This window comes from Phaenicophaeus curvirostris, chromosome Z, assembly GCF_032191515.1.
Source record: "Phaenicophaeus curvirostris isolate KB17595 chromosome Z, BPBGC_Pcur_1.0, whole genome shotgun sequence".
In the NCBI taxonomy this organism is placed as follows: Eukaryota; Metazoa; Chordata; class Aves; order Cuculiformes; family Cuculidae; genus Phaenicophaeus; species Phaenicophaeus curvirostris.
Window position 1 is genome coordinate 5899694 of NC_091431.1, and position 72089 is coordinate 5971782.

Sequence of the window (72089 nt, forward strand, 5' to 3'; positions counted from 1 at the left end):
AATAATGTGATTTAGATGACACAGTGACATTCATTGTCTGCAAAGGAGAACAAAACAAATACAGATGGCTGAGGAGATGTTTAATCCTGCTTGCCCTTCTGAATTTTCAATTCCTTCCATTTAGGCAGCTGCAAGGAAAAACTGCACAGGAAACTTCCTAGTGTCTCTTAATGAATTCAATTACTTTGAACATCACAACCATTTTCTTATCAGAAAGAAGAGAAATGGAAGCAAATACTGGTACAGATGTCTTCTGGGTAGTGACATTTAATGCTATTATGGACAAAGGAAACATTGTAATTACAGACTAGGTCGTTTAAGTTTGACAGTGAAAAGACTAAAGGCCTTATCCTATCCAGAACAGAAAACGTATGTGAATATTATCCTGTATTTTCAGTAGACATGTTTGTGGATTAAACAAGCTATACTTGCCTGCACTGAAGGATCAGCGTGTTGGGACACTGATCTGTCTAACCCTTCTGAGTCTGTAATTGTCTTCCTAAATAAATTAGGTCAGGACTTGGGCAGCTGACCTCAGTGCAGAAGTAATCTGTGACTCATTTTAGCGGCTGATTCAAACCTTGGTCTAGATCATGAAGGCCGTTGGGAGTCTGTTGTGAGCTGAACAAACAATTAACAGTTTAACTAAAAGTTAAGTTGAACCTTAAATTACTATTTTCAGATCACAAAGACAGTGAGGTATTGGAATACTGCTTGGGAATCCTGTGAATTCTACATCACTGTCACTAGGTTAGACAGGTATGTCAGAAATCATTTAGGTAGACTTAATGTTGTCATACAGTAGAAAAACAGAATAGATGACCTCTCAACATCCTTCTGATAATTATTTTGTATGATTATGCTATGAATTCACATATACACGCAACATGTGTGTAATTTGATGTAGTGTTTGTGTGTAATGCAATTATTCGGCACTGAATTATGTCTTTGACAGCAACTAATTGGCTGTTTGAGGCATTCTAGACTGGACTGAAACAAGGAGGTTTGTTCCAGTCTAGATCTTGAATTTTCTTCAACAGATACACCTCCTTGTTACTTTCTTTAAAGAATGTTTGTATTACTTTTTTTACCTTGTTCTCTTTATAAATATAATGTTATACTCGTATTTCTTCAAGCTTGCTGCCAGAAGTATTTTCCTGTTTGCTGTGTGAGGTGTTTATAGCTGCAAATAATTGCTCCCACTACTTTAAATGAAGGGAACAGTAAAAATCGTGATTAGTTGGCCTGCAACTCGGTGCTAAAAAAAAGTAATTTCCAAACAACTTTTAATATGTTGTGCAGAACAATTTCTCTCTGAAACATTTTCTTCATAGTGATAAACTACTTACCACCATGCAGAATCCAGGCCTCCAATTTCAGTAATTTAAAATGGAAATACGCTCTACTGACATCTGTAGGGTGCTATTTCAAAAGCAGGACTGCCTGTGATGTAACTGGCCACTGCTGGAGGACTGAGTCACTTTGCGTCCTGACAAAGCTAAATAAAGGTAACAGAAGCTGATTAAAAATGTATATGTGTTTAAGTAGGCAGAAGAGTAACTCAAAAACACTGTAACAGACCAACTTACATAAATAAAAGTATATCAATAAAGCTGAATGATATTTTTATGAAACTGGATTATGTTTTCATTGAAAACAGATGCAGATTGTTTGGTCTCTGTTATAACACAGCAAACAGCAATAAATTATCAGGTTATGTCACTTAAATGGAGGATTTGGCTGTGTTAGCATTTAAGGGCAATGATATAAAGCAAATATAGCACATGAGCAAAACTTCTTCAGGAAGATTATTAAAGCACATCAAAGGCACCTAAATCTACCTTTGTGTTAGGCTTCCCCCATTCTCCTTGGTACTCCTCCACTATAGTTCTGAAGACTGGGCAAATGCACTTGTGGAAAACTGTAAGCTTATGCAGCTTTCTAAAATTCAGGCTCACAGACCTAAAAGAAGACCATGAGCTTTAGTAGGGTTACCATTCTTCTACAGCAGAAAACCCTTCAGACGATGCTTCTGGTACTGATTAAAACTAAACTTTTGGGATTCACCTTTACTGTGGTGAAGGTCTACAAAGAGAAAATGTTGCTAGTGGTGCTGTACAGATACACAATATTCATACAGTTGTAGAACTGATGTGCCAACTTCAGGCAAGCTTGGAGACAGGTTTCTCTAGCAAGTACTGGAACATAGACCCCTTTTGGATGCCAGGCTGTGGCATCGCCCCAGTGTGCCTGAGGACCTGCCAGTGGCCACTTTTCCTCAACAACATCAACCAGGAGGTGCCACTTGGTCCCAACAACATCAGCCCAGAGGTGCTGCTCAAACCCGTCATCAACACAAATATGCTACCTGGTCCCAATAATTTCAACCCAGAGGTGCGGATCAGACCCAACACTGACCCAGAGGTGCTGTCTGCTCCCAACGACATCAACCAGGAGGTGCCACCTGTTCCCAGCATCAACCCAGAGATGCTTCTAAGACTCAACATCAACCTAGAGGTGCCACCTGGTCCAAATAACATCAGCTCAGAGGTGTGGGTCAGGCTCAACATCAAACCAGAGGTGCTGCTCAGACCAAACATCAACCCAGAGATGCCTCCTAGAACAAACACCAGCCCCTAGGTTCTGCTCAGTCTCAGCATCAGCCTGGGGGTGCATCTTGGCCCCTTTCGCCACTCGGGCAGGAGAATCCCGCTGTAGGCAGGCATGCAGCAGCACAGCTGCCCTGCTCTAACAGGTGTAACTCCCCCGTCCGCACTGTCCGTTTTCCCAGGGATCATAAATAACCCTTACCTCCGTTTTCCTCCCCCCCGGGCGCTACAGGGGCGCAGCGGCCCTTATCGGCTCTGCCACTCGCCCCGCCGGGCAGAGGCGGTGTCCCGGGGAAGGAAAGGGGCTGTGCCAGGGAACGGAGAGGGGTGGGGGAAGCAAGAAAAGAGAGGTTTTTGCGGGCAAGGGCTGCTCGTCCCCGGGAGGAAAGGGGCCTCGCTGCGGGGCCCCGGGGCGCGGCGGCGATAAGGGCTGCGCGGCGGGTCCCTCCCGGGGAGGATGCGGAGGCGGCGGCGGCGACATGAGCAGCCGGCGGGTCGGCCGGGGGCTGGGGACGCTGCTGCTGCTTCTGCCGCTGCTCCTGGGGCTGCCCCCGGGCGCGGGGCCGCGGGGTAAGTGCGGACCCTGCCCCACCGCGACCCCGCGGCCAGCGCCTCTGCGCGGCGGTGGGACTGAGCTTCGGGATGGTTATAGGGACCTGTGGGCACCTTGGGATGGTTATCGGGACCCGGGGGCACCTCTGTGCTGGTGGTGGAGCTGAGCAGCATCTTCGGGATGATTATTGGGACCTGGGGCCACCTTTGTGCTGGTGATGGGTCTGAGCAGCACATCTGAGTTGATGTTGGGAACAGATGGCACCTCTGTGTTGAAGTTATTGGGACTAGGTGGCACCTCATGCTTGGTGCTGGGTCTGAGCAGCACCCCTGCGTTGATGCTGGGAGCAGGTGGCACCTCTGTGTTGATGTTATTGGGACTAGGTGGCACCTCTGGGTTGGTGTTAGGTCTGAGCAGCACCCCTGTGTTGATGTTATTCGGACTAGGTGGCACCTTGTGTTTGGTGTTGGGTCTGAGCAGCACCTCTGGGTTGATGCCATTGGAAATAGATTGCACCTTTAGGATGATGTTGAGTCTGAGTACCGCCTATGTATTGATGCTGGGAGCTGCTGGCACCTCTGATTTGGTATTTTGTCTGAGTGGCACCTCTGGGTTGATGTCATTGGGAATAGATTGTACCTCCAGGATGATGCTGGGTCTAAGCAGCACCCCTGGGTTGATGTTGTTTGGGCAAGGTGGCACCTCTGTGCTGATATTGTTGAGACACAGGCTGTGAGAGAACTGGGTGCCAAGGGAAGAAACAGTGCATTACTGAGAAGTGAGTGCCAGAGTTCCATCTGTGGTGGTAAAGGAGGAAAGAAAACTGTTTTTTATCTCTCAGAGCAGCAATCAGAGGGGAACTCTGCCAAGTCTTATCAGAAGATCATGGCATCACGAGAACTTTCCTGCCTTGGCTGTTTTTAATTTCCAAATCTATGTTGGCCATCACAGCATGCTGGCAGGTTTTGCGACCTGTTGTCATTAGGAACACACGTGCCTGCACTGGTATATAACCAGCACTGAGAATTAGGGCTAGGAACCTGTAATGCTTCCCATGGTCTTAAGGCGCTTAGAATTGCACCATGAGTAAAACCAGAGTGCTGTGCACGTGGAAGGGCAGTTTTATCACACAGATGAATTTCGTGTGTAAAAACAGCTGGCTGAGTGTTCAGCTGCCTTCCCCTTCCAATTACAGTTGTGTATTTAGACACCGTGTAAAAGCAGGGAAAATTTTGTCAGAGCTGCTATGTACACAGAGAGACTGAGGTTCTGTAAGAAGCACGCCATCCCTCTCGATGTTAGTTGTCTTAGAAGAGTGAAAAATTCCGTACTATTTGTCCAGCATCATGAGACAATGCCAGCTTTTGCAGTATGAGTTATTTCTTTAAAAATATAAAAAGAGTGTAAGTGTGTTCATGCTTTGCCTACATTTGAGCCATCCATTCTGAGGTTTATCATTTGGAAAGCCAGTGCATGTGTGGAGATAACAAAAAGAGCTTACAAAAAGATGGAAAGGAATGCACATAATGCACTAAAAATATGAATACAGATAAGGGAATAGCGTGATGATGATGTGATTGAGAGCTGCCCTGCAGAGAAGGACTTGGGGGTGTAGTTGTTGAGAAGCTCGACGTGAGCCGGCAATGTGTGCTTACAGCCCAGAAGGCCAACTGTATCTCAGGCTGCATCAAAAGAAGCGTGGCCAGCGGGTTGAGGGAAGTGATTCTGCCCCTCTATTCCTTTCTTGTGAGACTTCATCTGTAGTACTATGTCCAGTCCTGGAATCCTCAAATTAAGAAGGATATGGAGCTGTTGGAACTGGTCCAGAAGAGGCTACAAGGATGATCCAAGGGCTGGAGCACCTTCCATATGAGGACAGGCTGAGAGAGTTGGGCTTGTTCAGCCTGGAGAAGAGAAAGGTTGGAGAAAATCTTATAGTGACCTTTCAATACCAGAAAGGAGCCTACAAGAAAGCTGGAGAGGGACTGCTCATAAAGTCTTGTGGTGATAGGACGAGGGGGACCAGGTATAAACTGGAGAGGGGCAGATTTAGACTAGATGTTAGGAAGTTTGTTAGGTTGTTAGGCAACCTGGAACAGGTTGCCAAGGAAGTTGTGGCTGCCCCATCTCTGGAGGTGTTCAAGGCCAGGTTGGGTGTGACCTTAGGTAACCTGATCTAGTGGGAGGTGTCCCTGCCTATGGCAGGGCAGTTGGAACTAGATGATCTTTAAGGTCCATTCCAACTCTAACTACTCTATGATTCCAATAAGTTCATATTTTACTCTAGTTTCATGTATATTTATAGCCCTATCAAATTATAGTAGATTAGATTGTGTGTCATGCACTGCTAAACTACTTTTAATATAAATTCATTTCTAAAATTACTTTACTGTAAGTTATTTTCCTGCTGGCAGCATTCTCAACATCATTTTTATGGATAATGTTTATACCATATGCGTGTTGATGGTAGAAAATACAAATAGATGCATAAATAGCCCAACTATCCATGCATAAATAATAGAAACAAAATAATAGAATAAATGATGAAACAGAAATCAAGACAAAAGGGAAAGAAAATTAATATAGAAAAAAGATAATATTAAGTAGAGCTGTTTATGACTTGCAAGCCTTGCAAACTGCTGAAAAGCTGTTTTGTTTGTTGCCAAAGAACAGATGGATGGAGAAAACTGTTCAGTGTAGTTATTTTGTTTAATCCTTTCTGTTGATTTTTTTTATCTTTGGTCTCTGAATATTATGAGTGTGATTTTCCTGCAAGTTTGTAAATGAGGTGGGAGGACATAGAGTTTTATTCAGTGTGTTTTAATCTGGATTTTATCTCCACTCCCAATTGTCTGCCAATTACCCATATCAGACCATCTTTATAGTCCTTTTTAACAAAAACAACAACAAAAAAAGTAATTGTACGTTTTTGTTCTTAAAGTGATTGTGGACAGATCAGTTCCAGATGTCTGTGCAACTTGCCACATTCATGCTACATGTCATCAAACTGAAGGAAAAAGTGTCTGCATCTGTAACTATGGGTTTGTAGGCAATGGAAGAACTCACTGCCAAGGTAGGCTGCCTGTCTGTAAGATGGCAAGTAATGGTGTACATTCCTACAATGTTCTTTCTCAAGTGATATTACCGAATTCTTCAAAACATGGTAAAACTTTGTCATTTCCTGGCAGAATTTCCAAAACCTAGAATATGTGTGAATATATTTTCCTTTTGTTTTGTTTTCTTTTTCTTTTGACAGCTAGTCATGAGCTGTACTTCATTTACATATGATTCAATTATTGTTATGAACTTAGTTGTTTAACCATTTCATTCACTTTCTGATATATAATGAAGGTTTTAAATGGATTTTGTCTTAGAAAATATAGGTATTTATAAAACAGTTTCTTCTAAAATAAAATGTATTTAACTGGTTTATTTAACATATTTAATATATTTAATATTTTATCTTAGCTTCAGAAAAAAAATTAAATATGGTGGGCTTTACTTCATTGTTCTTTTCAACCTGCACACCTTTGAACCGAAAACTATGCTGTAAAACTGAAAATTGAAATTAGCACTTTTTATACTGACTTTCCCATCTATCTCAGATTACTGGGGAACTAAAAATTAATGTCCTAAATTGAAGGTCTTTTCTTAAGAACAATGTGTGTATATGCACAGATTTCTTAAGCACAAATGTCTGTTAGATGAAAAGTGCTGATAGACATTGTTTTATGCCTATAGCTGATAGTGTCCTTTTAAAACTATCTCATACATGACAAATCAGTACGTAAATCAAAGGATGATGTCAAATGCTGCATCTGAGTGTATGTAAGAGCTTATCACTGCTTTAAAGGGAAGATCCTCCACCTCTGATTTCTTCTACTCCCATCTCTTACCCTTCTTTTACAAGCACTGGCATGTGCTGGGCTCTGCACAGTTATCTCATTTTTTTGTGGGAGAAGACGAGCTGCATGTTTTGCCAGGTAAATTCTCTGTCAGTTGAGTGAATTGGGCAAGATCAGCACAAGTTCCCATCAAGTGCCGCAGCCAGTGCATGCCATAAGGAAGAGCAGAAGCAGAGAGCAGGCCTCTCTCGTTTTGATGTTCTTAGAGTAGCGTAGGCTGTGTCATGAAGCTTTATTCACAGCTTCATCCAAGACAACAACCTCTCTTGGTCTAAATACTCCAATTTATTAGCAGTGTGTACATCCCAAATAACTTAGAAAGGAAAAGAGTAAGGGGCAGTCTGGTTATGCAAGAATGAGTGAGGAGGGAAGGTTAACTTATTTTCCTTAATGTCTCCCTGATGTGTGCTGACAGATAAAGATGAGTGCCAAATTGGAGCCAGCAAGATCTGTGGAAATCACACATTGTGTCATAATACACACGGGAGTTTTTACTGTGTTTGCCTTGATGGATTCCGAGCCTCCAACAACAACAAAACATTTATTCCCAATGATGGCACAAACTGTACAGGTAGATATCACAAAGAATATTGAGCACGAGGAATCCAGAACTTAATTTCCTCCTGCATACCTCTTTTTTTTTTTTTTTTCTCATCACTTTAGAACTTTCTAACTCTATCAGAGCACCTTCTGCTGTGGATGTAAATACTTATTGTGACATCTAGGTTTTAATACCCATGAATTAGTTCCATTTTCTATTCTTCGCTGTGTTAATTTCTTCTTAGTCACATTCAAGCAATAATTTTTCCCTGAAGAAGCTAGTTAAATAAAATAAGATCATACTTACTTTTGCCCCCAAGTATCATAGTTGTATTTAGTGTAGATTATTAGCCAGTTCTGCATTACAGTAATGAACTGTTGTAACTGGAGTGAAAGCTGCTTAGAAAAGGGTTTAGAGGGGAACCCATATGAAGAGAGGCTGTGGTTACTTGGTCTATTCAGCCTGCAGTGGGGGGCTGGAGGGGAGACCTCATCATGCTCTGCAGCTTCCTTGCAAGTGGGGGGCAGAGGAGTGGACCCTGACCTCTTCTTCCTGGTGGCCAGTGATGGGACTTGAGAGAATGGCAGGAAGATGTGCCAGGGGAGGATTAAGCTGGACATTAGAAAAGGTTCTTCCCCCAGAGGGTGGTGGAGCACTGGAACAGCTCCCCAAGGAAGCAGTCCCTGCAACAAGCCTGGCACTATTACAGAGGCGTTTGGCCAATGCCTTCAGACTCACTGTGTGAATGTTGGAGTTGTCCTGTGCAGGTACAGGAGTTGGACTCAATGATTCTTGTGGGTCCCTTCCAACTTAGGGCATTCTGTGATTCTGTGATTAAGATATTTGCAGATATGAGATTTTTCTTGGATTGTTGTAGCAGGAGATAACTTGGAAACTATTTGCCAGGTAAACCAGAAACAATTTAAAAGATAGATAGCTACAAAATTGAGTTTTCTCCTTCCTGCTTGAACATCAGGCAATGATGAGCTCATTTGTTTCCCTTAATGGAATGCTATATTTATTTTAAGCTTGGGTCCTACATGAATCAATTAAAATAACCACAACCTGTTACAAAGCACATATGTTTTTCTCTGAATATTTAGATATAGATGAATGCGAGCAGTCTGGGCTATGTGGTCGCAATGCAAGATGTGTAAATACAGAAGGAAGCTACAAGTGCTACTGCAATGATGGTTATAAATTAGAAACTGGAGAGCATTCTTTTAATCCAGGTGGGAACACAGTTTCATGCAAAGGTGAGAATCCTTCTTTGGATTTTTTTTTTGCTAGCAGATAAAATCAGATCTTACACGACATAGTAGTACCTGCTGTGGACCTGTGCTTTTAAGTGTGCAGGGCAGGCACCCTCTCTGTGGACTTTGCCTGCTGTATAATTTTTTTCTTCTTGGATTCAATTTGCTCCACTGATATCTGCATGGTAGGTGGTAGGTTTGACTCTGGGCCATGGTGATTTCTACAGGCTCTCAGTAATGATTCAGGTGTGCAGGGTCAGAGAAGCTTACTAATACCATGAAGGTGATGTAGTAAATTTCTGAATGGGAGGGAACTGTGGTAGAACCCATTTGCTTATATAATCACACTGCATGAAGGGGAAGGTAAGAGAAGATAAATAGCTGGTAAGAGAAGTCAGGTGAATGAAACAACCCTAGATGAGAGGAATAACAAAATAATAGTTTAGTTATTTATTACATAGTCTGCCACCTGCATAAATAAACTGTTCTGTTTATCTTGCCATGAAAAGAAAAGAAACTGTTCCTCCTTTCTGGTGTAGGTTTTGACAGATGCAAAGTGCTAGTGTTGTAAGCTGTAGCTATCAGAGTATGTGATGAATACAGACATCCCAAATGGAAGGAACTGCCTCAATTATATCCATTTCTCATTTCTGAATAACTGCAGGAACCATCAGTAAAGTTCATTGCCTGTAGTTCATCCAGTTTTTCCAACTACAGTGCTTAACTTCTTTTTCCCATGATAACCCTGCTTATCTCACCAACTTCCCCCTCCACATGCTGTGGTGAAGTGGTGTGGCTGTAATGACTATGTCACTTGTAGAGCTGGACAAGGGAGTCCAGTTAAACAGCTGTAGCGAAGGAATGTAGCTTTTCTATGCAGTCTGGTTCAGTGAGATAAAGGAATTTAGGGGCAAACAATTTCAGCCTGTCCGTAGTGCTTCACTTTTCCCATGCACAAGGAAATAAAGCTGTGCATTAAGGCCTGAAATTTTCCTGTGTTGTTGAAGGATAATTCAGCCTTTGCTATAATGAGACTGGCACACACAAAGGACCGTATCATTGCAGTGGCTCCTCATTCAGGCTGTGGCCAGAACTACTTTTCAACTCTTAATCTTCTACGCCTCTCAGGTTCACTAGATCGGATGCGTTTTGTGATGTGGCCGTCCAGTTCAGCTCATCTTAAAGTGGTCACGTCTGGTGATTTTTGTGCTGTGAGATCTTTTAACCTGGTCCCTTTGCAGAAATTGGATGTGGTTCACCTCCTGAAATGAAACATGGCTACATTGTGGGGAACTACAGCTTGCTACCAGGAAGTGCGGTTCATTATGAATGTGAAGAAGGTTTTTACAGTGACAAGGGAAAGTCCTCATATTGCACTGCGAATGAAACTTGGGAACCTGCCACTTTAAGCTGTAAAGGTGAAAAAAAGTCTTAAATTGTTCTTGAATCCTTCAGAGGGAGGGTGGTGGTTACGCACTGGGAAGTGTGTTTGTGCAAAAAAAGAAGTGTGTATTTGCAAAAAAGAATAAAATAAAGAAAAGGACATGTTATAAAATAATGACACCTCTTCTTGTTAGTATAATGACAAGGTGTCTTCCCTGTGAACAATGGCCTAGAATGCAACTAGATTTCTGTAGCATTTCATGGGAGAAGCCACTCAATTGGAAGGCATCAGTGACCTCTCTCATTAAAAGAAAAATTTTTCTAACACCTTATAAATTTTTTTCCTAAGATTGACTCTAAATCAAAAGGGAGACATTAAACCATTCTTGATTTCTGGATAGTCTTCACAATTTTAAGAGCATTTGTGCATGAGCAAACGCTTTTATATTTCTCAAGTGTAAATTCTCCTGTGAGCATCTTTATAACGTCCACTTGCGTTGGTGTTCTAATTGTCTGTTCTGTTGAAATATTGCTGCTTATGAATGTAGGGTTTTGTATTCCTGTGAGCAACTAGAAAGTCTGCATACTAGTTAAATGACACTTGAAGTGCCAGCTAACAGGAGCCAAGTAGCATGTAGCAAATCTACAGAGAATTGTCATCCTGAAAAATACCCCGCAGGAGAGATCCTTCTCTCATAATGCAAAAGCCCTGCTTGTTTCTAATCTTTTCTGTTTCCATTTTTTTCTGGAGGGCTGTGTGTGTGTTTGTATTTTGGTGGTTGTATGTGGTTATTTTTTAATTTGAGAGTGGATAGAATTGTAAAATTTATATGTGTATCTATGGGAAGTGAATAAGTTAGGATGAGGATCCTAAACCAATGTGGTTGGGAAAAGTTAAAAATTAAATATAACCACAAAAATTTGTAAGAAAGAAAAGATATATAATTCAATGCTAAATTATTGGCATTAAAAAAAAAACAAACCCAAACCCAGTTGAAATAACATTTCCCCCCCAAAATAAATAAAGGACAGTGGATTTGAAAATGAAAAGGAAGTATACAAAGTCTCAAGAGGTCTCTAAAAAAAGGCTGTGGAATGCAGTCCTTGTGAGAAGTTGGTTTGTTTTTTTTTCATTAATATTTTTCAGTGATTTATTTTTCATGTGAAATTTTTAAATTGCTGCTATCAAACAGTAGGTCAGGTTGGTGTTTCTCAGCACATCTCTTGTGGTTGATAGAAATAAAATACTTCAGACACCAAGAAACAGCCCATGAGTCTGAAATGACACACTTGCTTCCCTTTTGTATTGCAAGCTCTTTTCCTGGATTTCAGTTAGGACTTCTCTTTTTGTAAAACTAGCAAGTCTGATACTTTTTTTTGTTTTGTTTGATGTTAATAAATAAAATTTAAATAATTCTTTGAACTCTGAGAGTTTCCCTATTAAGCCTTTATTTCTCCGTTAAGAATTCCTCTTGGCTAGGTGACATGTCTTCTTTTTCAGGAAAGTCAGTAAGTTTGTCTTCTGTATTTCTTCCTGTGATAAATTAGGAGTTTATTTTATACAGTCATAATGAAGCTGGCCATTGAAGGTAGGTCAAACTTCGCAAGATATGTGACCTAACATTAGGGTACTGCATGTGGAGCAGACCCCGCCTTTTTTATTTAAATGTAAGTAAGAGGACGTAATGTGTCTTTGAAGATTGTAACTTCTCTTGAATATTAGTAAAATAATTTTCTTGAGATGAAAAGTCAGAAAGTTTAATAGGAAGATGTGAGATGTGATGTATGTGAAGAGATGTAGTTGACTGTTGAATGTGGGTGTTGTGTAATGCTGACATGAAAGCTTTTTTAGAGGGCAGCTTACCTTAGAAAATGGACATTGTTATCAAACAAATAACTTTTTTGTGCTACTAGACTGCTTTCTTTTACTCATTTCTAAGTCACCACTCAGTGCATTTGTGAATAGGACAACTATCACTATGCATTTTAACCACCACGTAGACTCTTGTATGTTGCAACCTTTTCAATATTTTTGCACTTCTCTGGTCCTTCTGTGCTTTCTAAAATTTCACTTCCTAAAGGCAGTTTCCATTATCTGCCTTGCTCTGGCTCTTGCTCACTGCAAATGGTATAGAACCTGCTTGCCGCACTTGTAAAAGCAGGAGAATCTTAAAGATTTTTTTTTAAAAAAACACACAAACCAGGGCATCCTCTGCATCCTGTCAGCTAGGCTGAGGAAGGAGTCACAGATTTCATTGTGCCACACTGAAACTAAGACAGGGAGAAGTAATTTTACTTGGAAGCAGCTCTAGAGTGGCTACAGCACTTTGAGTCATGGTTGGGGTGATGCAGAGGACACGCGGCAGGGTAATATTACCAGAGGAGAAGTGATCTGGTTGACGACGAACAAAATACTCAAGGGAATGCAGTGGTCATTACATCTGCTGCTTGACTAACAAGTTTGTCTTCCTCTTTCTTTATCTCCCTAGGTGTGGATTGTGGGGTTCCACCTTCTGTTTTAAATGCATATCCAGAATCTGTAACTGGCACCACATATGGAAGTGAAGTTACTTACAATTGTGTTCATGGTTATGTTATTGCAAGCGGCAATCAGACTGCAGTCTGCAGTGCTAAAGGACAGTGGGATGGTGCTGATTTGGTGTGCAAAGGTAAATCAAATATTCCTTAATATTTATTTAGCAGATACCTTTTCAGCCGTTGCAGCAGTCATCAGTTAGAGACATCCTCTTTGGGCTGGCGTGTGAAGTTCAGTCACAAAACAAAAGCTGTATCTTAAAAAGGGTTTGTTTCATCTGTGTTGCATATGAAGTGCAACAAATTGTTTGAAGTTAGCATTCTGAGGACAAAATCCTAATGCATGTCAAGCATTGGGGTTAGGTGGAAATTTAGCCTAAATTTTCTTTCTAAATTCAGACTAAGTTGCTGTCATTTTTCTGTCTACTTTGTGGTTGAAGCCACTGTTCAGAAATTGAACCAGTATTAGCAGTTAGCATCCCCTTAAAATTCCTTTATTTGGACAGTTTTCAGTTGCAAACTATGATTACTCAAGCATGCTATTGTTACTTGATACGAGCCATAAATCCCTTTTGTTACTATGATTGAGAATAATGTAGCCTGAAAAATTACTTGATAAGGAGAAACATAAAGGTACATTTCAAAAACCAAGCGTTTTGCCCAATAAAATCTCTGATGTATTGTTACTCTGAATTCATATTATCAATTAATGTGACCTCAGGATAATTGCATTCGTTAGTCGTATTTTAAACTGGCTGAACTTCACATTTCATTTCACTGGATTATTAATTTCTTTTTGGCTTGATCCGGCAGGGTTGAGCCTTCTGTTCATTGCAATCAAATATACAATTACACTGGACAGTACAACCACTCTCTACTTTTAGGTGCTTCTTTAATATTCTTATTCTGGGGCACCAGTCTAAATTGCAGGTTTACTGTGTTACACAGAAATGTACTTCTGCATTTCTGCTTTTCAATCTGATTACAAGATGGCTGTGACCAGATAGCTGGAGTAATTTTTATATCTCATCACATACTGCCCTTCTATAAATTAAGCACATTCTTTGCATGTGCATTTGTTATCCTACAGCTTTTTCTGATCATATATAGTAGATAGAGACATTCATACACATTACTTGTTGCAATACATTATATTTAACTTTTCCTTTAAAGGTTATACATATCATGATTCTATACATTTAGTGTTTTACTTCTTTTATTTTGTTTTGTGAGTAGAATTACAGAATTGCTTAAGATTATTTACTACACATGTTTAAAAGCACTTGTTTTCTGCATATAAGCTTTAGTGAAGGAAAGATTTTAATTCTTATGTTGGTTACTTGCAAATGAAGCATTGCAGAATCTTTTATTGGTGTACAATGTTCATTGTGGATATGAAAGGGAATTTCAACCCTAAATAACATTCTTCCATTTATTTGATCTTCATTCTTTAGTCTTTCCTGTTCCCTAATTTTATTATGAAGCCCCTAAAAAGAATTGAGCAAACAAATAAATTTATAAGTGCATTACACCATCTTTCTCACTGTCTTTAAGGTGACTGAAGAATGCATCAAATTTTCCCCCAAGAAGTGCTCTTTCTGCTTGTCTGTAGCAGCTTCTCTTTTCTTTTTTCCAAAACTTGAATTAAATCCACACAGCAAGGAACATAAGCTTCTTTGTGCTGTTCTTTCTTGTCTATCCTTGGACCACGTGTCATTTTTCAGATCTATTATTACTAATGATAGGTAAAATAAACAAATAAATAGCATGTTGGGGGGTGGAAGAGTGTTGTGGGAAGATAGATCCACTTCTAAAAATTTTCTTAGAGATCCTTTCTACGCAGTAGACTGTTTTGTTTTATTTTATGGTTCTTGAAGGAGAAGTGCCCCACCTGCTAGAAAGTCTCCAGTCACAAAACTCTAGGCTCTGAATGACTAACCAGACTTGTAGAAATCACTAGAAGTGTAAAAAAGTGAAGTGTTACTTTCTAGGACAGTTCATCTCTCTTCCTTATACATTTTGATATGCCTATTTTTATTTTCATGCTTTGTTCTCCCAATTTTTTTCTGTTTCAGAAATAGACTGTGGCAAACCTTTGCTTATTCCTCACGCAGAAATGATCTGGGACAACACGACCACCCTACAGAGCAGAGTGTATTACCAATGTAAAGGAGGGTATTATTTTAATGGAGAAAAGAATTTTTCAGAATGTACAATAAATCAGTCATGGGAGAACATTAAGTACACATGCAAAGGTAAATATTACTGTAGAAAGTTGCTGTGGGCTGTGCTGTTTAAATAATTTCTCATTATTGTTCAGAATGTAGTAACAAGAGGAAGGATAAAGGCAAGAAATCCCATTCTATTTTACCATATTGGGAACTTGGGGGTACTTTTGGACAAATAGGTTATAGAGGAGAGTGTTAATCATGGAACAACTTCTAGTGGATGTCACAGATCTTTCTGTAGCTGTTTCATTTTTTATTTTAAACAGAAAGGAACTAATGCAACTGGAGTTTCATTGCTGCCCCAAGAAATTTCAGCTTTAAAAGACAGTGGAACATCACCTGCTGAGCAGAAAGCATTTAATGACATTTTATTGTGGGATTAATACTGTAAAGTGCACTATGATGAAAGCAGGAGAAATGACATTCAAAACTCCTTTTTGTCTTTTTTTTTTTTATTTATTCCTCATAATGTCCAAAGTAAAATCTGTCCATGTTTGCCTTTTCCAGCCTAGATCTAGTTGTCTGAATTTCAGTCCAGAAGGATTTTCTTGTTAAAAAAATGAGTCCTGAGAAGGAAGATCTTTAAACGAAGTAGTGGTTGCACAGTGAGCTTGAACTGACGTTTTAATAATGGCCAAAAAAAAAAAAATAGCAGATGTTTTGGACTATGGCTTTTGTGCTCCTCAGTGTTCTTCAGTGTCCTTAGAAACAGGTGTCACAAGAGAGCTCTGTGACTGTCCATCTCTTACTCTTAAGTAGAGGTGCTGTCTTTTGCAAATGGTAATGGTCCTGTAGTTCCAAGAGGACTGGAAATGTGTCTTTGACTGCTACCACTTCACAGACCAAGACTTCACACAAAGAGTTGGCACTTGATCCCTCTCTTAGTGTCTTGAGCATTCACTGTGCATATAAATTATGTGGCATGAAATAAAATGAGCATGCAGGAAAGCATTCTCTCAGCTTTTATAGTGCCCTAGTGAAAACAGACCTGCTGCTAGAAATCACAGTTCCTCTTTCCTTGAGGCAATTTACATAGTTGTACTTTCTCAATTGCTTTTGAAGCAAGAATTGTGTAGAGTGGCTAAGTGAATCAGGTGCGTCAATCTTTGCAATGCTGAGAGTTTTGTTGAGTACTCTGAAGCTTTGAAGAGCCTCAGTCTGCAGGCTGCACTTACAGGGTTACCGTGGACTTCAGCAAGAGCTTTGCCACAGGCAAAAACATAGACTCCAGCTCTAGCTGTTGGATCAGAGGGCCCAAAAAGTTAGAGTTATGGTCAAGCAGAATGGAAAAAAAACATTTTAAAATTGCCTAACTAGTTCAGGTTACTTTGAGAAAAAAGCCGCTCATGATTAGGAAATTAGTACAAAGGTCTTCAGCTTCTTAACTTCTGTATTTTTCACACTTAATACAGTTAACAAATGACTTTGAAATAAAGTTAAATTTCTGTTTAAGTAATGTTGCCTTTCAGATGTACATGATCTTGAAGGTGTGTGTAATTAATCAACAATTCCCGTAAAAATGAGAGAAAATTATGTACCATGCCCAAATAACTTGTGATAAAAGTTGGAAAGCTGTTTGTCTTTTCCTACTGCCTGAAAAACCTCATTTGAAGTAAGGAAGTTAAGAATTTCCCCTGAACATGTTCTCTTTGGCAGATAATCACTGCTTCATTTCTTAGGCAGTGACTGCTGTGGGATGCCCTTTATTTGTGTTGTCTGTAGCATTGTCTTTTGGGATGTGTAGTAAAATTGTGTGTGTGTATGTGTATATATATATATTAGTACTTTTAATAGTAGCTGGTTTAGATATTAAAAAATTGTTTAACAGAATTATTTTTACTGAGAGATTTTGATTCTATTAAGCCATTAACAGTGGATCCTGGCAGTAGTCAGCTGGATTACAGTCTTTGTTTTCCAACCCTTGTTTTATATACATAAACCCAAGAGACTGAAGTTTGGAGAACATAAGAGAACTAAGCACGTGCTGTCCAGTATGCTCAATGTGTGAGTCTGGATGTCCAGTACAAGTTGTCCTGAATGAATATCATTTGCCCTGCAGAGCAGGAATGCATGGTTTAATTGATTTTCATTGCAGAAATGGTGGACTCTTTTGCCAGACATACAGTGTGCCGAGCTCTGGTGGGATTTCATGGTATATCTGGGAAGTTTTTTTCAGAGTGAAAACAAGATACCCTTGAAGGAACAATATTTTTGTTTATTTCAGGGAAGCTGTTTGTCTGTAAAGTACTGTAGCATGCACTGGTGGAATATTAAATAGTTTGCAACAAGATGCTTGGTTCTCCCGTTGTGAGTTTCAGAAGAGAGATTATCAGCCTGAGCTTTTTTGGTAGTAATAGTTATCTTGAGGTGCTAAGTTATCTATGAAGTGCTATGAGGTGCTAAGGGGAATGGTTTGAGGTGCTAAGGGGAATGGTTTAGTGTTTGATAGGAATGGTTGGACTCAATGATCCAATGGGTCTCTTCCAACCTGGTTATTCTATGATTCTGTGATCTTAAGACAGGTTGTTGTGGGGGGGGGCTCAAAATGGGATATTAGGTAACATAAGACTTACAGTTGAATTTTTTATTGGGGGGAAAAGTATAAAATGAAGCCTTCCCATGCATGTTTTTCTTTTTGAGTGAAGTCCACAGATGAGTTTTTATCATAGCTGTAAGAAGACCAGAAAAAAGGTGCTTAGTGCATTGACTCTCTAAGATGCTTGTTCCTAAATCTGCACAAAGTGCAATGTATATCAGCAGCTGTTTCCAAATCCATGAAGACTACCACACTGAGAAGGGCAGGGAGAGGAGGTCAAGGGGATCTGAAATGAAAACATGTAAATTAATCGGTTTTGTCTTTCATTATGCTTGGATGCAAATGTTTGATAAAAAAAGGTCCTGAAAGGCTAACATAGGTGTTGAAGTAAATTATTTTTGTTCTTTTTGCCTTGTAATATGTGTAGATTATGTATATGCATGCATGAAAACACCTACACACACACACATGCACAGAGCTTAACCTTTGAGAACTTCCTTCTTGAGTGCCTGGAGAAAGTTAAGGTTAACTATGATGAATAGGGTGCTTACAGGATTGCCTCGCTCTTAATAGCATGTTCAGCTCTAAAGCTTCTTTTGGCACTTTTTCCTGTCTTTGCAGGTATGAAGGGGTCAATTCATGTATAAAAAAGACAATGTCTGATGCAATTTTCTATGTTCATCAGACAATTGTTAGGGATATTTTGGAAGGCAGTATTCCCTTCTGCCTACTAGAGTGCTCTTCATCCTGTTTGCACAGTCTTCCCTTCTAGTATATCCATCAAGCTTTTTCCAGTTTCCCAGTCTCAATTCCTAGAGAGAGTACTTGTGACGTAGAGCTTTTTCACAGTATCTGATCTGTCCTTTCTGTAACAATTGGCTCTGGTTTTTAGTATTCAGTATGTTTAGCATTTATTGGTGTGGGTAGCAACAATATCTTGTCTTGAGAAAGACAATCAGTTTGTCCAATTCCCTTTTTTTATCACATGGAAAAAAACCCCATCTGCATTAAAGAATAATGTCTCAGTATATAAATACATGTCAGGTACCACTATTCACTGTATTATTGGGAATGCATTTATTAGAGTGTTGTTTGTCTCTTAGGTGAAATATTGTCCTTGCAAAAGAAGCAACTGCTGCACATGGGTGGGAAAAGTCCATGGGTATGTAAAAAAGCTGGAGGAGAGAGTGAATCTGACCTGCATGGGAAGATAATGCACATTATTGGTAAAACATTCAAAAATTCAGACAGTGGGGAATAGCTGTTGTTGTAAAAAAGGGAATACTGACTTCTGTGTCCCTTCAGTGCCGAGCCTGACAGCACAGTGATCTTACTTGTCAGTTGTGAGAGCCTTCCAAAGAAGTGTTAGAAGGTAAGGGCTGTCAGCAGATTGTAAGCTTTGTGTGCATGGTGTACAGTCCCAACGTGTTGTGAACCTCGAAGTCAAGTATGGAAAAAATCATTCTTCACAGAAGCTTGGAGCTTCTGTGACACAACCTTTTTTGTGCATGCTCTGTTTTACTTTAGCTCTTACTAAATGTAATGTGAACTGTTCCTCTTTCACCATAGGTTAATCTTCTGTTTCAGAATGCTTTATTTTTTTGTGTTGTGACTCCCCATCCACAAATAATATTTAGCTGCATGTCTTGACATCTGGAGATTTTTGTTGGAACTTTGGTATCACGGTAGTGAGGAGGTACCTTCAAAGCATCAAGGGAATAAGGTGTTACTTGGTTTTGAGCAATTTCCTAGAAAATGGATGTTGTACACCAGCACTGAAAATTCTAACAAGTGAAGAGAATGGAGGATTCTTGCTGAATACATGCTTCAGAGATTTGAAAGTTTAGAAGGAAGAATGGTTTGATGAATCAGTCCAGAGAAGGCACAGGAGATTGTCCACACTTTAAAACATTGTGGAGGAGGAAAAGAATACTTTCATAATGAAAAGAAAAAGAAAAAATTTAAAAGAGAAATCTGAATCTAGTCTGGAATAGACAGAGCAGGATCACCCTTCAGGTGTGATTTGACTGTAGACCTATAGCAAAGATATATTCCATACAGCCGAGAGGATCTTGTTACACTTTTTAATGCACAATTGTTTTCCTTTTGCTTTCTCTTTCCCTTCTTCTCCTATACTTTAAGGCTTTTCCCAAGTGACTTATTTCCACTCTCACTAGAGTCTTCTGGGTTGTCTGTATTTACATCCTCATTTGTGCAATGGGAGATGATACACAAAGACAGATGGCATGTTTCTGTTGTATCAGCATCACTAATTTCCACACAACAAAGAATGGGTTAACTATCATTCCTGATCTTTTTTCCCAGCCGTGCATATATAAGTCATGTCAACAGTTTCGAGTTTATAGAAAAGGTGTTACTTGCATCTGTGGGCATTCAAAACCCATGGTACTGTAGGAATAAGAACCCCATCAAACAGTTAGGATAATTATAGTCATCAATGTAAAGGATCTGATTTGCCTAAGTTGTTGTAAAGCCCTAACTTGATAAACACAGACATCTGGTGATCTGGTAATTCCTTTAATTGCTTGGAAAAACACAGGTAGAGCCTGTGTTGTGGGACGTGCTCCTTCTTAGATCTAAGTGATGCAACCTAGTGACAATTGAAACACACAGACAAAGAAGTGTGGCTTTTTTGCTGGGTTATTTAGGCTTTAGTTGGTTTGTTAGAAACTGAATTAACGATTACCCATTTTGTGATGGTAAATACGAGTCTTCAGTCTCTGGAACCTCTTTCAGTTGGGAAGTACATCATGTGCATTTTTGCTCCTGGCCCATCTAATCTGGCTAGTCTGACATCCTTGATTGATACATCTTTCCATTGTAGGTATGTTCACAATTGCCTTTCTTATGTTTTTGTCAGTCTGGTTCAATACATGAATTACTCTGCTCCTGATTGTCTCCTGGTAACATTTTTAGACCAAAGGAAGTAGTAAATCACTGGTTATCTGTCTGCTCCTTCCTGCTTGTCTGTCTCTGCCTACCAATTTGTTGTTTCTTTGTGGATTTCCTCTCTTTAAAGTTTGAGGCTGAAGGTGAAAGCCTGCTGAAATTTTGCAATCCTAGTTAAATTGGAAGCAAGTATGTGACTTAAAATGTGAAAACCACATAAAACCTCATCATGCTACCCTGAAACATGTAAAATATTGAAGATGTGTCTTTGTAAAATGAATTCCACATATGCTTCTGAAAAGTGCTATGCAAGAAGAATTTTCTTGTATGCTATGGAACAGGTGCCTTGAAACTTTCTGAGCCAGAATTCTCTTTGAAATGCTGTTTGCTCTCATTCAGTTTCTGTGTCTGAACATAGATGTGGTGCATGTTAGTAGCACATGGCATTTGCAGCATCATTCACACTTATCACAGGCTTGAACTGGCAAAATAAGTAAAAAAAGCTAATATCTGGATTTTTTTCGGAATGCTAAATTGCATGTATGTGTGTGAATTGGTGGAAAGAGTTCTGTCAGTAAATTTGGATGCGTGGATATTCTTTTAGCTTCTTGCAGAAAATGAAATGTGGATTGGAGCTGGTTCTTTCTGCTTTCTCGTAAATACTGTTTTTTCATGCAAGTTCAAGGATACTTCCTGATAAGATGACTCTTGAGTTAAGGTCAGTGTTAGTCAAATGCTATTTTAACTAAGCACTAGTGGATTGTGTACGTGGAAGAAGTCATGGTTTTACTGACTGTTTAGATTTAGAGTTATCTATGTCTTACATTATTTTCTGAATAAGCAAATAATAATACTGAGTACTGGGACCCAAACTTGCAGAGGCTGATAAGGGAAGGATTAGGGCTGGTCCTCATAGCACAAGGTTAAGGCAAAAAGAACATCACAGTACAGGTATTTAGGCACTGTGTGTAACAACTGTGGAGATTTTCCCACACATTCAAGCAAAGAGAGAGGCCCTCTTTCATAGCAGAGCTTTGAAAACTGGAGTAAAGATGACTGAGACCTTCACTGCTTGTTTTTGTCTTAGAATTTATTTCTTTGGCTTTCTTAACATGATTTCTTACCATCCAGTGCTCACTGGTGGTGTTGAATCACTTTGTTGCTTGCCTTTTGCATTCTCCTCCTTGTGTTATGTTAACCAGCACCTGTCTTTCCTGGCTGCTAACAGCCAGGTTCTAATTGCATCTTTCTACCCTCTCCCAGGTTTGTTTCAGTATTTGACTCCTCCAGGATCTTTTTTCACCCTTCTCCTCCAGTTTCCAGGCATTTGCATGTCATTTAGAGGGCTCTTTTCCTTTGGATGGGAAGGAGATTGTGAGGGTAACCTGGTGGGCAGTGGTGCAGCAGTGGCATCCACTGGCCTTCTCAGTTAAGCACAAATAGAAATTTCTAGTGCTGAAGTATGAGAAAATTGAGTCTTTACCACTCCTGTTTCATATCTGAGTCTGAGTGAAAGCTGTTGATCAAAATCATGTGTGTTGAAAATCTGGATGCCACTGCCTGCTATTGCCATGCTGAAACCAGGGTATATAGTCAATTTCACATTGAGACTTCCCAAGCTCTGAAAGTCATTAGTGCCACTACATTTTGTAGGAGATCTAATTTGTCAGGAAACCTGTTTCCATATAGGTGCAAGAATATTTTTTTTACAGATACGTTTGTTTTGTTCTTGGGTACTGTGTTCATGCTACTGGGAATAATGTTAAACGAAGCACTTGGTGTACATTTGGTTATCCAAACAAAGAATACGTAATCAGTAAGAATAAGGGAGGAAAAGCAGTCTTCTGAGAAAGCCCAGGACTGTGTGTGTTATTGCTTTTTGTCCTTAATCACTCCTACACATTTCATAGAATCATAGAATCACAGAATCATAGAATCACCAGGTTGGAAGAGACCCACCGGATCATAGAGTAGAAACTTTTGAGAAAAAGTCTGCCAGCAATTCTGTGGATGAATAGTAATTGCATGGTGGCCTTGTTCTTCTGAAAGTCCAGAAATCATGACAGAGAAGTTAATGTAGTTACATAAAAAACCGCTACTAGTTCTGCCTTCTTCCTTCAGGGAGGCCACTGTATAAGATTTCTTTCTATGCCTCAGTACTGGCATAATCACTTGGGTTTGTTTGCTGCTTAATATTTCTTTATTTTTTTACTGAGCATTTTATAAAGTCATGAATCAAGTGCCCAAGTTTCTTGCTGAGCAGTCTTGGAGGTTACTTTTTTTTTTGATTCTTCTTATACATTTTAATTCATATCTTGTGGATATATGAACATTTTCCCTTTGGCTGTGCTCTAGTGAGTTGGATTTCCATTCAATCTTTTAATAAAAATTTAGCTGATTTAAAGAATACAACAACTGAACATTCTCTTTTGCTCTACTTTGTTACAGAAGTCTTAATACTGTGGAGCTGCTAGACCTTACCGTGAAACAGATAACAATAGTAATAAGCAGCATTTAAATACAATTAATTGCACAGCCATTTGTAAGGAAATTTATTTTAAAGGACATGCAGATTAGTCCTTCTTCTTCCATTCTGTAGAACAAATAGCTTTCAAGAACATTTCCATATTTAACAACAGTTTGGAGTGGGGAAATTAATATTTGCTGAGGAATAAAATGGTCTAGGTAGTGAGGCACGTCTCTGTTGAACACAGGGAAAGGGAGCAATACATTCGCTGTAGTTGAAAGTGTGACCAGAAGGAACTTTTTTCTTACGTCCGGGAGAATACTTGATTATCCTGTGATATAAGGGTAACTGCTCTGTTTCTGCTAACAGCAGGAAAGGAAGAAAACTAACTAAAAAAAAGGTGGATGATTTGATCTTCCTGGCTGTGTATTTTCTCTGAGGCATAAGCCAACTCTTATAAGTGTGTAAATTAACACAGATATGTTAAGGGGTGTATCTCTGCTTGCTGCAACTGTACTCTGTACATGCTTAGTTCTGTGGGCTTCACTCTTTTAACCTAGTGCTTGTTCTGAAAAGTGTTTTACTGTGGCTGTGGTATTAAATTTATTTATTATGAATCAAAGAAAAATGTTGACATCTTTTAAAAAACGTAGACCACTGCACGTCACAAGATCTAGATGCTAGCACCCAAGTTCAAGGAGAACATAGAACAAATGGCAGAAATAGAGGAACTGGGGCAATTTTTATTGCTCTTCATTTTTGGTGGTGTAATACTGTCAAAAGCACACTTTAATGAAAGACTTTGGCCGTTGCAAGTTTAATGTGCTATGACTAGGAGGAACATCTGAAACAAAACAAATGTGTTCTGTCATTGGCTCTTTTGCCTGTATTGGTCACCCAGTATAAAAGATTCTTGTATTTAGTACAGTATATACTGAAGATCCTTGTGTAAGAAACAATGCAGTTGTGTAAGTATTTTTTTTTTTATTTAGGAACACATCAGTTGTCTGATGAAGTTAATAAGCTGATTCCTTTGCTGTGATGTAGTTTTAATGACCCTTTCTAAATCTGTAAAGTCATTAGAATTGTTTTACATTAAAATACAAGCCTAATAATTTTTTTTTCTTTTCGTTAGTCATGGTAGCCTATATAATGCTGGCTGTGTGCTCAAGGACTTCATAGTCATTAGGTCAAAATCTACTTCTTCTGTTAGCCTTGTGTTTTAATTTCAGAAGCCAACATAGTTAAGGGAAAACTTACTTACTTCTGCCTATCTTGTTTTATTTTTCCTGTTTGAAAACAAATAAACAAAAACAGACAAAAAGGAAGAAATAAACAGTTTATCTGAACATATTAAGATTTGCATGAGAAATAACAACTGTTTTCATTTTCTGTTCATGTTTTTCTTCACAGAGGAGGAATTACTCAGTAATGTGTCCATATTCAATGAAACATGTGTGAAGTGGCAAAGGAAAACTGGAAGACTTGGGGAGCAGGAAACATACACAGTAAGTGGGATAGTGTCAGGGACTGGGAATAGCTTTGTCCTGGTTAATTGTGGTGGTCAAGAGCGGAGATTTTTGTAGGTTTTGTTCGTATGGTAATTTGTTTTGGTTCTTCCCTGTCAACTGCCTAGAATCCTGAAGGTAGCTGAGTTAGGAAAGAAAAAAATTCTTATCCTAGAGTTAGGTGAATATGCAGATCTCATGCTGGTAAATCACCTAAACATCTGCTTGAAAGTATAACAAGCATTTCAGCGCAAAGTTTATGTTTTAGAGAAATTTCATGGTAGACCTCAAGGTCACATTGACATAGAAAAACTGTTTTTCATAGAAACTGAAAGCAACCTTTGTAACTACCTTCCCCCCCCAATTAATAAACGTAAGAATAAAATTTAAGATATAAAATCTCAGAAACAAATAGTTCTGCCAGTGCTATCAAAAACTAAAACAATATGATAAGAATTCTCATGTTTTGAGAATGACAACATCCCAAGAAATGTTGTTCTTTTTAGTGTATACAGATAGTAAGAAAAGAAGAGATTATTTAAGATCTTCAGGGTAGGTACGCTTATGCAGAAAATATATTTCAAGGTTGGGAGATAATTTTGGAAACTAACCTGTTATCCTCTCACCCAAACCATTACAAACAAATGTGCCTTTAGTTCGAATGCTTTTATTGATGGGAAAGCAAGTTTTCAATAGCACCAGCAGTTCAAACCCAGTGCTTTTCATGTACCCAGTGGTAACTGGCAAACGATCTCTTGTATCCTGTGCTCTTTGCATGCACTTTTGCCTGAATATAGCTATCTGCAAGATACTTCAAAACAGTCAGACCTGAGGATGATGTAGGTGTAGAGTGCATGCAGTAAAATGCAGAACAGCCTGGACTACTTTGAGCACAACTAAATAACTTTTTTCAGTCCTTTCATCTCATGAAAACAAAAGGTTTCTTTGTCATTAAACTTGTCTTTTGGTGCTCTTTGGCATTCAGTGTTACTACTGCCACTGCAGGATGAGAGATTAAACTAGAAAAAAAAGAGAAGTAGCAAGTAGATGTATTTTGCACCTGTGAACCATAAACAAACAATACTTACTCAAACCTTCCTCTTTGTGTTGAAGGGGTTTGTAGGCCCTATGTAATAGATTCCTTCTATTTGTTATAGAAACATGAGAAAAAGCATAGTTGTAACATCAAGAAGAAAATAAAGATCTAATTTATAAAGCCATCTTTGTTGCATCTAGACAGTTAGCCACAAGCCTATTTTTTTGATTTAGCTAATACTCAATTAGTGCACAAATACTCATATTCTGGATTATGGAGATCCACAACCAATTACACCACTGTTTTTGTTAATTCTTCAATAGTTTCACATACTGGGCCAAAGGTGGGATGAGAAAACATTCTCAGAAGATGCAATATTTAACATCACCACAAGTGAAGATAACCCAAAGGTGTGTTTAGATCTCGACTCTGGCAGTAACTACGTGGTGAATATAACTACCATCTCTTCCACAAAAATCACTGCCTCAGTTACAGTAGCATTTCAGACAAAGGGTATGTTGTGTTTTATATTCTCTGTGCTTAAAGAAGAACTTGCTGTACTGCTGAGCTCGATGTTTTGAGCCTGTCAGACAGGATAACAGCTGTCTCCTAGACATTATCATTCTTTATACTAACTACACATGTGTAGCCACCATCAGCAACCTCTTCTTCCTGAAAGACATTTTTCTTTCTGTTCACTGTGGGTATTGGATCTATGAGCAAACACAGCAGTGGCAGTAAATGCCATTCAAAAAGGCAAAACTTGGCAGACTTGTTTTTTCAGGATTTGTCTTCTGGCTGAGGCAGAATTGGTACAAGGGTGTTTTACACACTGGAATTCCTGTCCGTGGTACAGTGCTTGCTGGTATCCATTCCTTGCCTTGAAAACGGATTCTATGTCTGTGTGATAATTTCCTGTTGCTGAGCTATCTCATACTAATCAAACTGATGTGAGCGTTGCAGATAATGTTTGTGTGTTTAGCAGTGATGAGCAGTTTTTTGGCAGTTTTTCAGTAATTGTAAGTAAGATATGTCCTAGCAGCAGTTTCTGTAGTATTTTGGTCGTGGAAACTTTAAGCTTGTTTGCTGATGAGACAGGCCTTGAGAAATAATTGTCTTTGGAACCCACAAAAATGCTTTTTCTTGCATGCTCAACAAATACACACTATTTTGATTTTCTGAATGTTGTAGTTGGGTTTTCTGAAAGCCTTTTTCTCTGGAAGATATTCATGTGTTTGTTCATTCAAAAAGAAATGAGATTCTACTTCCTTCTCAGAAGAGGATTAAAATAAAAACCTGTATTTTTTTTTTTTATTTTCAGCTACTCACATTCAATTAAGCTGAAGAAGGTGATGTTTTTGTAATAAGTTGTTTCCATTTTTCATTGTCTCTACAGTAAAAGAAGCTTTCAATAATGTATTAATTTTTAATGATACATGCTTGAAATGGCAGAGAAATGTCATGGGAACTGATGCAGAACACAGATACTCAGTAAGTGACAGTCTGTATTTTAAATCTAGAAAATTATTTATATCAATTACTTATGTGAGAAAAACTGTAATTTTCAAACACTTGCTGCTATCAATGTTCCTTATTTTAATGATGTCACTCAAAAGCCCAGGGAGTAAGCTTGCATAACAACCTTCAAAAAAGAAAGAAACCACTATGCCCTTTTATAGTATGCTGTTTCTTGCTTTACTTTCCTCCCTTTTCTACTGTATTTTGCCTTCTCTATCTGTACCTAAACTTTTCCATGTTCAGGCCTCAAGCAGCTCTGTTCCAAGCCCATGGAGTCAGTCTACTCTGCTTTGTGATATGCCTTCAATTTTCGCTTGTCTCAGCAGGGAATTTCTACGTAAACTATCTCTGCCAAGACTCTTGACCTGCTGTTGTCTCAAATCTCTGTGTGCGAAGAGGTGCTCGAGATTATCTAAAGGCATAGAATTTATTTAAAGGACAATTAGCACATGGTTAAAATGCAGTGAGTATTTTAGTTCTCATTAACAGAGGCATGATCAGGAGAGGCATTAAATTAATAACTTTATGATCATTTGCAACATCAACCTCAAAGTAAGCACACACAAAATGCACCTGCAACAAAAAAAACCCAACCCAATGGGTCTGTAAGTTTGCCTGGAAACGTAACTGTTGGTAGGCAGATCCTGGAGAGTACCTGTCATTTTGACATAGGCCAAAATGACTTAATTTTGACTTGGTCCTTAAGGTCAAACCAAAGAGATGTTCATGTGAACTTACTTTTATAACTCCTCACTTTGAGGGTATACTACAATGAAAGTCCACTATTACTGGTGGCCTGTATACCAGCAAGAAATCAAGACTTGGGGGAAATTACAGTTCTAATGAAGAAGAGGAGAGACTAGGAGGAGGAGAAGTGAAAGAACTAGGATGATGTCAGAGCTGATCAAGAGGCACTGCAATTCCTGTCAAATTCTGGAAGCATTTGAATTTGAATAACTGTCAGTGCCAACATTTTTGGCACTATGTATGCAGTGATATGTTGTTCTGCTATTTCTTCTAATTTAGAGCATTGCATGACTGAATGCAAATGATATATTAAAATGTTGTCATTTCCATGCCGTGATTGTTTGATTACAGTTTCATGTGCAAGGCCAGCGTTGGTATCAGAAGGAGTTCTTTCATGAAATAATCTTCAACTTTACGACATACAAGCAGGCTCCAGAAGTTTGTTTTGATTTGCAGCCAGGCACCAATTACTCTATTAATATTTCCATGGTAGCTTTGAATTTTTCACTGCTCATTTTCATGACAACACAAATCACAGGTAGGTCCTGCCATTTATTTTATATATTTACAAAAGCACCTTTTGAGTGCAAAAGGCTGAAGTGCAACAGCATGTTCAATATAAGTGTTGTATGGTGGGTTGTTAAAGTGCTCTTTCCACGCTCAGAATTTTTTGTTGTTGTTTGTTTTCACAGATTTTGTGGGATGCACAGTCCAGTAGTTGAAGAGGGAGAGAAATGGGGGGCGCAGTGTTATGAAGTGTAATTTTGGCAAAGCAGAGAAAGGATAGTTTAGTGGGCTAAACACAAGATTGGCATCTAGGGGAACTGTGGTTAAACGCCCCGCCGTCTTAGAGAGTCACTCATTCTGTACTCGTTCACTCCACTAGGAATTGGAGATGATAGCACAACTGCACATTGTATGGATATTTGTGACAACAGAGATCACTAAAGTCTGAAACAGTCTGAAGTACAGACTGTAGGTAACTGCAACAGATACCTTCATCTCTAATTGGCAGAGTACGATACAAAAGAGTACGAGGAGCGGCTGAGAGAGCTGGGGTTGTTTAGCCTGGAGAAGAGGAGGCTGAGGGGAGACCTCATTGCTCTCTATAACTACCTGAAAGGAGGTTGTAGAGAGGAGGGAGCTGGCCTCTTCTCCCAAGTGATAGGGGACAGGACAAGAGGGAATGGCCTCAAGCTCTTCCAGGGGAGATTTAGGCTGGACATTAGGAAAAAATTCTTCACAGAAAGGGTCATTGGGCACTGGAACAGGCTGCCCAGGGAGGTGGTTGATTCACCTTCCCTGGAGGTGTTTAAGGCACGGCTGGACGAGGTGCTAAGGGGCATGGTTTAGTGTTTGATAGGAATGGTTGGACTCGATGATCCGGTGGGTCTCTTCCAACCTGGTTATTCTATGATTCTATGAAAACATGAAAGGAATTTAAGCAAATAAGGCTCTGTAGGGGCAGTCTCTGCCTTACTGTTTAGCAAGATATTTGTGTGGCTCTAAAATGCTGTGCTAAAACACATCTGTCATTTTGTAGTTTTTTTTGTTGGTGGTGTTGTTTGGAATAATTTTGCACCATCCGTATACTGTCAGGCTTTCAGTATTAGGTTATCACTGTTATACTACAAACTGCAGCGTTTGGTGCTGGCATCACCGTTCCCGCTGGGGTCACAAACACGAGCGCTGCCTGTGTCTCTGTAACTCTGCTCAGCCACTAGGTGGTACCAGTTCTCTTCCGACCGCTTATGAAGCGATGGGAATCTGTGGGCAGCTGTGACATTTGATAGTATTACAGTATTTTTAATAGTAAATCCAAAGCTTTTAAGCTTCATGAAAGGCAAAGTATTGCTTGTTTCCTAAAGCTACTGTTTAGGATATACAACGGTTTTTTTAATGGAATGGTGTGACAGTTTGTTTTCAGAAGTTTTCTAGCTGTTGCTCGACAGTAGTGTGCATGAGTTCACGAGTACATGTAGCTCTGTAAAAACTAATAAGCAGTCTCAGAACCTGATTGAATGATGTATCTTTTAAATGCCTACTCAGAGTAAAGGTCTAGCTCTTTACCCTGTCATCCTGTGCTATTTCCTAAACTCTGCAGGATTACATTTCAGGTCACTTACTCAGCAGAGATCCAGAAGACACTTTGCAGCAGGTGCTGTGTGATGCATTATTTGTACCTTGGCAGCTGGCATGTTTTCCTCTCTGTTGAGATAGTGCTTGACAATTGCCCAAGCATAGCCTGAGGAAAGGTCTTCACATCAATGTTAGGTCATTTCCATTTTGAAAGAAGATCCTGCTACAGAAGTCATTTTATATCTGGTAGTTACTTTTTTCAATGAACAATAAAAGCTAGGTTTTGCTTTGTTGTTAGGAATCATCATCCAAATGCTCTATATTGTGCTGTATTTAATGCAAGCCCCCCCCCCAAAGCAGATCTTTTTGCAGCTGAAATTGAGTGAAAATTAAAAAGCTAACAGAGATCATGCTGCAAAGCTCACCAAATAATGAAAATTTAAATAAGTAGTTAAATTTGCTGCTATTTCAGCTTATCTAAGATAAAAAGGATAAAATAATTTTTTTTTTTGGCAGTGCCCCTTTGACTTCTATGCTTTATGTTTGGGGAATTGTACTATCTGTGCAAGCAACTTAAAATTATTAATACTTTTCTTCTATAAGGTAGAACAGCTGTATAATTTGCTTTTTCATTTATCCAGTTATTTTTGTAATCATGTATGTTGTTAAACCAGATGATTGTGTTTCTGTGGTTGGTGGAATGCTTGTTCACCTGGCAGCTAAGTCTGAAAAGTGTTTTTTGGCTCTGATGTTTTTCTGGCTGCATGGTACTATACAAAAGCAAGGTATACCTTAAGCACAAAAGCTCTAAGGAAACTGAAAGTCAGAGAAGTGTTTTACTGTCAGTGGGCTGGAGGTGGCATCATTTGTTCTCTTAAGATTTCATATAGCATCCTTTAACAAATGCACAGTTAGTTACTCTGTTTTCCCAGCTAGAGGCTAATTCAGACTTTGTATCTTCTACACGCCTCCTGTGTTATGACAGATGGGGAAACCTTAATTGTGGAGTTTCAAAGTTGAGTACAAAGTTGATTTTGGCCCATATTCTTGTAGATGGTAATTACAGTCCACCAAATGCTTCATGAATCACTGTAATTCTGCTCCTTTCATACTTCCAGTAACAGGCATTTTGCAGTCTTCTATGTCTTCTAGATTGCTTTAGACAAACTCTCAGCACTTGTCTAGTTCAGATAGGAAATTGATTCAGTTGTGAAATAAGATTAGGCAGTGATTATATTGTAGTTTTAAAAAGACGGTAGCAAAAATGTCTTACAAGCAAGAAAGGAGTTTGTGTCTGTTTTCACGGAAGTAAAGGAGTGCCTTGTGGGTGTACTTTCTCACTTATTGTTTCTGTTGGGATTATGATACTTGGTTGTGGTTCTGTTCCTTTTTCTTTTTTGAAGATGATTTATTAAGGCATGCTCAGACAAGGCATTGTTCTTAATTTCATTTTCTGTTTTCACATATGAATTTAAGACCGAATTTTGTAACCGCCTACAACTGTTTGAAAAACAGAATCATCGAATCACGAGATTGGAAAAAACCTTTGAGATCATTAAGACCAACTGTACCTGCCTACTACTAAACCATGTCCCTAAGCACTTCATCTGCTCATCTACAGGTGCAACCTAATGAGGTGCACCTGTGGGTCCTGGGGGAACTGGCTGATGAAGTTGCAGACACACTATCCATGATATTGAGAAGTTGTGGCAGTCTGGTGAAGCTCCCACTGATTGGAAAAGGGAAAGCATAACTCCCATTTTTCACAAAAGGATGAAAGGAAGACCCGGGGATCTCCAGGCTGGTCAGTCTCGCCTCTGTGCCTGACAAGATCATAGAGCATATCCTCCTGGAAACTGCTGAGGCACATGGAAAATAAGGATGTGATTGATGCCAACCAGCATGGCTTCACTAGGGGCAAATCATACCTGACAAATCTGGTAGCCTTCTACAATGGGGCTACAGCACTATTGGATAAAGAAAGAGTGAACGGTGTAATCTACCTGGATTTATGCAAAGAATTTGACACTGTCCCAAATGACATTCTTGTCTTTAAACTGGAGAGACGTGGATTAGATGGGTGGGCCGCTCTCTGGATAAGGAATTGGCTGGATGGTCCCACTCAAAAAGTTGTTGTCAATGGCTCACTGTCTGAGTGGAGACCAGTGATGGAGCGGAATTCCTGAGGGCTCAGTGTTGGGACCAGTGTTGTTTAACAGCTTTGTCGCAGACATGGACAGTGGGATTGAGGTTACCCTCAGCACAGTTGCTGAGGGCACCAGCCGTGCAGTGTGGTTGACAATCTAGAGGGAAGGAATGCCATCCAGAGGGACCTTGACACACTAGAGAGGTGGGTCCACGGGAACCTCACGAATTTCAACAAGGCCAAGTGTGAGGTCCTGCACTTGGCTTGGAGCAATGGCAAGCAGAATTACAAGCTGGGTAGAGAATGGATTGAGTGTAGCCATGAAAAGAAAGACTAGGGGATGTTAGTGGATGAGAAGCTCAACATGAGCCAGTCCTGGGCTGCAGCAAAAGTAAGACCAGCAGGTAGAGGGAGGTGATTCTCCCCCTCTACTATACTGTTGATGGACCTCACCCGGAATACTGCCTTCAGTTCTGGAGTCTTCAGCACAGGAAGGATGTGGATCTGTTCGAGCAGGTCCAGAGGAGGGCCACAAAGATGATCAGAGAATAGGAGAACCTCAAGGAACCACACGAGGAAAGGCTGAGGGGGTTGGGCTTATTTAACCTACAGAAGGCTCCAGTGAAACCTCATAGTAGCCTTCCAGTGCTTAAAGGAGGGGAAAGCTGGGGAAGGGCCCTTTATAAGGGAGTGCGAGGATAGGATGAGGGGAGATTTAGATCTGATACTAGGAAGAATTTTTTACTGTGTGGGTGGTGAGACACAAGAACAGGTTGCTCAGAGAAGCTGTGGGTGCCCTATCCCTGAAGGTGTTCAGTGCCAGCTTGGATGAGATTTTGAGCAATCTGATCTAGTGGAAGATATCTCTGCCTGTGGCACAGGAGAAGGAACTAGATGATCTTTAAAGTCCCTTCCAACTCAAACTATTCTGTGATTTCTTAAGTATTTAAACACACACTTTGCAGATGGTTTGGTAGGTTTTCCTTAAAGTGGTCATACTTTGGACAGTTGTAGTAGTTCCATTGTTTCTCAGATGGTATTCTTATTTGTTTTAGTCCAGGTATACACCTGTAGGTCATGTACTCTTGTGTATTTCTCTCTCTCTTTCTCGGTCTTCATATGAAGATGTAACTCAAAGTAAACTCACAAGCAGGAAGTCTACAAAGTGACTTGAATTAGAATTCCATCACAAACAAATTATTATCTTTTAGAGCAATGGCAATCATAATTACAGGCTGGGCAGAGAATGGATTGAGTGTAGCCATGAAGAGAAGGACTAGGGGGTGTTGGTGGATGAGAAACTCACTTTTGTAACAGTATGTGAAAAACGTACTACTTACAGGTGAGGTTGTGATGTCTAATTCATTTTTCTGCCCGCGGTTGTACACACATATACCAGACACATTATTGTTCTGTTCTATTTTATGATGGGAAAGATTTACACTAATTGTTTCATAAGGGGACTTCTTCAAGATCTGAAAAAGGAGGGGAACACCAAATCTATTTTCCAGTGAGGAAGTGAGAAATCATTGGAGATACGGTGATCTGACAGCTCTGACAGCACATCATGAGCCTTAATGTGCAACTTCAGTGAACAAGTATTGCAAAGGAGGGAGTTTCTGATTCCTGTAACAAGGAAGAGGGAGTGATTAAAATCTCAATGTGATTTTTATTTTTAATATGAAGAGGAAGTTAGCTGCCAGTCTTATAAACACTCATACATATGTTCATGCATGCACGTTGTATTTTTATGCAGAAACTATTCAAATGCATGATATTTAAGTTCATATGAACACTGCTTCTCAGTTATTTTTCTGACCTCCTTGATAGCGAGAATTTTTCATCAATATTTAGGTCATGACCATTCTGATCACCTCTATCATTCTGTTTACAAAGCACTTGGTATATGTTACACGGCCTGTGCTTTATATCCAGTGCTTTACATACTGAACAAAATTCTTTGCTTTGTTAGTCTTTTCCATCTTTGTGAACTGGGTTTTTTCTAGTATTGTTTCAGTCTTTTACAAATTTATAGTGATGTATCTGCATCAGCCTTTATGTTGTCCTCAACTAATTAGTGTAATTAGCATTAAGTAAAATTAATTCAAGGCAGAATGGAAAAGAATAGTTCAAGAATAGGCTACAGTGGGGAGGAAAATAGATTGTAAACTCTTTTCAGCTATGAATCTGTACATGAAAATCTATACATACACCCTGCTAGTATTTCCATTTTTAAGACTCAATCTTTAAAGAAGATTTAAGTGATCATTTTCTGTAGATGTCTTGATTTATTCAACCTTCTTACATCTCCCTCTTCTTTAAGTAACGGTTTTCTCCAAGTTAAATCTCTTTGTGCTCTATGTTAAAGCAATTGTACTATAATATGTACAGTAAAACTAATTACTCCTCAGACAGTAATACAAATGGTAAAATATTGCCAATTTTTTGTTGTGTCAATATCTCTACTTTACTTTTTTAAAAAAATTTTACAGCAGTGTTTATGGCTTCCTTTTTTTAAAATTAAAGGACACAAATCTTGGCTGTCAGACACTATTTGTTCATTTATTTTGTTCAGATAGCAATATTGTCTATGCTTACACTATCTGCACTTGCAGCAGTAATGAAAAGACCTCTAAAGTGGAGACCATTTCATATTCTTGCAGGCACACTCCGTGAACTTCGAAAACTGTCTGGAAGGGTTTCTGCCCTGTCTCTGCTAGAAGGAAACCGCTGTAGAACATAAAGGCTTTGCTAGATACGAATCTTACCCTCCTTTAAATCCTAAAGATGTGCAGCTGGCTGCTTCACTAGTAGTTCACCCATGGGCTGGTTTTGAAAAGGATTCAGTAAAGGGAACTACCAGAGCAGTTTATTTGGCTAGATGAGCCTTCAGGAGGTTCTCTTCAGGGTGATTATTACCAAGGGCAAGGCGGAACCTTTCTTGCTAGGGATGCTTGTAGGGCCTGTTGTTTTTGTTTTGGACATACTGTACTTAAGTTCTTCCTTTTCCATGTTTCATATGTTTAAAGCAGAGATCATGGAGGCTTTCAAATTTCTTTTTTATAGGCTACAAAGACAAGGGTTTGGTTCCTTCATACAAGACAATTTTGCCTTTATTCAGACCTTTCTTATAGTCATTGTGTTCACTGGTTTCACTTAGCTCTGTTAGGCTGGAACTTCAGGCACTGCAAAATGATCAAACCCAAGCCTTTGGTACCTCTGGAACTACTGTTCTAGCATTACAGAGATACATTTTTTATGCTTTTCAGAGCACCTTTTTTCTTTTTTTTTAATTTTTTTTTGTTATCATTTCAGTGAACCATACTCATTCTGACCTGTACTAATATGCTCTTCCTACAATCCAAGGTAACATAGAGTATATAGCCAAAAACTCTCATTAGTAGCCCCAAGCATATCACTTTGTACTTTATACACACAGAATTACTAGGTTGGAAAAGACCCAAAGGATCATCGAGTCCAACCTTTCACATCAATCATTAAACCATGCCACTCAGCACCTCATCCACCCATCTTTCAAACACCTTCAGGGAAGGTGAATCAACCACCTCCCTGGGCAGCCTGTGCCACTGCCCAGTGATCCTTTCCATGAAAAAAAATTTTCTGATGTCCAGCCTGAACCTCCCCTAGCAGAGCTTGAGGTCATTCCCTCTTGTCCTGTCCCCTGTCACTTGGGAGAAGAGGCCAGCTCCCTCCTCTCCACAACCTCCTTTCAGGTAGTTGTAGAGAGCAATGAGGTCTCCCCTCAGCCTCCTCTTCTCCAGGCTAAATAACCTCAGCTCTCTCAGCCGTTCCTCATAAGGCCTGTTCTCCAGCCCCCTCACCAACTTTGTTGCTCTTCTCTAGACTCGCTCTAGAGCCTCAACATCCTTCTTGTGGTGAGGGGCCCAGAACTGAACACAGTACTCGAGGAGCGGTCTCGCCAGTGCTGAGTACAGAGGGAGAATAACCTCCCTGGACCTGCTGGTCACACCGTTTCTGATCCAAGCCAAGATGCCATTGGCCTTCTTGGCCACCTGGGCACACTGCTGGCTCATATTCAGCCGGTTGTCAACCAACACCCCCAGGTCCCTCTCCTCCAGGCAGCTTTCCAGCCAGACTTCTCCCAGTCTGTAGCACTGCACAGGGTTGTTGTGCCCCAAGTGCAGGACCCGGCATTTGGCCTTGTTAAACCTCATGCCATTGGTCTCAGCCCAGCAGTCCAGCCTGTTCAGATCCCTTTGGAGCCTCCCTACCCTCCAGCAGATCGACACTTCCACCCAGCTTAGTGTCATCCGCAAACTTGCTAAGGGTGCACTCAATGCCTTCATCCAGGTCATTGATAAAGACATTGAACAGGGCTGGACCCAGCACTGAGCCCTGGGGAACCCCACTTGTAACTGACTGTAACTGGTGAATATAATATAATTTCTGCAAAGCAACAGCTCTAAAGGTGACTCAGTTCTTCTTTTGTAATGTCTACATACTGCTCTTGTTTATGTATGTCTACTCTTTATGTTTATGCTCTTGTTTATGTATGTCTACATACTTGCTCTTTTTACACTGCCTAGCATTGTTTGAGCAGTGAATTAATTTCTATGCACCTGGATTTTGCACCAGCACTGTGATTGTTAATAAAATGCCAAACGTAGCATTTATTTTGTTTAGTCTTGGAGGAACTCCTCTAACAACCCTCCTCCACCAATGTTCTTCTACTTCCAACATGCTGTATTCTGCTAGGTCTCTGTTTACCAGTTATGTACCCACTTCACTGTTTTTCTACCAAGCTTCATTTCATTTTCTCCCGCTGAACTAATGATTTTCTGTATTTCAACATGTATGTGCAGCTATCCGTGTTCCAGGTGCTCGGAAAATCCATGCATTTTGGCAAACTTTTGCCTGATGTGACTTAATTTCAGCAAATCTGCATTGGTTTTCTTTTGTTTGTCTCCATGACTTTCACTATATGCTCTCTAACAGTGCTCTAAAGCTTTGGGTTTTTTTATACAAGCACTGCATCTTTTACTCTTCAGTGAGGTATCGCATCAGTAGCTTGGTAGACTAGTTCTCAAACAACCTAGCCAATCCTGTAAATATCTGTGCTAGTTCTTTCCAAAGTTCTTTTCAGTTTTGCTCACAGGCTGATAAGGGTAATTTCTGCTGTCGTAGCACCAGTCTCTGTCAATGTGCAGCTGTCGTCAGTGCCATTGAAATTAGAGGAGGAAGCGTTTGTTCAGTTTTGGCCTTCATACAAATTCTTAGTAAAACAAATAAGAGCTCTGTACCCACATCAAAATCCAGTTTAAGGGACTGGATATTGCTACTGTGAGCAATAACTAAGGAAGTTGCCTTCTGGGAGGTGCTTTTTGGCACTAACAAGTTCTTCTTTATTCATACCACTTTATTTCTTTTAGTGGGCTGTGTGCTTGGAGTTTCATCGTTTTCTTCTCCTTGACCACTTCAGTTAGTCTAATAAATAATACTCCTTCCAATAAATCCTTTCTGTCTAGTTTCTCTGTAGTATACCATCATTTTTGGACATGTCTGTTTTTCGCAGCTAGAAAAAGTACTTCAGTGCAAGGAATTTAGTTGGGGCTGCCATGCCATTGTCGTTGTACTTGCTCTGTGGTTATTTTGATCAGACTATTTATGTTGCCTTCAGATTTAATCATCAGGGGTTTGAGGATCAGTTAACAGAGGAAGATTTTTTGGGAAAACTAGCTAGCAACTCTCACGCATGAAATATTTCTAAAACCTCTCTGAAGCACTGTTTTTTGTTTCCATTTTAGATCCCCCTTTCCCAGATGTACAATTTGTTGCAGTAAAAGGTTCTGCACCCTTGCTTAGATTCCGGAGAGTAGAAGATCAAAATGGACCAATCAGGTGTGTCTCTGTGCACTCTTCACCCTTTCAAAAGACATTCTGCAGATTTATGTTCCTTTACACATTGGAACTTCTTGTAAGGGTTAGATTATTTTTGTTAGTGATGGGAGAAAACTGAAGTTGTAACTCACTTTCTCCTCCATTAGCAGAATAGTATTTGGCTTTAGACTCTTTCCTGATTTCTCTTAGAAAATTCTGGGTTTAATAATTCCAAGTTTTCACTGTTGGCTTTAGTAGGTTGAGGTTTTGGGTCTGGCTTGTTTGTTTGTTTGTTTTCTTTTGCTTTATCCACAGTGAAGTTATAGTAGATTTTTATGGATGGATCCAAGCACAAGTCTACTTGTGATTCTTCTTTTCCAATAAATTCACACAGCTAGTAATTTTTTTTCTGGGAGCCAAAGGAAATGATGAACAGTATCTGTAGTTCCGCATGTTCTCAAGGAATCTTTTTATATTAGTTTAATATTATCAAAAAATATTTCTAGAGAAAAAGGATATATGCCTTACTAAGTGCTGTTTGTGATAGGAGGAAAAGGTAATTGTAACTCAACATTACACTAAAGCGAGAAATGTTTGAAAACTAACAACATTTCAGGAAATTACTAGTGGAGCAGCCCTAAGGATTAATCTTTCTGTGGCTGAATACCATACACTAAGCATTGCTCAAGAGATCTGAAGCTAATTTGGTTAATTTTTCACAACTGGTATCTGCCCTCTCCTTCTTTAAACAGAAAAAATCTTGTTTCTGTGAAATTATGAATCACTTTTAGAGGTCAGCAATGTATAGTTTCGTAGATGAATTTGTGTGTTCAATGGCAGGAGCAAGAGATAGCCTGCAGTAATTTAGTTTGATGCTCTTCTTAACATGAATCAACATGCAAAGTTAATAAGCATGTGATAAGGAGAACTAGCTCTGAGCTGTGTGTGCTGTACGTCTGGTTCAAAATGCAATGGAACACAGAGAGAGAAAAATACTTAGTATAAGGAGTGTTTATATTGAACACTGATAACAAAAAGCAGTTAAGAGGTCACAAATGGAAAAGGCAATGTGAATTAATGCATGTCTGATGCTTAGTACATTGAAGTGAGGACTAACGTTTACTTTTTTTTTGTTTCACTCTAGCCTTTATCAAGTGATTGTGCTTCCTCTGGGTTCGCAAAGCACTTTTAGTTGTGACTCCTTTGTTGCTGCAACTTTCTTTAGTAACACCACTGACACTGAAGGATATGTGGCTGCTGAATTTCAGGCAAAGGATGTCGCTGATAACATGTCAATTGTTCTTGGAGACAGACATTACTATGGGAAGTTTTATAATGCTCCTTTAAAGCTGGGAGAAGAATATTGTGTTTTTTTGAGAATAATAAGTGAGTGGAATAAGGTAATGGATGTTTTAAAAACTTTTCTTTATGCCTATTGAATGAAAATTTTCTGAAGAAAAAGGAGGAAAACATTAGCTTTTATATTAGAATTTTTTATGATGTTGGAAGGATCTGTTAGTTGACAGAATGAGATTAAATCTGAAGCTCTTTAAATAACTCTTGTAATTCCTTACAGATATATATGTCATTGTAATGCTGGAGGAACTCTGGATGCCAAAAGGCAAACAATGGAAGAAAACTAAAAAATGAAGGGTCATTGCTGCCCTCAGTAACTGAAGGCGTCTTTATTGGGCCAGAATTTAGTGAAAGAGATTAGTAGGAGAATCAGAAAAATTACTCCTAAGCAATGAGAACTTTAACCATTTTAATTTTCAATTGAATGTTTTATAGCACAATATTCCAGTTCTCCAAATGACAAGGAAAAATATATTTTATCATTGTGTTACATTCTATATAGCAATGAATGTCAACTCCACCTCCCTTGGGAAAGCCTTCTGGAAAAACAGTATATTACTAGCATTTATTTTTTTTTTGTAATTTTAAAGTAAATACATATTGTAATTAGAACTAAGAAATTTCTAAAATTTACATCTCGGCTGTTTCATGCTCCAGTGTCTTGCTTCTCATTATGTCACTATGCTACTAGTTTTCCATTTGGAAGGTCAACAGCTTGTAACTTTTTCATCACGTAAGTCTCAGCAGTAGGGATTTTTTCTCATATGCGCCAGGCAACAGACTTTTCATGTTTATATAGTTCCTGAGTGTCAAACGAAAAACCAGAACAAAGCAACCTCTACTACAGAAAAACAGTGCCTCACCCTGCCACCCAAAAAAAAAAAATACAGTTCAAGCCTTTGTGTACAATATGAAGCAGGTAGGCATGCAAAGCTGATCTGTGAGTCACTGGTTCTCTACAATTTTGGAAGACTACACCCAAATCTCAGTAAGCTAAAGCAGTTTCTATTAAGAAATGTAACTCTGCCTCAGTCCAAAGCTAGTAGAATAAAAGAAGTACATGATATAGTGTTACTGGTACCTACTAATCTGTTCAGTATTTGTGTGATATAGACTTTAATGATAGTCTAAGAATTTTTTATATCATAGATAAAGTTGTTTCTGATCCTGATACAATTCTGTTTTGTCATAAATTTTTAATTATGGGAGGAAATTACATTTGAAGGCATTTAGTTCACAAATACTGTTGTTAGCCCAAAATATCCTGGAATTTGGACAAATTTTATTTTTAGAAAAATATACTCTTTGTAATAGGATTGTTAATGAGTCAAATGTATACAAATCTAGCCTCTTTAAGCACTCCTAAATACATCCTTGAACTCCATCTGTGTATTGTTGGGTTTTATGCATTGGTTTCTCTAGCTCCCTCCCTTTGCTATTTTCTGGTACTGGGTAACATTTCCTATGGTTACTTGCATTAAGGCTTTTCTTGCACAGAAGAGCACAGAATGCTTATGCAATTCTGTCAGTTGTTTGTTAAACTGCTTCTAAGCTACATTATTCTTTCTCTTTCATATATTCCCCGGTGTTTCATCTCTAGTGTTGCCAGATGTATTTTCTAGGCCACTGATTTAATGGAATATTATTACTGTGATTTGTAGAAGTCTCTCTTTGCTTCCTTGCATTTAGAGTGCATCAGCTCATTAGTATACACTTTCTTGTATGGCTTTTTTTAGTTAAGCAAATACACAGTGTTTCATATAACATTTATAAATCATTATTAGGCTTTGGTTGCCAGCTCTGCTTCTTGAAGTGGAACTTGGACATGTTGTTCAAAAGTAGTGGTTTATCTACTTCTCATGCCTTTGTATTTTGTGCAATTGTTGGTATTAGGAAGTTAAAGAAATTCAGAATTATAAATTGAGGTTTATTGGATTTTGAGAATTTCTGAGAAGCTGATTACTTAAGTAAATGTATTTGGATTCAAGAGTTAATATTTAAAATTCTGCTTTTGAAAAAACCCGCTCATTAATTGACTCTCAATTACTAATACATGTGAAATCAGCGTTTGTGTAGTATATTTTACTTATGAGTACAATTCCATTTGAATACAGACATGTTAGAAATATGTATCATAGACTCCTAACTAATGTTCTCATTGTTTTACTTTTATTTTCTGGTATCCTCCTGAGTCCTTTCTGGCTCCAGATCTGTTTTTTACTGAGAATGGTACAATTTCTACCAAACATGGCTTGCTTGTGACTTTTTATTGCCCTTATTCCTCAATATAGCTGGCATATTTTCTTTGTGGTAAGAGTGGGAAAATCAAGTAACATAAAATTTTGTGGACACAGTTAAGACAAGTAAGCAGTTCCATTCTATTGAATCCACGCTCCTTTACCCCTTGCTCAGATTTTGATGTCTTGAGAAAGATGTCTGCTGTGTGGTTATTTTTTTTTTATTTCTGTTTATATTTTAAGGTAGAGGGAGGATTTAGAATGTATATTTCATTTGTGCTCAACATTCAGATGTGTTAAAAGACTGGTCAGATGATGTGTGTTGGGGATTTACAAGGAAAGCAGTTAGGAAGACAGAGATAATGGAAATTATCATTTTCACTGATTAATTTAGCAATTGGAATATAGGGATGATGGAGACTGAAGGAGGATTTGGGAACAAATGAGAATTTGTCATTATCATGAAAACCTTACTGAAGAGGAACAAATTGTCCAGCCTTGGACATGTTCTTCTCCATGAGGGACACTGCTAATCAAATAACTCAAACTCATCTGGTACCTATTTTAGTCTCCAGTGATTACTTTGTGGATTCCATGCTGTGCAGAGAACCAAGGCTCATAGTGAAGGACAAGAACAACATCAAAAAATGTTTAGTATTGAAACTTATTTGAGATTAATTTCTTTAGCATAGCTTTTGTTCAGTGTTGGCACCAGCTTTTTTGGAGTAAACAGCTTGTGCATGTAACAGAAGTAAGAGCAGGACTGAAAGTTGAAGATGACACACAGTCATTCAGGAAAAAAGTTACAAGCATTTCCGAAAATTAAATTTAAAATTACCCCTGTTGTGAAAAAAAGTCTGTTAAAAATGGCCCAATAGAAATTGTATGTGAAAAGTGTATATGAATGAGCTCTTCTAAGTGTGCAGCTGTGGAAGGGATTTCTGTCTTCAGTTTAGCTACCTGAGAATATCTGGGTTGAATAGGGATTTTGAGATCCATGGATGCTCAAATATTTGGAGGAATAATTTCACTTACAACTTTCTGTAAAGGTATTAATTCATCAGATGCAGGGATTTATAGTTTGGTTTAGTATAAAGTGCAAATCTATGAACTTTGGTGCTGAAATTTCTGGAAGCTCTGAAACTCTTCTGATAGTCAGGAAATGACAGACTTACTGCAAATTGGAGTATGTCATGGATGTAGCTATTTCCAGATGATGGCATTCACACCAGTGCCTCCAGAATCAGGCACTTTGGATTGAGTTTTTAAATCCACCCATTGTTCTTTAGTCACCCTCTCCTAGCAGTATATTCTTTGTCAATGTTTTGTGGTTTTAAATAACCAGAAAATTCCTTATGAAAAAATGAGCTTAAGAAACACTGAGATTCCAGAGATTCCACTATTCAGGATGCAGATGCACAAAAATAAGATTAAGCATACAAATGTGCCTTTTTACTTTTGTGTAAATGCTTCAACACGTAGCCTTCCATTTCATAGAAACATACTGTTACCCTGAGCAACATATAACACTGTTTACCAAAACATGAAAAATACGTGCATGTATTCTATGGAAGTAATTAAGCAGAAAAGTACATGTGGAGAAACTACAAAAATAAACTTCACAGTAGTTATAGAAGAGACAATAGCACTTCAAGCAGAGCTTCTTGTGTATGGATGACTGTGAAGTGCTGGAGGAAAAAAACTTGTTAAACAAGTCTGTAAAAGCAGACCCCTTATAAACATTTATCCAACTATTGTGAACATTAACTACTATAAGTATTTAATAAAAATTCTTAAAAACTACTAAGTATGTTGCCATAAGTGAAAAAAACCCCACTACATATAGTGTTTGAAAAACATGCCATTAAGTACTATATTTTAACATATGTATTCTGCATTGGGATAGACTTAAAACAAAGTATTCAGCCTTATCTTTCATTTCATAAATTCTGAATTCTTGTCTAAGCAGCTTCAAAGATCACTCTATGTTACTTGCTTTTCTAAGTTGTAGAAAGGAGGGAAGAGTGATGATCTAAAAGACGAGAGCTAGCCTTTCGTCATAGTTCTATTTCTTATCTTATATTTGTAGTTTATAATCTTGTCAGACAAGCTAGAGGATGCTACCAGGGAAATAACAAATTCCATTCCTAACAGTAATAAAATACAGGACGTTGTGGATGGTTGCTCTTGCAGAGGGTGTTAGTGGTAACAAATTCCTCTCATGAGGAGCAGTGATTGTTATGTTTTCATTTTCAGGTGAGAACACAGTCCTGTACTGTTTGGGCACAAATTAAAAGTAAGTAAATTTTTCCTTCAATGAGAAAACAAATGTTGTCACGGCTCGTATTGGCAGCATAAACTAGTAATTGCTGTGGCTGTTTCTTTCTTTGCCATTAATGCTTGGTAGAGGCAGAAAATTTGCCTTTCACTTAGATATTCCATTCTAACAAATTCAGTAATCCATTCTAAACTGGATTCTCTGGTTTCTCACCAGTTTTCAATATTAGTCTTCCCATTAGTCGCATTCAAATCTTTGTAGCAATTTTTGTGCACAAAGGATTTGAAGAGGTGCATAACTTGCTTATGAAAACCAGTGTTGCAGTGATGTAAGGATAGTTATAAATTTTATCAAAACTAAAAAATGCTTGTAGGTTGAACAGATTTTCCTTCAAGGATCCCTGTATGAAATTCTTTGTTTTGCCCAACTCACAGTGAGTTTACAGGTGAGAGGTTCTGCACAGGTACAAGCCTTACTCCACTGAGTGGTGTTAGGCAAGGATGGTAAACCAACCAGATTCTCCTCGTGGCTCTGTATAATATCTTTTTTTTTTGCTTCAGATTAATTGTTTAGGGTGTTTCGGGTAAATGCACAGCTATTTTTGTACTTGTGCAATCAGATGAGCCAATAAGAGTTCAATTTAAGTAGAAGTTGCTTTTATGGTATTCAGGTGCTTGAATTCTCATCATGGGCATGCAGAGTAATTTAACCAAATAAGTACCATTCCTGCAAGAATTTAATTTTTTTAAAAACATTAAATACTCATACTTCCAATATTTAACAGCAAGTAGAGTTATGTAATCTTTCTGGAAAAAGATCTGGCATCCTGAATGTCTGCTGGAAATTGACTAGTAAATAGGTAACCTTTGACTAATGCTGAAAATGAAATCAAGGTGGCTGGAAGGGATTGTAAAAGTTTTGAAGAACGTGTGTTGAGCTATTTATTAAATCACTAGGATTTTCTTGCACCAGAGATGACCTTGGCATGTGATTTACACTGAAATTGCCAGTGGTGAGAGGGGAAAATATTGATATTGAGTATCTGAATTAAAAAAAAAAAAAGAAGAAAGAAAAAGGCAGGAACCTGAGGGACAGAGAAGTATAATTACTATTCAGAAATGCATCATTTAATCATACATCACAACTGGGCAGCAGCTACTTGACTAAGCAGTAGATCCAGCACCTAAGTTTGTTGTAGTACTTGAGCTTTGAGCAGACTCACTTAGTCAGTCACCAGACTGAAGCTACATTATTTGGTACTTGTTCATTTGAGTCGTTTGGTATTTTCTTCCAGGTTTAGCACCCACTCTGCAATACATGTTTGCTGTTGGATTAGGGTCAATTGCTGCTGTCTGCCTTGTACTGTTCCTGTCATTCTCAGCAGCACGGTAAGTATTGTTACCAACTCCAAGCTTACATGTCTTTCTTTTCAGGTAGCTTTTCTTGCCAGCCTGCTCAGTTTAGGCCTCTTGGGTGCTTAGAAACTATTACCAAGAGTTCCTTCACTGGCCACTAGGACTGTCCACTTCTTGAACTGATGCCCTCTGTATCTTCGCAATCATTGGCAAAACGTCTGAAAGTTACAAGGCTCATCTTAATATGGGAAGGATTCAGACAGTGGTTCTGATTCACACCAGGAATTTAGTTCAGAGGAGTTTTGATTTAATGATAACTAAAAAAACCAAGTTTATTTGATGTGTTACTCTAGAACTGAAGTCATACCAGCAGAAATGTTGATGTACTTTTCTTATGAAAGGAGCCAATTTCTAGGCTCTCCAGCTTTATTCAAAAAAACCTAAAAGGATTGATTTTCAGTAGCAGATTTTCTTCAGATAGAGGCCATAATAAAAACATGGTAGAATTTTTTAAAGAAATGTCTTTCTTTCCTTTTCGTGATCCTTCATGCAGGGGCAGTAACTTTATAACTGTTCTTCCTTCAAAGGTAAAACAAGTATGCGCCCTTAAGTAATTGTGAATGTCTATGCATGTAAAATCTGACTAAAAATATGTCTTTATAATTGTTTACTATGTTTATCTCTAAGAATAGTCTTTTGAGCCTTGAAAAGTCAGGACTCTCCAGCATAGGGGCTGTGAATTATAGGGCATTGATTGGTTAAGCTGCATATTTGGAATTCAGAAACAGAAGGAGCTAGTCTTATACAGGACTGGGAAAAGCAGGATTATTTGAATTATTTGCAGAGTTGTTTGAATTTCAAATTAGTTCTCACAATCTGAATTCCAAAATAAAAGTTCCAAGATGTCTTTCTTTAAGAAATTAAACAAACAGAATCTCTGTGTTCCCTTCACAAATGACTGCAGTGGTAAACTTGAGCTTGCAGTCTTGGTATTTTGGGTTTTTTTTTAAAAAACATTGGCATTTGACAATTTGACATTTGAGGCAGAAAGCGCCTGTCTTGGTACCTGAACTAGCACTCATGGCAGAGGGCTTGTTGCAGAGGGAAGAGCATCTGTGGGCTCCTTAGCTATTTCAGTTTCTCTGACAAAAATGTGACAGAAGAATATAAATACTTTTTAAGAACTGTGTCAAATCAGTTAGCAGCACAGTCATGGTGATAGGAGAGCTGTTTAAGATAACAGATAGTACAAGAAGAGTCATGTATGATTAAGAATCTGTTGAATTAGGCCCTGAAATTACATTCCAGTCTTCTTTTAGAAGGAGTTAGAGCAAAGAAAAAAAAAACAAACCAAAAACCCAACCCAAAGCAGGTGACTTCGTTAGGGAGCCAAGTACATTTGACAGGGTTCATGCTGTAGTGTGGTGTAGTACTGGAGGGCAGGAATTGGTAATTCAAAAAGAATCTTTTAAACCCTTGATCCCATGTGCAGAGAAATTCTTGAACCCATTCTCCTGTTTTGGAGAAGATCAGACAGAATCCTTGGTAGAAATTAAACCTGCTCCATCCCACTAGGAGGCAGAGAAGGCAAAATCTAGATATCATTTGAGATAAGACCCTTCACAGTGCTCACTAGGAGGAGCTGTGAAGTTCATAAATAACAAATACGCTTTTACTTTTAAATAAGCATGAGTTTAATGCATTTCTGAGTAAGAATGTGAAGTCAGTCTTCTGCCCTGCCTAGTTGTAGGGCTAAGGCCATGGTCCTGTTTTAGGCACTGTATTCCAAGGAAGATGTGGCCCATCAGGAGAAAAAGACACAGGAACTCAGAAAGAAACATGTGAGGTTTACCTAATCCAACTGCATGTGGGGTAATCTCCTAGTAGGTTCCTTAGCCTAGCAGAGGAGAGGCTGCCAAAAAATATGATATACAAATATGCAAAGAGCCATTATAGAAAGACCAGCTTCCTCCTGTCCATGGTGCCCATGGCACATGCACTGTCCCTGGGCAGTATACCTCCTGAAAAGTAGGAGAAGGAGGTATGGGAACAGATTGCTATGAATGCTGTGAAACCATGGCTTCTGGGTGGTCTGCAAAAGCAGGTTAAACAAATGTTTGTCAGGAATGACACGGACACAGCTGATATTGCTGTGGCGGCAGGTGAATGGTCTTGATTATTTCTTGGGGTCATTATAAGCTTTCCAGTTCTGCAGCTTCTGTCACAAAGAACCATTGTATTCACATACTTATCAGCTTGCCACATGTCCACTGCCTCAGGGATTATATTACCACAGTGGGATAGATTGTGAATTCCCACTGGTGTGGTTGCTGACAGCAGTTTTTACTGTTTCTCAGTGAGTAAAAGCCTAACTCTGGATTTGAAAAGTGCACAGCCTGACTGTTGATGTCCTTGGATATTATTAACTTTTTTAATTTAAAAAATGTATTAGCCTATAGCTGTTGTTATAAAGGTGTCTTTACACATACTTAGTTTGCTTCATTGCTCCTAATCTTTTGTTTCCTTTTTTCATATGCAAGGCCCATTCAGATGCATAAGGATGGTGCCCAAATTTCAGCTTTATAAAGATCTCCATTGGACATAAGTGTTGTCGATGCCAACATTAACATAGGTCAGGTAGTCATCACGCACTATGGGAATGCTTTCTACTCATCTCACACTGGCTGCAATGTTCAGAATTTATACCAGCAGCTTTGCTCTTCAAGAAACTTCAGAAACTCTGCTGTTTATCCCATCAGTCTGAGCAATGCAAGTTCTCCATTGGGCCCATGCTTGAGTTTTGAATGTTTTTAAAGTATTTTTTTAAACTGAATTTTTTTCTCTCTCTCCAGTTCTTATCTCCACCACACAGTGCTCTCCCCACCTGGCGCAATAGCGTGTGAGGCTGTACATTTATCTGCTACAATGGATGTGGCACAAACAGGGACTACATCATCATTCTTAGAGACTGAAAACGTCTCTCTTCTCTGATGTGTAATCTCCTGAAGTCAGCATAGAGAAAATGTGCGCTTCTTGCCAAAGCCAGCATCTGTTGGGTATGAACATATCTGCAGGACACATATGTACTCTAGCATGGGCAGTTGAAATAGGTTTGTTACAGGAAGTGAGATGTTTTGTCTTGCCTGGTTCCTTGATGTGTAATACATAAAAGAGAACCTTCCTTCACAAACAGGTTTGTGTCAGAGACACTAGCATGCATCCTGTGTGTTGGCCACAGGATTTCATCTATTCTAGCCACATGAATGCCTGATAATGAGTGCCTGTATTGTATTTTAATACATTAATAATCCTCTCATCCAGCTGAGACCATCTGAGGATCAGATGCTACTTTAGATACCTTAGGACATATAAGCCAACTCTTTATGAGAGAAAACACAGATCAACCGTTATATTGGATAAAGCTCTTATTATGTTTCCAAGTATAAATGTAGACTTCCATCAATTATTTACAGGTAATGACACTTCAATAACAAGAAGTATAGAGTTGTTAGGACTGAAATTGTCATGTTTCAATAGTGTCAGCAACAGATGTGTTCCAGAGGTGTTGCAGTCATTGATCATAGCAATTAGTGAAAATTGCAAATAATATACCAATCTCTAAAAGTACAGTTTGCCATCAAGTAACTTTAATGACATGTGAAAGTAAATTAAATAAGGAGCTACCTGTGTTAAGTGCGGTTTTGTTAGTCTCTGTTCTGTAATTACAGCCAACTAAAGCTATTAAATCAATGTCTGGTTAATGAGCTGGTGTGTAACATCTGTTTGGGGTTGCTTAATAACATACAATGTAACTATAGCATACTCCCAGTTAATATTTTTGCCTTCTATAATAAAGAATCAAATGCCTTTGTTTGCTTCCATTCCTGTTCAGAAGTTGCTTTGAGATTTATTAGCAAAATCATTCTGCTAATTGGTGAAATAAAGAAGTTTTTACTCAGTTCTGTAATTTATTCCAATTTTGTGTTTTACCACTCTGAATATATGGTACCACTTTTTGGAATTCTAAATGTTTCTAATTCTTGCTGGCTTTATAATTTTTGATGTTTGGTCTTTCCACGTTGCTTAATTTCTTTTTCTTTGGTGTTTAAAAAGGGTATTTTAAAGTGTAACAGCAGACTTCATAGTTCATAGCAGAGAGGAATTACAATCAAAGTTACATGAGAGAGCTTTTAACTGATGCATCTAACTGGGGGTTGTGTGTGGGGGTGTGTGGGTATGTGGGGGTGTGTGTGGGGGGGGTGTGTGTGTGCTTTTTTTCAGATCTGGGCAGATACTATTTCTGTTATCCAGAATTTTCACAGCTTACTAAATCTGCCCTCCAAGTAAGTTTTCAGTAGTTAGTAGCTGAGTAAGAATACATTTGTCTACATTAGTGATTAAGAGTTGGTAATGTTTTCCTTCACTGACTGAGAAAGAACAACTTAACTGTTCACGCTGGGCTACTGTTACTTAATTGTACATTTTCTCACAGAGAACTTGTTCTCATGCATTCTGCTCATAATTCCCTTTCTCAATGGAATAGGTTGCCAAGGTTTGACGTAGTGGTACAAACTGTACCACCTCATTTGGATTCATTCTCCTGCTGCTCTGATCCTGTGAGAGAGTTCATGAGCAGCTGTTCCTGAAAAAGTGAGAGCTCAAGAGGCAGGAAATTATTTAAAGAGACTGACATGCCATCCTTTGTTAAAGAAAACTTCTTCCACCTTTTCTTAGACCAGCCGTGTTCTAGTACGTTATGCAGGACTGGGAATAAAAAGTCCATCTTGTCAATGAGCATAGCTGGAAAGCTGGAGGCCTTCATGTAACCTTAAACAAGTAATTCCTTTTCTCTGTGCCTCTCCTTTACCTAGCTTATCTTTTCATAATGTGAAGTTTTCAGTGCAGTTTCTTCTTATCAAACATCCACACTTTTGCTGCAACTTACATAATGTACTTAACAACTCATTTGGGCATCTCTGCACAGCAGAGTGGTGCAGTGCATTAATACCCAGAAACAGGCTGATAAAGGAGAAACAATGGGGCAGGATTTCCTGCCATCTCCAAAACAGTTCTCTGAAACAGCTACAGTCCTGCAAGTTTCTCTCTTTCCTGCTGTCTCCTTTGTCACTCTTGGCAGACCTACCTCTGGCTGCGAGCCTGTTTTCATATGTTGTGTACTTATCTTTCTTCCATTTACATCTGTTTCAGTTTAATGTGGAAAGCACAGAGAAATAATTTAGCCTTGCCTCCTCAGATAGTTGTGCAAATGTTAACAGTCCATTTTTGGAGCTTCTCTCTTTCAGAAACATTGCTCTACTGCTACCTAGCTTTCCAATGATATTTTTTAAATTATTTTTTAGGGAAAGTTAGAATTTCAACTGTAGGAAATTAGGACGTATCTAGAATAGAAAAAGGTTCTTGGAAGTTCCACTCAGAACAACTGTTATAGGACTGGGCAAAAAGAAAAAAATGAAATTATAGTGGCTGTACTTACCTTTGTCTGTTACAGAAACAAGCTTGTTCAGTGAAATTAATCTGGTTTAAAATTATTGCTAACAAGGAGCAGTTCTCTGACATTTCATTTGCAGGAAATACGCTATTATGCTGGAAAGGGTTTCACTACAAGTTTTAAGACTTCTGATCAGATAGCTGCCTTACGAAAATGAATCTTGGGAGAAGGTAGTTCTGCCATTCTAAATGGGGCTTTGAAGTTGGAAAGTGTGACTATAAGGTACTTTTGTTACTCAGATTTACAATCCTCATACTCAAGTTTATGGAGTGCTCTAGTAGCTCTGTATTTTTTTATGTAGTATCCTGTCAAACTAATTGTGATAATGACATAATCACACCCTCATGGTTTGAGAAATTCTAGACTTTCTAATGGTTCTTCACTGCTGTTCCTTCAGTTAACAATGAAACTCTCATTTTTTCTTCCAGTGTTTTTTGCTGTTTCCTCACATATGTTTTCCTCACCCAGTCTAAATAAGGTAAAACGAAGCGAAGCTGCTCTGCTTTTACCTACTCATGGTGCTATACTGAGGTGTGCTACATTGAGAAGCTGTTTGGTTTAGATATGTACCGATGTCTGCATTATCTCAAAAGTGGGTTTGTCTCTAGAGGAAACAGAAAGTTGTTAGCCCTGGATAAGCAATTCTATATAAGTTTATGTTAAAAAAAATTTATCTTTTATTATCTAATAGTTAGATAACAGGCAGGTTATGGTAAAAATCCAACATTTATGCATGCAATTGTGATGATGTGTCAAATGAAAACTTTTATTGTAAAATACAGAGTCTACTACATGTCATTGATGGGTCCTTTAAATCTCTTGGTGAGATTTCTTTGTTCTGGGTAAGCCGGAGACATCCAGAAGCCATCCAGGCTTGTTGTTTTGTTCCAGTATTTATAGTCTCAACCAATGTTATGTACAAGGCCAGATACATAGGCCAGCATACTCTTTGTTTCTACAAAGATTTTTTTTCTACAGATTTAACTGTTCTCAGTCGCCATTCTTGTTTCCCAGTTCTTCCACTGTTTTCAGGGCCCTTTTATATTCATCAGAATTCAGCCAGAGTCCAGTGTGAGCTGGCTGATTCATGATGGCTCAGATGGAAGTATTTCTGTTCCTAGTGACAGCATTGCTAGGAAATTGTGAAAGTCTCTGAAAAATTTAACTGTTGCTTTGGTTTCAAGAACAGATATGGTGCCTTCAGATGACATTCTGAGACTGAAATTAGTTGGTGATCTCAATGTTGTGCTCTAGTGAAAAGGAGCAAGTGTCGGTGCAAAAGCACCTCCACAACTGCAGTTCCTGGCAGCAGGAGAATTGTCTCTGTGAACATCACAGACACTTGTTCCTTTTGGTTCTGACAGAGGTGAAATCTGAGGAGGCAGAGGGTGATCACAATAGTTGTGTTATGGCTACTTCTATTTTGAGGTTAGCAAAACTGATACCTTTAAGGTAACAAGAAGAGTGGGACTTGCTCTCAGGTTCGGTCCTACTACCCCCAAGATGTTTGTGTGTGGTTTTTTTTCCAGAAATACTGCTTTTCTTCCTACAATCTTGCAGCTGAAATGGAAAATTGACTTTTTATTATTTTTTTTCCTACTCTAATGCAGCACAATTGATGTATTTCAGATGCTATTCATGTTTCATATTCCCTGGTGTCCTCATTTGATTACCATGTTGTAGAAAACTGTATACATTATATATGTATGCACGGGTACATATGTAGTTTATATATATGTAGTTTAGTCTATTTCTTCTATTTCCCTTAAGTGAAGATGTAGTGAGAATTTCAGAGCAACTGTGGGGAAGTTCAGTTTCTGCCCCCAGGAGTATTAAAATTATTAACAGACTAGGGACCAACAGAGAAGGATTACAGAAATAAAGTCAGTAGATAATAGAAGATAATTTCCTAAGGCAAGGTTTTTCCAGACCAGCTTTTAGCCCAGGATGTTTTAGCTTGACTTTAGTGACAAGTCATATCAAAGTCTCTCCTGTATTCATCCTGGAAGAAGTGAAATGAGTAAAATGGATTGGAGTAATCTGATGAAGATTTTTCAAGCTAATGGGCACAAATCAGCTATGCAAAGGCATTCAATAAAACCTAACATAGCAAGACTACCAGGGTGTTACAAGCCAGTTCTCAACTCTCTCTTTCAGCTGTGTAAAGTGACCTACTCAGTTTGGCTCTTGGCTAATTAAGATGTTAGGAAGTTCCATTTTGTTTTGCATTCCTGTGAATTCTGACCCATTCTAGATACTTTATTTCCATGTGTACAGTTAGCCATTCCTTTTCTATCATCTTGAACATTCATTCAGGCACACAAAACCAGAGCTAAGTGAATGTGGAATGCCAAGTGAGTAGCAGTTGTAAATACCCACTGAGAGGCAGGGAAATAGCGTTTAAACAACTCTTCTGGAGTATTCGCAGTATATCAGCCTCTTACTGTCAGATAATAAAATTATTTTTATGTGATTATGTAGCATGTTTCAGAATGGCAGTTGGAGCATTTTGTGGCTAAATGAAACCTGTCTTCTTCTAGTTAAGCTAAATAGTACCTTACTGCCTTTTATTCTCCATGGTTCTAATCTGCCAGATGTTCATAATAAACAGTCTCAAAACTGGGCATATGTCAAGATATTCTGCCTCTGCCCCAGATATTCATGAAATTCCATGGAAATTATGAAATTATCCAGGTCCTCACCCTGTGCCTCTTAATATTATTCTTGCTGAATTTAATGCAATGGAATATATTTACATTAGTTCAGAACATGCTCTTATGTTTTAACTCAAGACAGAAACAGGAGACTCGAGAGATGAATACATTGTGATTTTTTGCAGGGAGACTGCAAGCAGTAGCTCTAAGAATGTTCCCTACTGTGGCCACAGCAGTACGAAGAGACTCTTCAACAGTACTGTTATTTATCCACTGTTTGTCTGCACAAGGGGTCAATGTGAAGCAAAGTAGAGGGGGATTTCTAGTTGCACATTGTCGTGATTCCTTTTCTTGTTCGAAGATGCAATTTCATCCTATTTTTTTTCCTTCTTAAAACATTTTTCTGTTTGAGTTAATTTAGTATCCTGTTGATCTGTTCTGCCTTCTGCTGGGACTCCTGGGCGTTTGTTTTTTCATCTCACATCCTGATAATTAACACAGCAGGACTGATTCGTATTTTTCAAACAGACTAGACTGCCTGAATACATTTTCTTGTATTGGCTTTAGGCATTTTACAGTTAAAAGCCATGCCATCTTTGACAAGGTATAACAAGTATTTCTTTTCCAACAATATGGCTTAATGCAAGCATCAGTTCTGTTTTTGTCTAGGTTCACACTACAAAAAAAAAAAAAAAAAGGCAGAGTTTGTGCATTGAAAAGTGATTGCATTTGGAGTATCAAAACAATACAGTGACAGGAGTGATAAATCCAGAATACTTGGTTGAGTATCAACAAGGAACACTACCTTAGGATAAGAAGTGACCCAATTTAATCCCATTTAGATGTCACACTTCTTTGTATTTATCCATAAACATATCCCAGCAGATGTTAGTAAATCAGTAAGAGAGTGAGATACTTTCACCTCCAGGCATTTTATCTGGTACCTAGAATTTCCCTTCCCAGATATTTTCCTTGTAATTCTGTCTTGGGTATTGAGTAATTGCTTCCTGTCTTTATTCATATCCTAAAATGTTCTTTCTGTATGGGTAAAGCCTCTGCAGTCAGGATATGCTCCTTCATAGGAATAATGGCCTGGTGAAAATTGTTTGAAGTGCATTGGTGATACCTAAAAGAGACATTATTTCACAACACTGGCCCCTCCCCTCTCTGGACATAAGGTACTTGCTTTTTTTTTTTTTTTCCCCTCTCACCTTTTTTTCAAGATTTCAGTCCCTTTTGAAAATCTTAGCTATGCAGTCTCTAAGAAGCTAGAGCACTTACTTACCCTGAACTTCCCTTTCCCAAATTCCTTTCCATTGCTAAAGTACGCTTAACTGTCAGTGACATCAGTTAAGGTTTAGAGTCACAGAATATCTCAAGTTGGAAGGGAACCACAATGATCATCAAGTCCAACTCCCTGCATGTCACAGGACTGCCTAAAACTAAACCATATGACAACAACCATTGTCCAGGTGGTCCTTGAACTCTGACAGGCTTGATGCTGTGATGACTTCCTTGGGGAGCTTGTTCTGGTGATTATTTCAGTGAAAAACCTTTTCCTAGTATCCAGGCTGAACTTCCCCTGTTGCAGCTTCATTATATTTCCTTGTGTTCTATCATTGGTCACCAGAGAGAGGAGATCAGTTTTGTCCAATAAATTTGTGTTCGTTAAATATTCCTGCCCTGTTACATCTCGTAAGTGACTGGTTTACAGTTTTCCTGGTTTCTAAAGACACAAGCCTGCTACAGACTTTCTCTGAAGAATGCACTGCACAGTCAGTTCTCTGCGTCTCTAGCATGCAAACACTAATGAAAATCTTTTACTGCTTTGTATGTGATTAGTTTCTAGTGTCTGCTAAGAGATGAGCTCATTTAACAGCAATGCTCACATTCTGTTAGAAATTCAAGTCAATCGCAGGGGGCTGGAGAACATGCCTTATGAAGAGCGGCTGAGAGAGCTGGGGTTGTTTAGCCTGGAGAAGAGGAGGCTGAGGGGAGACCTCATTGCTCTCTACAACTACCTGAAAGGAGGTTGTAGAGAGGAGGGTGCTGGCCTCTTCTCCCAAGTGACAGGGGACAGGACAAGAGGGAATGGCCTCAAGCTCTTCCAGGGGAGATTTAGGCTGGACGTTAGGAAAAAATTTTTCACAGAAAGGGTCATTGGGCACTGGAACAGGCTGCCCAGGGAGGTGGTTGAGTCACCTTCCCTGGAGGTGTTTAAGGGATGGGTGGACGAGGTGCTAAGGGGCATGGTTTAGTGTTTGATAGGAATGGTTGGACTCGATGATGTGGTGGGTCTCTTCCAACCTGGTTATTCTATGATTCTATGATTCTAAGATACAAACTCAAGGAAAACCAAGCCCACTGTTCACAGATCTGCTTGTTATCTAAACTCAGGGTGCCTGTAGGCTGTTTTCTGCAGACAGATTTAAACAATTATGGAGGTTTTTTTCCAATACTTCTTTGCAGTCTGGTAATTCTTAAAACCTGGAAAACTGGTGGAGCTGAATAAGGTTGTCATAGAGAATCATGGAATTGTTTTTCACTTGAAAAGCGCAGTGACATTCTCCAAGCTCATCTCTCTGAACTGAAGAGAAAAAAGAATCAATGCAAGTGTAAGCTTTCCTGAAGTAGTTCTTATCTGACAGCTGCTGGTGTAGAATAGAGACATGTAAGCAGAAAAAGATTACTGGTAGACTCAGGCTTCCTTAAGGATTAGCCCACTATTCTTCTGGGAAAGATGGATGTAGTACAAACAATAGAGAGGGAACATGAAGGTCATAGAAGAAGGCTTACAAGCCATATAAATAGAGTAAGCTGACAGGTTTATGCAGGTACACTGTAATGAACCGATCAGTTTAGAGGATTTTAAATGTGAAGCAAGATAATTATTAGGTTAATTCAGTTAATAGAAGCCTTTGGGTCTTTTACAGTAGGCTTTTAAAGGTCATCTCTAAAACTGTTCTTTTCATGCCACATTCATGCTCATACGCTTTTATGTTCTCTCCAGGAACTGTGCTGCATCTGCAGGTAGTTGCATCCCTAAGGCTCTGTACTAGAGGCTACTGATCACAGGTCCTTGTGTATGTTAGCTGCAATGGTTTATTGGTTTTGCAGTTTACATGCTAATTTCGCAATTACCAAGCTCTAGAAAAGAAATACTGCTTTTTAATGAGAAATGTGTAATCTGGAGAAGTCTCCACTTAATTCTTAAACTTTCTCACAGCTGTAGAAATCTGGTTACTGGCTGCTGGGAAATCACAGGCTGTAGAAAAAGTCTTGAAACTGCCAAAGCAGGTTTCATTCCAGCCATCCCTGAGTGCAAATCACTATAATAAGTTCTTGTTTTTGTAAGTAAACAAGCAGCCGTCGAAACTGACAGAAATCCTTCTCTTTCTGCCTTTGACTTACTTGAGAAACATACTGGTCTTTGACTTTCACTTTGTTACATTTTTCTCTTCTGTTCATTTTCTCCTCCATTATAAGTTACGCTTACTTTCCTTTGGTTTTTTATCCCTATGAAGTCAACATCCTGCAGGAGTATATGACTGCATATTTTTCCCTCTGTAGGGAAGGGCTGTGACGGTTCTTTTCTCTCAGAAAAAAAAAAAATCAGTCAAAACCCTAAGGAAATACTTTGTATTTAAAAGGTCTGCCAGACTGAGGTAGAGATGAGGATTTAAAATGTGCTTTTCCAGCATTTGTGGTTTTTTGCACTTTAGTCTTGGATTTCAAATAAAGGCAGAAAGTGTGCATGGGTACACTTCAAATTTGGAACTTTCTATCCAGCAACAGGAAGACCAGAGAGAGATGAAAAACTGAAGTGAACTGAACTGAACTGCACTTAACTGAACTTAATGTCATTTCAATCATTGTCTTTGAATCTCACACCAACAGAATTTTGCTGATTCTTTCCAATAAATGATTGATCTAAGAAAATAATCTTAGACAGAGTTCATATTTAAAAAATACAATGAAGAGGCAAATAGTCTCAAAATGCTTTGGAATGCCATCCCAAAAGGAATTACCTCCTTTGCAGTTAGAATATGGAATTTTGGAAAGGAACTGCTTCTTCTGCTGCCAGTCATTGAATCTGCCTTTATCCTGGTTCTCTGCAGACTCTTAGGTTGATTCACATTGCATTTAAGAATGTATTTTTTGAATACCAGGATCCACTTCTTACCTAGCCTTTGCATTTCTCCACTTAAAAGTCTGACTATGACTCAAGACTAGTACTCATGTCTGTTAATCTCTCTAGTGTGTTTGGCAGAAAGAGATACTTGCCTTTTAGATAATCTTCACCAATAAATTTTTAATCAAGGGGTCAGCAAATGAAATATGGAGCAAATGACAGAACCATGCTCTTCATTCCAGTTTCAGGCTGCCAAAGGTTGCCTTGCAGACAGCAATTTTCCCTGTATCAGCAGGGAAGCACTACCACAGTTAGAATTTGAGATCCAACTAAATAAAGAAGATGAGGCCTGACACCCTATAGAGTTTTTTCCATCTAATGGTTGAGCTTTTAAAGAAAAAGTGTTTATGTCAAGACTTGGCATTTCTGTCCATGTAGGTCTCCCTTTGAGAGAAGGTTGAAGGTGTACTGTGATGCTGAAGCTGCAGTTCCTAGAAGTGTCATGACTGGCTGAGCAAGAGACTTTGTCTCATAACTCCTTTAGATTTATTTTCAAAAGTCTGTACTTTCTACCCTCCTTTCTTCCCTTGAAAAAAAATCAGAAAGTTTGATTAAAAAAGCAAATAATATGGTAGATAAGATCTTTAGATGTTAGTGAAGTAAATTAGTGTTTGCACCAAAGCAGTGCTGGTAAACTTTGCTGGGAAGATAAGTCTGGGACATGTGCCTTTAGGACAAGGAGAGACCAAGCACTTTTGACATGGAACCTTGGATATGTGTCTTTGCTTATAACACTCTTTGTGACTGAAGTGCTGACACACCTTTTGAATCATTTATGGATTCATCCTTTTGAAGAATATTGATTAAAAACCGTATCTGGTCAGAGGTTTTTAAAAACAAATATGAAGTTTTCTTTAAAAAGCATTACCAAATCACCCAATTTTGCTTTAAAAAAATCACCCAGAACATAATATATATGGACAAACTGCATTTTTAGGCATTGCTATATTCACCTCTTTATTTGTATTTAAACTGCTGCTTCTGCTTTGTACTTGGGAATAATCTTGTCAGTACCCAATACTCAATCTTCACTTTGTACAATGAAACTCTTTTTATAATGTTTCCTTCGCTGATTAGCTGGGCTTAATTACCATAGAGTGTTTCTCACTGGGCTAAAGAACCTTGTCTCTGGTTCTGGATATAGATCATCATTTTACTCCCATGCCTGTTGGTCTGTTCCCTCCTTCATTACTCATTGTTTATACTGCATCTTTTTCCTGAAGAACTCAAAACACTTTACCATGAGAAAGCATGAGGAACAGAGAAGTTAGGGAATGTACTGGTTGCCGCAAAGTGAATAGGTCAAAACATAAATCTAAAACTGTTGTAGTCTGACTGTCAGTTTTGTATCATGAGCACTGATTTAGACAGTACTTTTTGGGTAATTTTCTTCTACTCCTTAGAAGGCGATTCTGCTGTGTGTACCTCTCTGAGGTCAAGACCTGGTTTTTGGTAGCTTTATACAGAATGGTTTTACATAATTCAGTAAATAAGAAGGTCATGTAAGGTACTCGCTAATATAGGGGTATTTCACATGAATTTTAGTGACCTTTGTGTGTGATTAGAGCTATACATTTTGAAAGTAGGCAGAAAATATTAGTATTCCATGCTGTACAAATCCATGCGTTATTTATTTTTTAACTAACTGAAGAAAATCTCTGAGAATTATTATATCTATGAAAAACTATCTGTATTTGTATCTGTACCTGTGTGCCTGATACTGGTACTGAGCAAGAGGATGACATCTAGTTTTATTGTCTTACTCACATGAATAAACTACGAGTAGACCACGCTGTCTGCATTCTGTAAAAGTAGTGTCAACAGCCGGCAATGTTACCTGTGTAGTTGCCTCACCCATGACGTTACCTCTGCAGTTTCTGTTGCTTTAAATTGGATACCTACTAAACCCACAGTGCCCTGGTTTTCACAACTCCAAAAAGGTAGTGGGAGGCAGAACAGGGCAGTATTTGCTCTGGAACTTCTGCTCCCTTGATACTTCTTGTTTGTTAGTGCCAGCTACAAGCTAGCAGATGCAGAGATTAGAAGTCTCATCTACTAGCAGGGCCTTAGGCTTTGAGCATATGGCTGTGATCTGAATACTGTGGCTACTGCATGGCAAATGCCTGAAACTCCCTTGGGCCTAAGAAGGAGTAAGGACAGTAAAAGCAGCCAAGTGAAAATTTAATTTCTCCTTCGTCCTACTTTATGAGGAACACCTCCTTGATAACTGCAAAACAGGGCTAAGCTGTGGCTGATAATCATCTTTTTGGTTCGCAGTGAAGTCACTGGTAAAAAGTACTGATATTTTCTAGCAGAAAAGATAACATGACTGAAGAAAACCTTGGAGAGAGGCCAGGGAAAAGAAACTCTATCACAAGAACATGAGTAAGGAGGGAGGATGACTTGCACAAGAGATACAGGAAAAGAAGGCAGACAATCTGGGAAGAGATGAACGCACCACTTCTGCTTTTTGTGCTGTTTGCAATATCCATCTTTGCTGTATTCTGCCATAGACAGCTGTGTTTATCTGTCAATTTGAGGGGGTAGCCAGAGAGGTCAGTCTGGGTGTGCTTTGGGAGATGCAGGAGAAATTCTACTTCCCCAGCAAAACATTTACCTACGTTCAGTGGGAGGAGAGAACAACTGAAGCAGCCTTTGGATTGAGGTCAAACACACTTTCCCCTGAAAACATTGGCATTTTTTTCCCCTTCCAGAAATATAGACAGTTTGGTTCTGACCTATATTTTGCAAAGCTCAGGGAGAAGCAGGTACCAGTCAACAAGTTTCTAGCCTGGTTACTTGGACATCTATCAGAAGTCACGTATTTTCTTTGTCCCCTTGAGAACAGGAGCTTCAACTTAAATCTTTTCCCTTGCAAAATGCCAAGAGTACTGCAATCCTAGATACTTTCATAGTAACTATAGAAAATGCATAACCAGCCACTGAGCAAGCCATATTCCAGTGGTCCTGTGATCTCTTTAAGGAAACAAGGCTGGCTTTCTAGTTCTTTTTTATTTTCTTTTTTCTTTCTTTTTTTTTTTAAGCCTGTACTGTGTTTGTACTATTTTTATACCCAATCATACTGCCAATGATTATGCTTTAGCAATCTGCAGGTATAAACATAACCATGATCTGAAGTCAGGCAGGAACTGCACGGTAGCAGCAGACTCAACTGCATGGTTGAGTTTGCTGCTACCATGCAGTTCCTGCATGGTTGAGTCTGTGCTGTGTAATACAGGAAGACTGGCTGTGTCCTCTGACACCCATGGGGCCAACATCTTCCTCTGTCCCTGTGTGGAATTCCACCATCCTTCATCCATTTTGTGTCTGGCACTGTAGCCCCCTCTCAGCCCCTCAACAAGCCACAGGTTTTACTAAAAATGAGTTTTAAAACAGTAGTTGAAATAAAATATTTCCTCTGTTCTTGTTGTATTGTTTTGTTTGGGAGATGCTAGGGAACTAGAAAAATAGCTCCAGCTTTGGCACTGCTGACCTGTAGTGGACCTGCTCTCACCATCTGTGATTCCACCACCCTGAGCTTGCGACTTAATTTATCCGAGTGCTGACATAAGTGAGAAATGTAGGTGATTAAAACCTGGTACAGATGGGTTTCACAACCTTGTGTCATTTTTCCCAGCTTTTAAATCAATTTTAGTAGTTACATACCTAAGGGCTTCTACTGGCTTCAGAGGTTTTTTATCAAGCATAGTGATATTTTTGTAACAAGAGTACTCTTTTCCTACTAGGGGAAACAGTTTTACAGAAAGATTGCTGAAATTATTAGATAAACAGACATTTTGTCAGGTACAAACTTTATGAAAGTCCAGTGATGTAAAACCACTATTTTTTTCACAGCGTTCTCCCCCTTTAAGAGAACAGCTGGAGAGAGGAATGTATTCCTTCAGAATCTAATGGTGCCTCTTCCTCCTCTGCTCTTGACATCCAAAAGCCAACTCTCAGCCTGTGCTGCTTTCTTGGTCTTTTTATCCATGAGATGTTCTCTAAGGTGTTTAGGTGCTAGGAGTTCTTCTGGGGTTAGGTAAATGCCCATAAATGCCGAACTGGGTACCTACACCCTTACATATAAGATTTCTTGCATATAGAGGTTTCTGGATCTGTTCCCAATGAACAGGAGGGGCAAGGTCAACAGCTGCTCTTGCTTACTGAGAGCTGTGGATATGAGAAAGGTGATTCTGGTCAGAAACAGTGCAGTGGCATCAATGGGCCTCTGCTGAAGCCCCACAGGGGTGTGGAGAAGTCCCCTAGCTCACCAACACTAAAGGTGAATATGACAGTAACCAGCTTCACTTCTGATTGGGAGTGACTTCTCCAGGAAGTGAAGCTGGTGTTAAGCTGGACCAAGCCAACTAAGAGTGTAGTTTTTACCAGTGCTGAACTCTGAGATGCAGGGAAGTGCTTGAGTGATATTTCTTTAATGAATGTTAGTGCTGCCAGATGAGTAATCCTTTAAAGCCACAAACATTGAGAGAATGGGTGTTCATCAGTTTCTGTGAGTTGCATATATAAATATACATTTGTATATATATATTGATGTTGCACCTCCTGATTTTCCCATTGTATAAACAAGCTCTTCACTGCGTAAAATTACTTTCAACCCCTAGAGTAATCTAAGTTGTAGCAAAAGAAGGAGAAGTTTGGCTTTCTAACTCCTCCATCCCTTTTTTACCAGTCCATTCATTGGTGCACTCCTAAGATCACAGCTGTGCTGCCAGCATACTATTAAGAGGGCTGGATGCATACCTGTTCCACTGTGGAGGTGTAATTGTAGCTAGGAGAACTCCAGGTTCCAGTGTGGCTCCAGGTCACTGCCAAATGAACTGATTTGATACCCTTTGATGCAGATTTCTTAGGAGGTGGCAGATAATTCATGTTTTGTTCTGCCTGTTTGTGTTGTTAAGGGTAAATTTTGTGTCTTGCCAGAAAATTCCTGAAGGCGCTTCTTGCAAAATTCAAAGGCAGCCCCTTGTTTGATAATAGCACTTGCTGAAAAACACTAGATCTTTCTAGTCTGGTTTGCTACAGCACAGCTTTTTCTTTGATCCCTTCTGGACCATTTTGCAGTCTGCTTTTCTTGATGAAGTTGTGAAAGTTACAATGGTATGTACAAACAAGAGAAAGTTTTACAGGAATTGGAAACAACAGTTACTGGTACAGCTACTTCGTCCAAACCAGAAAATTAAAGGCCTAGAAAATTCTGGCTTTACAAGTGGAGAATAATTTACTGCTTGCTCTCCAGCAGAAAAGGGCCAAGCAAACAAAGAACAGGCCAAAACGTGTGAGTCAAACCACATTCATAAAAAGAGCAATTCCCTTTAGCTTCAATGGAATGACGCCCAAACCAAAGAAATGTTTGCTTAGGGGCAATTTTTTTTTAAATTCACTTCTTGATTATTAGCCTTTCAGTGTTCCTTTAATATACACATGTCTACATGGAGAAGAGACATGTATCCTACACTAGCTTTGCATGTAATGTATTTATACGGCTTCCTTTGCCATGTGTTTGATTGCACAGCACCTGTAATTTGTTTTTCATTGCAACATCCCTATATGACGCAGAACTGCACTAAATAATGCTCTGTTACTAGAGAGAGGAAGGTAAAGAGCATACAGGGAGCTTAGTTGCTGAGATACTTCGACTCATTGTCTTACAAGTAACCTCTAAGAAAAGGTTAACTAAAGAGGACAGATATTGTTAAGGCACATTGCAGAAAGAGGTACTTGTTAGCTGAGCAGTCACTTGCCGAGCTGTTCTGTAAGTCTTCAGCATTCATACCCTTAGGAGAAGCATTATAGTGTCGCTGTCTCCATTCCCCCTCAGTGCAATATGGGTGATTATGACTGTTCTTGCACCGAGACCTTGGCAGGGTTAAGGCATTCCCATAGGTGTATTTTTTTCACAGAGTAAATGCTAGCTTGGGAACATTAACATCATCACTGTTTCAGTGCTGCAGGTCTAGTGACAATATAAGCAGATGATGAACCCACTGACTGCAATGGACAAAATCTAAAAGAGGAAGAAGGCTTGAGGTAGGGTGTGTGGCAAAAAGCTCTATAAAAACTGCACTGTAGACCCTCTGGATTAGCATATGCAGGATCATCACATAGACATGTGTTTTGCCACTTAAAAACGCAGAGAGATCATTGAATTTTCTTCATCCAGCAAAGGGAACGTTTCTTAGGAAAACCCTATTAGTAGCCACAAGATACATTGTGCAGCGGCGACCGCATCAGTGAACACAGGAAAAGCAAGCTATCTGAACTTCTGTAAAGCCTTTGACACAGTGCCCCACAACATTCTTCTCCCAAAGTTTGACAGATATGGATTTAATGGGTGGATTGTTAGGTGGATAAGGAATTGGTTGGACAGTCACATTCAGAGACTGCTTGATGCTCGGTCAATGACTGAGACCAGTGCTGTTTAATATTTTCAGTGGTGATATAGACAGTGAGGTTAAGCGCACCCTCAACAAGTTTGCAGATGGCATCAAGATGAGTGGTGCAGTTGTCGTGCCAGAAGGAAGGGATGTCATCCAGAGACACCTGGGCAAGCTGGAGTATTAGGTCTGCGTGAACATCATGAGATTCAACACATCCATGTGCAATGAGTAGCTGCAATATAGGCTGGGGGATGACGTGATTGAGAGCAGGCCTGCAGAGAAGGACTTGGGGGTGCTGATTCATGGGAAGCTTGACATGAGCCAGCAATGTGTGTTTGCAGACTGAAAGCCAACCATACCCTAAGCTGTATCAAAAGAAGTGTGGTCAGCAGGTTGAGGGAGATGATTCTCTCCAGCCTCTCTTGTGAGAACCCCACCTGGAGTACTGTGCCTAATTCCAGAATCCTTGACATTAGAAGGATACGGAACTGTTGGAATGGGTCCAGAGAAGGGCTACAAGAAGAGGATCAGAGGGCTGGAGCACCTCTGTTATGAGGACAGTCTGAGACAGTCAGGGTTGTTTAGCCTGGAGAAGAGGGTGCTCCTAGGAAACCTTATAGCGACCCTCCAATACCTGAAGGGAATGTACAAGAAAGCTGGGGAGGGACTTGTTTACAACTCATGCAATGACAGGATAAGGGGGAATGACTATAAACTGGAGAGGGGAAGATTTAGACTAGATATTGGGAGGAAATTCTTCACGATGAGGGTGGTGAGGGACTGGAACAGGTTGCTCAGGGAAGTAGTGGACGCCCCATTCCTGGAAGTCTTCAAGGTCATGCTGGATGGGGCTTGGAGCAGCCTGGTCTGGTGGGAGGTGTCCCTGCCCATGGCAGGGGGGGTTAAAACTAGATGATCTTTAAGGTCCCTTCCAAGCTAAACCGTTCTATGATTCTGTGTTTTTCTTCTAAAACAGACCTCTGCCCAGGCCCCATGGCCAGATGTTGTAGTTTTCTCTTGAGCGGTGCTGCCCCAGTGAAAGCTCAGGTACAAAAAGTGCATCCCTCTCTAGCTGTAGTTCCGCTGGAGAGGCTTGATTCTTCTTCTTCTTTTTTTTTTTTTAAATTGTTACAATAAATCTGATGCAGTTTTCTTCAGGAAATACCACCAAATATCACATCTGACAGGTCCACAGGCAGCCAGACTGCTTAATTCTGATTACAGATGAGAAAGGGTTTTAGCTAAAGCTGTCAGGAGAGGTGGAGGCTTGGTCCTTTTCATACTGCAGTCAGTCTTTCTGTGGCATTGAGGCTAAGTGCACACTTCTATCTTCATCAGTTCATCCAGCACCACATAAAAGTTGCTAACCCCTTTTCAGTAATCTGTAAACCAAACCTGGTATGGGTTTGATTTGTTTGGGCCTTCTTGTTTAAGTTCTTTAGAGCTCAGCCCATGTTCAGTTTTATCTGGCAACAGAACTGGTTATCTCAGGAAATCCCACTCACGTGATTCCCTCTGCTGACTGCAGCCTTTGTTCTCCTGATCTGTGGTTGAATGTCATGCCACCCCATCCATCACAGGAAAGGTATGAATTCAATGAGGCAAGCAGTGAAAATGGAAAGGGAACTAGTGCCCGGCACTGTGCCACCAGCCAGGTGCAGCTTTGCTTGCAGTCGTGTGTTTTGCCTCCTGTGAGTTTGGCTCCTGTGCTATGTGAGACTGAACTCTACAGAAAGTCCTTTCTCTTTGGGAAAATATTCCTCAGGCTATGATATCTTTGAAGTAAAATGATCCTAGGGAAGGAAGGGAAATGTGGTTTGGAGGATCTTGACTGGGACATCTGTCTTCTACCATACCATCAAGTGATACGCCACCATGCCCACAAGTTAGTTAGTGTAGGTCACAGCCACACAACAGACTTGAAGCCAGCTTGTGCACCATCACATATTTTATGTGTCAGAGCAAGGATCTGAAATATTATTCAAGCTACAGACCACATCTGGACATCAAGGAGAAATAGGAAAGGATGCTGGATAGGGAAGAACTCTGAGAAGAGCTTTCTGAGCTCCTTCCTCTGCAAAACCCCTGGGGCTGCAGTGAGGCTGAGAAGGTGTGGAGATTCTTGGGTAATAACACAGGTAAGACAAACAGCAGGTTTGTTTTAGGGCTGCAAACTCTCCCGTGCTCAGATTCTGCAAATTGAGAAACCTTTTGAAGGAGAAAAAGAAGCCAAAGTGTCCTGCAGGAGCCTGAGTTTCATGCACCTGGTTTCCATCTGAGCACCCTTCGACAACTGTTTTCACTCTCTGCACTTTAGCAACGTGAATCATCTCTGTGAGGATTTTCCTGGGGAATCTTGCCACAGAAATATTGTGCAGCATTTGCCAAAGGTGCTATTTTCCTGAGCTGTGCAAAGGCAAACTTATTATGCATGGCTCTTGTAAGGTGAAGCAGAACAGAGCCTCTTTGGGTCCATGGCTACAAGTAAATAGTGTGTACCAGGGAAATTCAGGGGCAGTATGTTTTTCTTCAGTCTGCTTTAACTCATAAGTCACCAGGCTCAATTAATGAGAGTATCTGCAGTGATATAATTGAAAAGAGGATTTATTTAACCATCCAAGGTAAAAACAGCCTAAATTACGGTAAGAACAGCTACACCTGGTCTTGTTTCCAGTGCAAAGCCAATCCTGTGACTCTAACACAAGAACTCTGGATTTACATCTGCAAAACTGGATCTGGGCCCACAGAGTCATGTGGATGTTTGCGCATCCACGATACCAAAATATCTGCTGTCCATCTGAAGTCAGGGTTTGCCATGGGCAGACAGAGCCAGGGGACAATAATTTGTAACGACGCTGTTGGCCTGGCTTGTCTCAGGGGAAAGGACTGTACAGGGTATGGAGTGCTTTGCACACAGAAGGTGTCACTGCCTGCCTCGGCATATGTTGATTGCTGTGTATAGCTTGGGGTTTATTAACACGGAAAATCATGGGCTAGTGAACGCTAGGATGTTAGAAATAGCCTCAAAGGTGGAGGCAGTCAGCACCTCTCAGGAACAAGCCTTTAAACGCCTATTTTCTTGCAGCCCTTTCAAACCCAAATCTCTGTATACTAGCTAGGTACTTGGGGTCTGCTGAGGCAGCAAGCTAATGAGTTTTCCTGTGAAAGGAAGAGCTGACAGTATTAAATAGGGAAAATATACGAGCTTATGAGAAAAAAAATAAAAGAAAGAAAAGATAAACAAACTGCTGAGTTGTTCATGTCACAATAATTATATAAATTTGAACTTCCTTAGCACTTCTTCTAAAAATGGAGTGACTTTCTCAGCCTTCCCAGGCTTTCCCCAGGGGACCTGACACTACGCAGTCATTGCTGCAGCTTTGCAGCAGCAAGGTCCTGGACTGCAGCCAGAGAAGGATTGCTGAAGAGGAAAACTGAAAACAAAAGCCTTCGTCGAGGGGAATACTTCCCCTGGCCACACGTGTATGTATTTTTGTGGCAACTGTGTGAAGAGGGAGCTGCAGCTGACATGTCACGATTTTTAACAACCCTCTCTGGAGCCTGCTAGCACTGCTTAAGCTGCCAGAGGCTCTTTCCTAAAAAGTATATCTACCTGTATCTTGCTTTTTTCTTGCATGGGCCATTTCTCTACTGCATTATGGTCATGTGTTGAGCATGAGGCAGAGGAACAGACAGAACAGTGTGCTGAGGTTTCCAAGGGCAGTGCTCATGGACCAACCCAGGGAGGATGGGGCTTGCAGCAAGTCAAGGAAAAGCAGAGCCAGATCAGAGCCAGACTACATCTGCCAGTGACTGCTCCAAGATGATAAGAAACACTAACAGATGGTCAGGCAAGGATAAATCTCGCTTACAGTTCTTTGATATTCAGCTGTAAAACAGGAAAAAAAAAAAAAAGAAAAAAGAAAAATGCAGAGCACCCTGCCCAGCTAGTGGAAACTCCAGGTCCATGTCAGAGAGGCATGGGTCAGAGCAGTGCCAGGACAGGACTGGAAAGCAGGTGTTCAGGATCCACCAGCAAAGTGGGATCCGAGTGCTGTTTTCTTGGGGTGTTTGGGTTAGGGGCATGCCTGGTTGTTTCCACTAGTGTGGACCTGGTGTGACAGCTAAATACATGGTCTCCACTGGGGTCCTGCAGAAAGCCACCACTGATCCCACTCTACCTTCTAAGCCTGTATTAGGATATTAGGACCTTGTCTGGGCTGGCAGAGGGGTGCAGCATGGTGCTGGAGTAGCAGGGTGAGCACTCGGCCTTGCAGTGGCAGCTGCTTCCTATGTCCCTTGCTTGTGCTCAGTGTGCTGCAGCACTAACTCCCACCCTGACCTTAGCAGAGCCCAGGCACTCTTTGCATGGTGTGGAGATGGCAACAGGGAATACGTAGCACAGGAGACTAGCAGCTGTTCAAATGCACCAGGTTAAAGGCTGTGACACAGAACCTGGCCATGGGAGAGCAGGAAAACTTGGTCAGAGAAAACTCAGCAAGGTGTTTGTTCAATTAAGAGGTATGAGGAAACATACCACGTTTTTTTTTTTATTATTATTTTTTTCTCTTCTGTGAAACATCCACCCAAAGTAAACAGTAAGGAAATCAATTTAATTCCTTGTGGTGGCAGGCTGTGGAAGAATTTTCTGGTGACAGCTTTCATGCTGAAGAGAGTCACTCATGAGCCACAGCATTTTCATAGAGCAAGAACTCCTAGACCTAGACCACCTAACACAGTGACCCTGGGGCAAGGAGCAAGGGACACATCTGGGAGTAAGCTGCCAGAGGCAAACCACAGCACCACATTGCAGTGCTCCGCAATGGGGCAGGCAGGACAGGAAGGCAGGCAGGCTGGTAAGATCTAACAACATTTACCAGTCGGGAGAGGAAGGTGATCCTGCCTCTCTATTCTGTTCTTGTGAGACCTTACCTGGGGTCCTGTGTTCAGCACAGGAAGGACATGGATCTGTTAAAGAGTGTCCATATGAGGGCCGTGAAGAGGATCAGAGCGTTGGAGCACCTTCCCTATGAGGATAGGCTGAGACGGTTGGGATTGTTCAGCCTGGAGAAGAGAAGGCTCCAAGGAGACCTTATAGAGGCCTTCCAGTACTTAAAGAGAGACTACAGGAAAGATGGGGAGGGGCTCTTTATCAGGGAGTGCAGTGATAAGACAAGGGGAAATGGTTTTAAGATGAAAGAGGGGAGATTTAGATTAGATACTGGGAAGAAATATTTTACTGTGAGTGCCGTGAAGCATTGGATCAGATTGCCCAGGGAAGTTACGGATGCGCCATCCTTGGGGCTGTTCAGGGTCAGGTTGGATAAGGCTTTGAGCAACCTGATCTAGTGGAAGGTGTCTCTTTCTGTGGCAGGAACATTAGAACTAGATGAACTTTAAGGTCCCTTCCAACCCAAACCACTCCATGATTCTATGATTCTATGATTCTGTGATTCTATGATTCTACGAACATGGGAATTGCACCAGCTGCCCAGCTGGCTTGCTTCTGTTTCTGCTTCCCTGTGCTGAGAAACAACACACTTCAAAGCTTCCTCAGTGAATATCAGTTCTTAGAGCAAGGCAGAGTGTAAATAGAAAGTCTTTCTGTGATTTCTCATAAAAAAGGGGGCACATGCTTTTTAGATGTATTTGTTATTCACAACTCCTTTGATAACCCTTGTTCTTTTACACAGGTAACATTAAAAACAATGCAAGACAGCACTATCAGCAGCTTAGCACAACAGAAAGTGTAACAGTAAGCAACTTAGCTTTAGTTAACTATTGGTATATAAATCATCATCTTGTTGCCACCTAGCCAAGTGGTGCAGTTGATGCATCTGAGGGGCAGGATGCCATCGAGGGAACCACCATGAGCTCAAGATGTGGACTTACGACTCTGGGAGCAATTAAAATGCTAATGAAAGAGAACAGCAAAACAATTATATGTTTACCAAGGACAAAAAAGAGTAGACTTCTTAAATCCTGTTTCAAATAAACAGAAAAACGCTTCTTATTTTTTGCCCGTGATGCATGAAGAGTTATATCAAGGCCCTGTAAGTGGCTGTTCCAAATTAACCGCTTTTCTTTAGCGTGTCTCAAACAGTCCCAAAAGCAGTTAATGCAAGTAGCTCTGACCCACTGTATTGCCCTGAATACTGGATGTTATGGGATGTGGGAAAGATTGTGAGTCATAGACCACCATGCAGTAGGTACCAACCACACTGTTTCTGCAAGGATTTGTCTTGTTCCTGTTGCTGGGGGGCCAGTTAGCCAGATCATAGGACACCAATAAGATGGAAGTCCATTAGAGGTGTGGGCCGTGTTTTGAGCACAGGAGAAGAAATAGCGTAGGGAAAAAGAGACCAGTTCTCCTTCCTTGATCTCTTAACCAGTCTCAATTAAAACAGGCAAATTAAATGCCTGGATGTCTCCCCTATCCACCCCAATTTTGAAAGAAACAGCTCCATAGAAAGGAGATTAGTTGTACTTTACAGTTAATTGCTAGACATTGGTATACATTGTGCCTTTCAACAGCAGCAAGGAAACTTTCCCAGTCTCCAGATGCTCCAGATTTCAAATAATAAAAAAAGCTAAAGGGCAAAGATAGCTAGTTAGTTATGTGTACCAAACCCACTGTCACCAAACTTGCAAGATTTCATAGATTTCACTTGAACGGCAGTCGCACACAGCTCAGCACAGTCAAAAGAAAAACTTCTTATTGAGTCCTTGTGGCTAATACTAAAAAACAGATTTTGTAAATACTGCAAATTTATGCCATCCTCTTTATGCATTAGAAAAAGAAATCATGCTTTAAATATTATAGCTGTGACACCACATCTTTGCAAAAAAAACAATACCAAGGTTTGCAATTCTAGCTGCCAATTGAACTGTGTACAGGAACTCTGGGGAAAGTTTAGAAGCAGTTATAGACAAATTACCTTGCCATTCAAACAATTCTAAAAAAAGCCTTAATTCTTCTCAAATTAAAGGGCCTCATAGGCACTGGAATTAGATTTTTAATATTTAGAGGTACTAGAATATTTCTGAAAGCAAGAAGATCCAACTAAATTTTGAAGTCTTTAGACTCTTCTAGCAATTTTCTTCAAAGTACTCAGCTTTTCTGAGTATTACTCAGTTAATGATATTTGCCTTAACATCAGGAAACCTGTACCATGGATGTTGCTAGCAGAGTGAAGGGTAATCCTCCCTCCCTGCCCCCCGAATAATCTAGGCTTCCTTCAAGGACAGCAAAAAGTTACAAATAGAAGTTATGCCGTTTACACCTCAAAATTACTCTGTCTATAGGATTATTGATAAACCAAGGGCACTAAGCCATCCTCATAAAAGTTGGGAGGTTGACATACTGTGCAATCGGAAGACCTCGTCCCTTTAGGTGATGTAGCAATATGCAAGGACAGCTACCACTTCATTTCACGAACAAGTCACAGGCTTTTTCACTTTCAGATCGAGGCTGGCTCTAGTGGCACCTCACATTGCTTGACAAAGCTATGAAGTTCAAGCCCTAGCTCAGGAGCAGGAGCACTTTTTGTTTAATTCTCACACTATTACTGTTCTGAGGATTTTTTCCTCTCACTTACAGCCTTCCATCTACCCCAGCTTTCACTGTCACTGGAGGGACTGAAAGGCAGATGATGCTAACACATGGAGATGCAAGCCCTGGAAGAAAGATCAGTGTGTGGCTCCTGTGTCCCATGAGAGCAGTGCCTGGTTGGAACAGCAATGTGCTTCCACCCTGCATCAGGAATTAGGCAAATGCTGTGGTGTCAACAGCTGCTCCTCATCACATGATGCTCTAGATTATGTTAAAGGGCAAGGATGGTAAACCGATAAAGCACAGACCCCGGAGGCTGATTTTAGTATTTTTTAGATCCAGTGGAGCCACATCTTCTGCTTGTGTGATCCATATCATGTGAGCTTTATTGTGAGTTAAGAAATTGCTTCATGACTGCAGGCCCAAAATAAAACCCTTCACCTTGAAGAAGTTGTAATTCAGCTGTATGAAGCTATTAGTATTTGAGAAGATGCAGTTTATAAACATACCTGACTCTTTCACCAAGACATAAAAGTGCAAGATACAGGTAATGGTCGGTTCTGAGTGACCCTAGAGTTTGCCAAAAAATGGTTTGAAAGATGTTTCTGAAGGGGAACAGCAGAGAAATCAGCTTCCTCAGGATGTGTTTAGTACATCATTGAATCATTACACAACTAGGAAATTGGCATGAGTTCACTACTCATACACAGGTACGTTAAAAAACACAGGCAGCCTGTGGTTAAAT

The 72089-nt window shown here is 39.6% G+C and overlaps 1 protein-coding gene across 2 annotated transcripts; it reads left to right on the plus strand.

Moving 5' to 3' along the window:
• Window positions 1–3054: 3054 nt before the first annotated feature.
• Window positions 3055–49180, plus strand: SUSD1 (sushi domain containing 1). 2 transcript variants are annotated; one of them, XM_069880304.1, is made up of 16 exons: window positions 3055–3179; window positions 6104–6235; window positions 7483–7638; window positions 8712–8864; window positions 10103–10279; window positions 12734–12913; window positions 14855–15034; window positions 24334–24428; window positions 25788–25977; window positions 26861–26955; window positions 28081–28267; window positions 37741–37834; window positions 38958–39213; window positions 43663–43702; window positions 44979–45072; window positions 47892–49180. In XM_069880304.1, exons 1-16 carry the CDS (start codon window positions 3089–3091, stop codon window positions 48028–48030), a joined length of 2259 nt encoding a protein of 752 aa, XP_069736405.1. In that variant the 5' UTR covers window positions 3055–3088; the 3' UTR covers window positions 48031–49180. The 2 variants fall into 2 exon arrangements, with proteins under 2 accessions (XP_069736405.1, XP_069736406.1); XM_069880305.1 differs by lacking the exons at window positions 25788–25977; window positions 26861–26955 and having other exon boundaries at window positions 47892–49179.
• The last annotated feature ends 22909 nt before the right edge of the window (window positions 49181–72089 follow it).

What these genes read in the sequence shown, in the direction of transcription:
- SUSD1 (XM_069880304.1), top strand. Translation starts at nt 3,089, where the DNA reads ATGAGCAGCCGGCGGGTCGGCCGGGGGCTGGGGACGCTGCTGCTGCTT. An exon ending in GGGAGCAGGAAACATACACA is followed by an intron (nt 24,429 to 25,787) that starts GTAAGTGGGATA and finishes ATTCTTCAATAG; the next exon opens with TTTCACATACTGGGCCAAAG. An exon ending in CATGACAACACAAATCACAG is followed by an intron (nt 28,268 to 37,740) that starts GTAGGTCCTGCC and finishes TTTCCATTTTAG; the next exon opens with ATCCCCCTTTCCCAGATGTA.